Source organism: Brassica napus, chromosome A5 (genome assembly GCF_020379485.1).
Source record: "Brassica napus cultivar Da-Ae chromosome A5, Da-Ae, whole genome shotgun sequence".
NCBI classification, from domain to species: Eukaryota; Viridiplantae; Streptophyta; class Magnoliopsida; order Brassicales; family Brassicaceae; genus Brassica; species Brassica napus.
Window position 1 is genome coordinate 17,285,548 of NC_063438.1, and position 72,089 is coordinate 17,357,636.

General features: G+C 33.7%; 5 protein-coding genes and 3 pseudogenes across 21 annotated transcripts; 1 reads left to right on the plus strand and 7 right to left on the minus strand.

Moving 5' to 3' along the window:
• Positions 1-1,461: 1,461 nt before the first annotated feature.
• LOC111198301 lies at positions 1,462-3,545 on the minus strand. Of its 2 annotated transcripts, none has more exons than XM_048780350.1 (4): positions 2,762-3,545; positions 2,309-2,427; positions 1,885-2,233; positions 1,462-1,696 (listed from the first exon to the last, which is right to left on the minus strand). In XM_048780350.1, the coding sequence occupies exons 1-3, from the start codon at positions 3,543-3,545 to the stop codon at positions 1,886-1,888; spliced, it is 1,251 nt and encodes a 416-aa protein (XP_048636307.1). In that variant the 3' UTR covers positions 1,462-1,696; position 1,885. The 2 variants fall into 2 exon arrangements, with proteins under 2 accessions (XP_048636307.1, XP_048636306.1); XM_048780349.1 differs by having other exon boundaries at positions 2,504-3,545.
• Positions 3,546-3,551: 6 nt separating this feature from the next.
• LOC106345181 lies at positions 3,552-4,298 on the minus strand. Its single transcript, XM_022720122.2, has one exon. The coding sequence runs from the start codon at positions 4,296-4,298 to the stop codon at positions 3,552-3,554; it is 747 nt and encodes a 248-aa protein (XP_022575843.2).
• Positions 4,299-6,118: 1,820 nt separating this feature from the next.
• Positions 6,119-8,616, minus strand: LOC125609213 (annotated as a pseudogene).
• Positions 8,617-24,056: 15,440 nt separating this feature from the next.
• Positions 24,057-28,633, minus strand: LOC125608626 (annotated as a pseudogene).
• A 572-nt stretch (positions 28,634-29,205) lies between these two features.
• Positions 29,206-31,579, minus strand: LOC106451821 (NAC domain-containing protein 17-like). The gene is made up of 5 exons (XM_013893797.3): positions 31,224-31,579; positions 30,879-31,156; positions 30,511-30,801; positions 29,851-30,376; positions 29,206-29,738 (listed from the first exon to the last, which is right to left on the minus strand). Exons 1-5 carry the CDS (start codon positions 31,408-31,410, stop codon positions 29,380-29,382), a joined length of 1,641 nt encoding a protein of 546 aa, XP_013749251.2. The 5' UTR covers positions 31,411-31,579; the 3' UTR covers positions 29,206-29,379.
• A 12,364-nt stretch (positions 31,580-43,943) lies between these two features.
• On the minus strand, positions 43,944-46,827 carry LOC106451820 (NAC domain-containing protein 16). Its single transcript, XM_013893796.3, has 5 exons — positions 46,393-46,827; positions 45,749-46,026; positions 45,310-45,615; positions 44,630-45,236; positions 43,944-44,488 (listed from the first exon to the last, which is right to left on the minus strand). Exons 1-5 carry the CDS (start codon positions 46,565-46,567, stop codon positions 44,118-44,120), a joined length of 1,737 nt encoding a protein of 578 aa, XP_013749250.3. The 5' UTR covers positions 46,568-46,827; the 3' UTR covers positions 43,944-44,117.
• A 4,004-nt stretch (positions 46,828-50,831) lies between these two features.
• Positions 50,832-52,545, plus strand: LOC106451817 (choline-phosphate cytidylyltransferase 1-like). Of its 16 annotated transcripts, none has more exons than XR_007339624.1 (7): positions 50,832-51,034; positions 51,161-51,196; positions 51,357-51,454; positions 51,563-51,810; positions 51,924-51,993; positions 52,103-52,252; positions 52,330-52,545. XR_007339624.1 is itself a non-coding variant. In XM_048780351.1 (5 exons), exons 1-4 carry the CDS (start codon positions 50,948-50,950, stop codon positions 51,804-51,806), a joined length of 465 nt encoding a protein of 154 aa, XP_048636308.1. In that variant the 5' UTR covers positions 50,832-50,947; the 3' UTR covers positions 51,807-51,810; positions 51,929-52,044. The 16 variants fall into 16 exon arrangements, 2 of the variants coding, with proteins under 2 accessions (XP_048636308.1, XP_022576049.1); XR_007339625.1 differs by having other exon boundaries at positions 50,833-51,034; positions 51,563-51,630; positions 51,698-51,993; XR_007339627.1 differs by having other exon boundaries at positions 50,833-51,034; positions 51,563-51,594; positions 51,698-51,993.
• Positions 52,546-64,986: 12,441 nt separating this feature from the next.
• Positions 64,987-72,089, minus strand: part of LOC106451816 — a 10,438-nt pseudogene continuing 3,335 nt past the window's right edge.

Below are 72,089 nucleotides of genomic sequence, written 5' to 3' on the forward strand. Positions count from 1 at the left end.
TGTTTGGAATCTTGCTTCTCCAGATAATGACACAAAGATTGCTCAATCCATCTGAAAGTCTTCTGAATAAATTTCTAAACGACTGAGATTAATCCATCTTCAACTTCATCCTTTATAAACAAGAAAGCTTTACCTTGTCGATTTTCCAACAAAAATTAAGCGGCTCAAAACTAATTTCGGAGGAAAAGAGTCAGAGCATATCCTTTGAATTAGATAAACCAACAAAAAGCTGATCGAGATTTTGATTGAAGCAAGCAAAAAATAGAACATAGGACAAAATAGATCCAGTTCTCACAGGTGACCGCGTCGGAAGTATATAATTCGCTAGACAAAAGTATTCCCAATGATATCACCAAATTACCTAAGGAGTGGCTTTACTCTCTCAAATAAAAAGTTCAACTCTAATACTTAGGAATCGAATCGACAGAGACTCTAGAATTACACAATAGATTTTATAGTTTTCAAAGTAAAGCTAGATGGAAATGTTGTAAACAGTAAATAAAGTGAAAGTTTAGTAAACAAAGTAGTTGTTGGGATGGTTGATTGAGGTTGTGAACAAATGAGGAAAAATAGCTAGACTCAAGTAAATTCTCAGGTATGATAACTATGATATCTTATGGTTTATTAGGGATTTATGAATATTAGTTGTTCTCGAACTCAAAACTTAAGTTATTATATATCAACTTCCGTTTGTTTAGATTATATAATGTTTAGAACTAAGATTTCAACTTTCGTTTGTTAATCTTTAGAAAGTGTCGATCTATACACCTTTCAAAATGCGGATCGATACACCGAAAGGTGTATCGATCGATATTTCTTCTAGCAAGCTTTTGTGAATGGGTTACGTGTTCTCTAATTGCCTAGACCAACTTTTGTGTGTGCCTAGTTAATTAGATCATACTAGTTTGGTTTCAGGTAACAGACCAAGCTTCCGTTTGCGCCAATAAATTATAAGATCTAAGTTTAGGGTGATCAAGCCTAGACTTAGCAATAAGAATAACTAGATCAAGAACTATTTTAATTCCCTAACAATAATTCATTTCAGCAATATATAGATCAACCTTTGAAGAAACTTAAATCTAACAATAAGACTACTCAGAAATATTCATAAGAAACATTATGATGGTCTGAATAATATTGCAATATAATAAAATGAAAATCAAACAAAGTAGAGAAAAAAACAAAGGAGTTCAAGATTTTCTCTCGTATGATATTCAGATCTCTCTCTCTCCAATCCTAAGCTCTCTCTCAACAAGTGTAAAGAAGTCTGCATCCTCTAATAGTCTCTCTCCAAAAGTTTGTGTGTCTTGATCTAATAGAAAAACCCCATGTTCGAAATTGCGCTAGGCGCGAGTCGGGCGGCGACGTCGGGCCTAGCGAGTTTTCAAAAAAGCGGTAATTAATCGGAGATTAATCGGGGAGTAATTTTTAATAATTAATATATATTAATTCATAAATTTATAACATAAAGCTTATATATTATAATTTATAACATAAAACTTATACTCCAAAATATATTGAAATTTCTTCTAATACACATCGAGTTCGAAAAACAAAAGCTAATTTCTATACACGGGATACACCAAAAAGATATTGTCTTGATCTTAAGAATATACAAAAAGTTAGTTCTAATCTTCAAAGATCAAGTTATCACCGTGTAGTAGAAAGATGTGTTAGAATATCTTGTACGTTACACCTGCAAAGAAAAATAAAACAATGTCAGCTTGACTTTGAAAGCAAAAACAACAAAGACAAAAACATGACTTGAGAACAAAACATCACTCTCCTCACGTATCTCTTTTGACAAAAATAGAAAATCAGACATCGAGAGAAAGAGTAAACCAAAACAGAGACAATATGCAATGAAAAAGACAATAAACTGACCTTACGAAGCAACTTGTGCCTCCGGAAACAGTAAAATGTCTTGGAAGACATCAGGTTCAAACTCCATGTCAACAATATCTTCTTCTTCTTCAGATTCAAAGTCATCATCATATAAATCTCTTACCCTTGGAGCTTGGATTCCAATCAGAAAATTAACATCACTATCTGGTTCTTCCACACGTTCCACAAGCCAATCTTCAACAGTATCTTCATTGCCATCATCAAATATCACATCCGCGTTTTTCTCTCTGATTTTTTTCTGCTTGTTAAGTAGCCTTGCATTGAAATGAACATACACTAGACTGTTCAAGCGATTGACACCTAGTCTATTTCTTCTCTTTGTGTGGATCTACAATAAAAAAAAATTAGTAAGTGTAAGCAATATGAGATTCAAAAAACAGAAGCTAGATGACTATAGACTAACCCCTTCAAAGCTACTCCAATTTCTCTCACATCCTGAAGAACTAGATGTCAAAGCAAGTATCCTTGTTGCCAACCTTTGTAGAGTAGGTGCACCACATCCATACGTTGCCCACCAATTCCCTAAGAGAAAGCAAGTGAAAACCATTAAATAAAATAAAAATGATCAAATAAAAACAAGTGAAATGAGAAAACAAACCTCGATCAAATTTGTCATCTTTTGTTTCACATCCTTTTAGTGCCAAGGCTCTACCAAAAGAACCACTTTTGTTCTTATATAGACTAACTTCTTGATTCACACATAAATCTTGCTTTACAAAGTCTCCATGATAGAAAGTCTCAACACAAGTAAGGAATCCTTCCATGACCTCCACGTCAAGTTGGATATTCGGTTCTTTATAAAAATAAAACGGATTGAGGAAGTAGGCAGCCATATGCAATGGAGTATCCAATCTACCTTTCATTTTCTCATCAATGATGCGAAAAACAGGGAGGTAATTCTTCTCCAAGTGATCAAAAGCTTCCTTGATAGATTTCTTAGCTTCTAAGATCTCACCAAAAATAAACCCAAGAGATGGAACCTTTTCCCCATCCGCCAACCTTAGAACTTTCACAAGAGGGCTGAAGACCTTCAGAATAACCATCACACTATTCCAGAATGAGTAAGACATCACAATATCACTCGCATTTTTACCTTTCACACACTTTGAATGCTTGCAATCATGCCACTCGTCACTTCCAAACATATTCTTCAACTGTGCCTTCTTCTCGTACAAACTATGCAGTGTCAAGAAGCAAGTCGCAAACCTTGTTGCACCTGGCCGCACAATGTCTCTCTTTGCATATGCTCTCATCATAGATAAGGTCTTATGATGCGCATATATAAAGATGGTGACAGCCTTCGCTTGATCTATTATTCTAGCAAAACCAGACAACTTCGAAATCCCTTCAAGCATCAAGTCAACTGTGTGGGCAGCACAACCAGTCCAGAATATTCTCGGTCTCTTCTGCTTAAGCATCTTTGCGGCAGCAACGTTGTTGGTCGCATTATCAGTAACAACTTGCACAATCTTATCAGCTCCTATATCTTCAATGCATTGATCAATATAGTTAAAGATAAACTCACCAGTGTGAGAATCTTTCGATGTATCCTTTGATGATAGAAAGCATGTACCACCTCTTGAGTTAACACACAGATTCATTATGCTTCTTCTTTTCATGTCACTCCATGCATCAGTCATCAATGATCAGCCTTCCCTTTCCCATTCTTCTTCTAAGATCTTCAATTTTTCCTTTGTCCTCTGTTGTTCTTCAATTAGCAATGGCTCTCTAAGCTGATACTGACTTGGAGGCACCCAACCAGGCCCAAACTGTCCTAATGCTTCACAAAATAGTCTGAAACTATCATTGTCAATGGCATTGAAAGGGATACTTGTGTGGTAAAGCCATCTAGAACAGTATTGGCGAACAACATGTCTTTTCTCTTTAGAAATGGCATCGTGGATACTCTGTTGTCGTGTCTGTGCCGCCAAAGAAGCTTCAGGGTTAATGCTGCTCACATATTGATCAATAGGACCTTGGGAGTGATGAGTTTTAAGTGCTCCAAGCTCTCTTTCCAGTTCTTCAGTACCACTGTCTTTACTTATGTTCACCTCTGCCCGCAAAGCTTCCTCATGTTTTCGCTTCAGATTCTTCTTGTTTTTTCCTTCAAGAACCGCCTTCTTACACTTCTCTTGATCTTCTTTACTTGATACAGGACAAGCTGACACATTTCCTTTCAGATGAGCAATGTGTTCTTTCATTCTAAACACACCACCAGAAAACTCTTTTCCACACAATTTACATTTGACTTTGTCTAGACTTCTTGCATCACACAAGACTCCATACTCCCATCCTACATCATTTGAGTTACGCTTAAGAGGTGGAGGTGTATCTGTTGGTGGATTATCCATTGATTCCTGAGTGACACAATGAAACAAACAATGAGTAAACATGAACGTACGAACGTACGAACACTTAAGCTCGAGTCGTGACACAACAAGAACCCAAAAAATAATTGAAATCAAGTAAAAATAAAAAAACAGAGAAAGAAATCAAGTGAAAAGAGATATCCAATACCTGATTTGGTCTTAGATTTAAACACTCGATTTGCTCTTAGATTGAATTTGAGAGCTCGTGATATTAGGATTTTCTTCGACAAATAAATTCTCAAACTCAACTCAGTAATTAAAAAAATCAGGACACTGATAAATGGCACAATTATACAGAAATAGAAAAAAACGTTTGGGCTTTGTGTTGTTATTATTACAGAAAATAGATATAAAAAACGTTTGGCCCAATTAGATCTACTCGGATCGAACGTATAACACGGCGATTTTTCGTATTAAGCGGTCAAACGCGGGAATAAATCGTTGACCGCCTAGACCAGCCGAATTGGGTGTTTTCTCTACGGCAAGGTGACGCCTAGCGAGTACTCGGCCGAGTAATCGGCAACTCGGCCGCGTTTTCGAACACGGGAAAAACCTAATAAATAGTCTAACAGATGGTCAAAGACTTGCGGTGAAATATCTAGAAACTTCTGGGTAAAACTTATAATTTCTCAAAATCATCAATAAACTGATATCAAGATGTCGATCGACGCTTCATGTCTTCCGTCGATCAATGTTTGTTGCAATAGTCAATTCTGACTTCATATTTTCAGCAGAGCTTTCCTCAAAGTTTTATAATGATCCAAAAGCTCCAAATATGTACAATGAGTACATGAACCTACAAAGACTCAACAAAGACTCCAAATGCATATAAAAGACTCTAAAAACATATATAAATTCATATGTGGTTACTGGAGGCCCTAGTTGGCTCTCACATACCATTCTCTCCGAAGCACAAGCTATGTGACTTAGCTATAAGTGCGGCTGCTAGGGGATACTTGCGTCTCAAGAAATCACTAATGTGGTTGAGCTTTTTCCTGTTTTTTCATCTTGCTGTTTTAGTACCTATTGGTACCTAGTTGTTCCTTGTTTTCTTGCTTATGTACTCCTATACGTTGCCATTCGTTGGCTCTGTTATTGAATTTCTTCAGTGTTAAAAAAAAACATATATAAATTAAAGGTAAAATCCATGTCATATCAAACATATATAATTATGTGTATATCATTTGTCACATAAAAGCTGACTTACCCAACTAATGTCTGGTTAACCAAATTTTTTTTCAGTAACAGCTTTGCTAACGCCATTGTGAGCCTTTAAGTTACTCTTTGTTTGGGTCTGAAAAAAATACAATTGAAATTGAAAAGATCGAAATAACCCTTTTTCCATATTAATCATATCAGCTTTGATGAGATGGTGCCGATATCTCTCCATGCGCGCCAAATAGTACCACAAGGTATCTTGGGTTGCCATTTGGTTGTTCACAAAAGCTATCTATCAAAAGTTCTCTGTAGTATTAGACACATTGGAGTCTTGCTTGTGAATACTTAAAAATCCAACAATGGAGTCATTCCAGCGTAATCCATGCAGGTTACGAGAAATTCAAATAATTGGCGCTTTTAGTGAATGTATTAACGCACTTGACGGAGCATGTGTCGTAGTAAATGTTGGAAGTTGTTATACAGTTGATATTTGGGATAGACATGAACAAACAAGCTTAAGCTTTAAACACAATAAACATATGGGACACGAACATGATATATTTAAATATGGATTGGTTAGGCACACATGGGGTGTCTAGTCTACACATGATTCGTTGGTGTTGCAATAAGCGATCGATGAAGATTATGGTGTATTATATTAGAGACGAACAACAAGAATTGGCCTATCGCTTAAAACTCTTTATTAGATATCCCAAAACCCGAAACGAAAACTCCTACAGACTATTAAATGAACATTCTACGACCAAATTCTACTTTTCGTTAAAAGTTAAAAAACACAAGTAACTTATGTTTTACCTTCTGAAGTGGATAATAGGAAAGTAAATGTCTCTATGTTTTTTCACAAGGAGGAGGAGGAACACCGCAAACCCAATCTAGGACGTTCAAATATTTTGATCGAAACACTTCTCTTTCCTGCGCGTAGCAGTGCATTATAATGGCTGTGGAAACGCTGAACACGACCACATCTGCTCTTCTTAGAATCTTGGGCGGTCGAATGTATCCTGCATCTGTCATGCATGTGAAGAAGCTCTCTATTGCCCTCGCTAAGCAGTAGAGTGATATCTCTATCCTTCTGCTTTTCTTTTCAATTGCTAAAGCCAGACCTGTTGGGAACTGCAAAAAATTCACGGTTTAGTTATAATGTTTAAGCCTACTTACGTGATACGTGTATGTTGTTGCGAATAGATTTGGTTTGTACCGTTGCTATGGCCACGATCGGTATGCTGCATGTCTCAAAAATCCGGAAAAGCAGGCAAGTCCAGGCCCTGGTTAAGACAATTATAGAGACGGTATAAGTTTCACATTAAGTGAAACAAAAAAAAAAATTGATGAAGTTCCGACAGGCTGACTATGTATTTAGGTTATGATGATATGAAGAGCTTTCAAAAATTAGATTCTAACCAGGACGAAGTGCAGTAAGTAGAGAGAAACAAACTTGATCTCGCCGTGCCAAGAAGACCCTTACCGAGTATTGAGTATTGCCTGTGAGATATGAGTATGAAAGACTCTGTTGAGGTGATACACAAAATCGTTTTAACAAGCAATGGATTCTAGGCGAAACAAAACTTTTTACTTTTTTAGCAGGTCTTGACGATGGACTATCAGCGCTGGGATCAAGTAGACAGGGACATAGACAGGTAACGCCCTCTTGTAAGCTTGAAGGAAAAATGTAAGAGCATGCTTAGTACATGACTCTTTTCCATGAATTATCTACAAGAAACAACACAAGTGTTGAGTAATACTTTTCTACAAGCTTAATAGCATGTAATGCTGCTCTCTATTGACATTTGATAGATTAAAAGAAAACAATACAAACCTACCGAACAGGGGACTTTCATGTTAGGATCAAGTTTGATATCAACTCCAACAGATTTGTAATATTTCTCAATTGCCCTTAAATTGGTGAATGGTTTGGCGCTTGCGATATCTTTAACGCCCTGTATGATAGAAAGATCCTTCCCACCTTGTTTGTTTAGGAAAGATTTGTACGATGAAGGAAGACTATCTTGCTTTAAAATGTAGGAAGACCTGAAACGCACACAAGAGAAAGAATCTCTTTAGTCTGCATAATTTCTGTAGAATTCAGACATCTAATATCAGATAACATACAAAATCTGTGAAGATGAGAGACACATGAGAAACAAGTCCCCATGTTTCCATGTAAGCGGCTTGCAAATGAACCAAACCGTTTGCTTTTAATGCCGCACCGTGACGCAAGAACGGCCGCACGCATCAAAATGTAAACAGCTAAGCTCGTGTGTTGTGTGTTTGGTCCAGTGAGAAGCATAGATGGCCCAGCCACTAAACCAGCAAAAAGAGCCCTCCATTTTGCAGTTCTGGGATACAGACAAAAACAAGTTTCTAAATCTGAAGAGGTTGGAACTACTTTTGGCTACTCAACAAAAAAAGAAAAAAAAAAGGATCAAGATAGTGGGACATGCCTTTGGTCTCCTGCCAAAGAAGAAATAGCTTCATCTACAGAGACAAAAGTACCAGCAAAGGTTCCCAAAAATAGACCGTATCTTAGAGTTTCCTTAATACCCATGGCAATAGCTTCACTATTCGAGAAATCACCGGTTCTCCTAAACCGATATATTCCAAGATCAAATCAAATCAAATCAAGCAAAAAAATTCCAAAATCAGATATTCGAATTCTGGTTTTTCGTCTCACAATACTGTACCTCGATCTACGTCGAGCCAAACGAGCAAAGATTGAGAAAATAGCCAATCCACCTTTAATTCCAGTACCTATGGAGAATGCTTTGATGGAAGCGACGGTGATTCTTCGCAGCTTCTCCGATTTTGATCCAGACGGAGAGCAAGAGGAGGAGAGATCGGGTTTTATCGAATTGGACCCGTTGCAATGATTGCATGTGAGGTCAAACGATTCGCCGGAATCATCGCCGGCGACTCCATCGATGACACATGAGCAGCGAGAACCGTTCTCCCTCTCGCGCGAGGGTGACATGACGTCGGCGAGAGAAAGGGTGAAAGATAGGTGAGCTTTGGTGGGAAATTGGTTCCGGCGTTTGAAATAAAAAAGGACAAAGGCGAAGGAAGGAACAACCATAAAAGTTGTAAGAGAGTGACGAAGAGAGCAACACAGCGAATCAAATTTAGAGTTATACAGTTGTCAAGGCTCGGTAGACACGTGTCAGTTGGTTTTTGTTCCTATTCTCTTCATTCTTCTTCCTGGGAAACCGTTACAATGGAAGTATGGTCGTAATAAGGTTTTGGGTAGTCATGGTCTTTTTAAATGGAGAATATTGAATTGAAACCTAACCCAGTATCCTCGAATATTTATATGTAAAAATAATTTCTACCTGACATATCCGGATCAGATGAAAACCAATCCATATCCTATTGAAAAAATAAATAATAGCATTTTTTTTTTTGAACAACTAGTTTCATTCATATAAAATGTAACAATACATATGAGATAACATACATACAACCAAATGCAAATAAAATTAATAGAAATATACACATAAAATAAAATATGAAGAACTGTCTTGATGCGATCTTTATATTTGGGCATAGACCATGCCATGAAACTTCAAATTATTCTATGTTTTCTTTGTTGTATATAGTATAACAATGACCAGTTTCCCGTTTAGAAATATAGATGTACATCTGTAAAGAAAATATAATGATGGGAAATTGGGCTCTATGACAGATAAAGAAAAAAAGCATAATTCACCGAATAACTAATTTTCTTATACACGCCGTTATATTATATTTAAATAATAATACAGTGTTACTCTTTCCATTAACCAGCGCAACCTGATGAAAAATAATTAAAATTCTTAATTATTAACTTCAAAAAATAAATCGTGGCTTACCCTGACTTTACATCTTCCCTTTTTACTTCTTTCGGTAACTTCTTCGCATTCAACGGTTCTACGGCACCGATTTGCTCCACAACGACACCTCTGCCTGATTTCCAGATCTTTGTTGACTTCCTCTTCACTATTTTCACTTGCGTCCCCTTATACTCTTGTGACATCGTCCCCCACCAGATGGCGTTGAAGTTGCAGCAGCGGATACTAACAAACCGTTCCTATTCCATAAGATCCATCTTCTTCTCTGTTGCCATCAGATTCATTTATTTTTTCATCACCATCAGTTACTACTTACTAAAATTTGATCGGGAAGATAATTTTTTTTTGTTCTATTCTGCATCACACGGAATAGAAATGGAATGATACATGTTTTGAAATTGTATCATTGATATTAATATTGGTTTGTACGTTAACAACACTGACACAAGTGTTTTTTTGCTAAATAAACACAACACAAGTGATTTACAATCTTAATTTTAACATTTCGTTAACCACATCCACACAAATGATTTTGGTGCACAAGTCCATTCCACTTTTTATTTTTATATGGTATAGTTAACATTATAAAATAGTATACACTATTTCAGATTTTGATTTTATTCAAAATATTATAACTATATATTGTAGTTTACATTTGAGTTTGAGTTTAGTTTGAGTTTGAGTTTAGTGATTAGAGTTTAGGGTTTATTGTTTAGGAATTGGGGTAATGTTCAACATTTAGGGGTTGTGAATGGAGTCATAATCATATATGGAATAGAACATTCAATGTATATGTATGTGGTCAATAATATATACTATTTCATATTTAATTTTATTCAAAATATTATAACTATATATTATAGTTTATATTTGAGTTTGGGTTTAATGATTGAAATTTAGGGTTTAGTATTTATGAGTTGGGGTAATGTTTAATATTTAGGAGTTGTGTATGGAGTTATAATCCTATACTATTTTGACCATGTGGAATAAAACATTCAGTGCATATGTATGTGGTCAATAAACGTGTGACGTGCATGACTCCTTCTCTTTCATGTGAAATAGTTTCTAGGCACACTTAGCCATATATTATATGGATTACGTGGATACATAAAGAACTTTTTTACCGAGCCATGGCGAAGAGAAAGGATATAACCGGATGAATTAGGATGTAAATGTTAGTTTCTTCATTATGTCAAAATCATTGTTATTTACCTAATTTGTTTTCCAAATATGGCTAGTACACAAATAACCTCTATAGTGATTCTCTCAAATGAAATAAAAAATTCGAATTGCCAATTTTCAACGGTTTTAAGAACATCAACTTACAACAAAGAAACTGTTTCCCCAATTTTCATTATTGCATCTCTGACTCTATACACTGTTTTCATAGTGGTTTTCATGGCAATTGCTTCTAAAGCAAATCGTTAAAGATAAGATCCTTACCACTTAAATCTGGATTTAGCACAAATGGAGTGATTGTCTTGTCGTCGATCATGGCCACAAAGTCCACTCTGGAGATTACAAGAACGAAATGGAAGGAGAAGAAGAAATCAGTAAATTTGTTGTGAGTAAATCTGAATATTTTCTCCTTTAGGAAGAAGAACAACACGCATAAAAATTGTTTTAAAAAAGGCTTTCGAGATGTCATTATGGGGAGGGAGAGTGTATATATGCAAATTGCAATACTCCAAACGCACACACCGTTACGCCGGTGAAACCGAACTGAGGAAATGAACTCTCGTTTGGATTTTCTTCAAAAAGAAAAAAAAACCGTTTAGATAGTGAAAGTCATGGAGATACAAGGAAGATGAAAATAGAAAGAATCTAACGATGAAATCACCACCGCCCAGTAAAAATTGCAGAAGAGATGACAGTTAAGACATCATCTTTACTATCGCCTTGGAAGTTGGAACCATCCCTCCCAACCGCGTTTAGTTAAAACTTTCACAGTGATCATCAAAGACTTGCCTAGCACTTTCTTTATTTAATATATTTCTATGTTAGTAGAACTTTTCATCTTTTATATATAAAAACACAAGTCATTTTGTCAATTAAATCATCACATGGGATATGTTTTCCCAAAAAAATCTAATTAATGTTAAATACAAAAAATATGTATTTTTGGTTCCAATTTTTTTAAAAATAATAAAAAAAAATTTCTTCGATCACCAACACCATACACTACAAAAAACACATGTATAACGACAACGGTTTTCGTGGTTATTTCGTCGTAAAATAGAGTTTACGACGAAATAACTACGAATGTCATTTCCTCGTTAAACATTTGTCGTAACGTATATTTCATCGCTAATTCATCGTAAAGTTACGACGAAAGATTTCGTCGTAAAGTAGTGTCAATAATTTCGTCGTAAAAGCCACATAAACTATTTCCTCGTAAAAACCACGTAAACATTTTCCTCGTAAAGTACACGTAAATTGTTTCCTCGTAAAGTACAAGTAAAATTATTCCTCTTAAAGTAGACGCTTGATTTCTTCGTTCTTTACATGTAATCTTTATGACGAATCTGCGTGTTTTTTGTAGTGAATTCCTCGCTAACAATTTTTCAATTTCCTCGTTAATTAGACGTAATTTAGCTACGAATTTGCTTCGATTCTTTATTTTTTATAAAAAAAAATCAAATATATTTTTAAATTTATTACAAAAAATAAATCAATATAAATATTTAAATTTCAAATGTATAATACAATAAAAAAAGAAGAAAACAAACTAGGGGAATTTGCCAAATATGACTCAAAATTTGATTTTGATTGCAAAAGTATACCCAAACTTGTATCAAATGCAAAAGTAACCCAAAAACCTTGTGAAATTATAGTTAGCCCCTTGTGACCAAAAAAAAAAAAAACAGAACTCATTTTTAAGAATATAGCTCCGCTGAGTCTTTTGAGTCTTCTGAGATCCGATCGCCTTAACAAAGAATCCGGTATTTCATGGGCGAAGTAACCATATACACATAAGATTTCACTTCATAAGAGAATGTGTTGAGAATGATCAAGTGGAATTGGAACATGTCCCCGGAAACGCTCACCAAATCACTTGCGAGGACTAAGTTCGTGGAGATGAGGATTCGTATTGGTGTCTATGATGTGTGTGAGAGTGAGTTTAAGCTTAGGAAGGAGAATGTTGGAACCAGCTTGAAGATAGCTTGAAAGTGAAGCAATCCTAATCCTACCGAGCTTTGGATAACTATTAGGATTAGGAAATATTGATTGTGTTAAATCTATTAAGATTAGGAGTTATCTAGTCATATATATAGTGATGCATTTTGTGATGCATAATGTGTGATTTTGATATTATGACTTGTGAGTTTGAGATTGATAATAAGAGAAGGACTTCTTATTAAACTTCGATTGTGTGACTCTATAAAATTCACCCCAACAAGAAAACCCAGATCCCAGTTTGTAATCTCAGGCGCTGCTAAACAGTTCACACTCTCCAATAAAACCAAATCCCTTTTCCTCCTTCGATTTTTTTTTGTTCACAGTTTCCAGTTCTTAAACCTTCTTCTGTCCAACGAGTTTAAACTTGCGTAACAAAATCTATATAAATAAAGTATAAAAACGGCTTTGTATTTCTACATTTTTTTTAATAATAACTAAGTAATTTTTTCGTGTATAAAATAATAAATATCAACAAAATAATATATCATAATAACTGATTGCAATTTTATTTTAAATTTTAAATTATTTATATATATATGATTTTGTATAAATAGTATTATGTTATTTTAATTAGATATATGATATTATGTATATAATATCTAGTCAGTTTAATAATTATTTGGGTATATTGTATTGCATCTATTTTTTGGTGTTATTACTATAATTATTATTATAATTAGATTTTAAATTCTGGGTGTAAAGTATTGGATTGGTCTATTTATTCATTTATCGGTCTATTGAGTTAGATATATTTCTTTAATTTGAAATACATCTTCTTTTTAATTAAACCAAATAAGATCAGTTTTATTCAATGCAAGAGTTTGGTTCGTCATCTACAATGTATAAATATATTTTCATTTTTTATATTTGATGTTGATTTAAAAAAAACAAAATAAGAAAAAAAATTGAAATAAAGATTGAAGTTGCATAAAATAGCATAGCTGATATAATTTTGAAAGTCAATGAATGGATTTCAATATTTACAATGTAATTAAATATTTATAAATTTTACGTAATTTATATTTTTGATGTACAAACGATAAATTGAAAAACTATATTAATAATTTTAAACATCACAATTCAGATTAGTTTGGGTATTCTTATTCAGGAGACATTGGGTGGTACAAACATAAATTAAAACTTAAATCAAACTCAATATTAAGCAAAAAGAAGTTTTGATAATGGTAAAGTATATCTAAAATATATTCATTTACAATATTTAAAAATATTTCTGTAATTATTTGAATAAAAAAAATTTATTATAAAATATTAGTTTTTTCTAATAAATGTTATCTCTCTTAAGATTAAATTTTAAATAAATACCAAACCAAATTTTTTGAATTGTTTGATTATTATTTTTAAAAAATTATAGATATTTTTAATTTATGTAGTTTGATAAAAGATATAAAGAAATTTTAAATAAAATTTAAATTTTGTTTAGAAAATTATTATGCAAAAGATATGTAAAAAATCAGTAATATTAGTTTTAAAGTACTTTAGTTCATTAAAGAAATTTCAGTTTATGTTATGTTATCTAAGTTAGTTTGATCATTTGAGAATACAGCTTGATATAAAGAAAATATTGTTATTACTTTTAAAATATATATATCATGTTATTTAAGATTGTGTTTTAAACGAAAAATATTTATAATATTAAGATTATTTTTGTGAACTTTCCTTTTTATGAAATAAAATTATGTAGGAAGTGAACTTTCCTTTTGGGCCGAAGCACGGATAAAACTCATACAGGAAGTCACCCAAGCTCGATTATCAATAGCAGCGAGGATACCGACTATTCCAGGTCGATGGTGTTTTACTGATGGATCATGGAAAAATTAGGAAATCTTTTTAAGACAATGGTGGTATAGCACACTGGAAGGTTTTGATGGTTTAATGGGAGCAAGGAATAAGAGAACGAGTCAATTGCCACTACACACGGAGATAGAAGCTCTTATTTGGACAATAGAATGTATGAGGAATCTTAGACAATTTAATGTGACTTTTGCAACTGATTGTGCTCAGCTGGTGAAGATGGTTTCGGAACCAGAAGAATGACCAGACTTTTCTAGTTATTTGGGAGACATATCATTTTTGAAGAGAAACTTCAACAACTCAGAGATCATATACCTAGGATGCAGAACTTAGGGCGGATAGTCTCGCACACAGTGCAAGAAAACAATCATCGTTTATTGTCCATATGGATGCGGAGTTACTGGTCTGGTTTACAGAGTCCACATGAATCTGTATACGCTGTTGACAAAAAAAACTATGTATGTGATATATTTTTGTTTTTAAAATTTAATTTTTTTTCTTTTCATAAATTTTTTTGTGAACGTTCCTTTTTTATGAAATCAAATTATCTATGATACATCAATAATGGAAATTAGATATAGTATTTTAGTTTATTAAGGATATCTCTGTAATCAACCGTCGTAAGAATTAACGTGAGTGCGACACGTAGAAAACTTAGTTCTCAAATAATATTATAGAGATATGCCTAAATATTTTTTTGTCAACTTATTTTTATTAAAGCACAATAGGTCAAAATTACAAGCATTCAAACTTAAAATTTAAATACTCGGCCCATTACGAAGCCCAAACGCAAAAGATTAGTTTTCTTTGTAGAAGTACACATAAGATTAGTGTTGATGCATGTTTGACACATTGTGCTTGCGTGGCTTCTCGCCTCTGCAGAAGTAAGGAGAGAGATTTTGCCGCCGGAGCTCATCACCGGACAAGAAACCATCAAGCTCCCTTCTCGCTTTGTTTGTTATGCTTGCACACTGCTCCTTCTTCTACCAGCCATTGATTCACCAAGAACTCTTTATCACTTGTTAGAGATTCATCCAAGAAAAGCTTCAGAGAGATCAAATAGATCACCTTGCCAGAACACTTTCCTATACAAGAAGCTCGGCCTCATTAGGACTGCCTCAAATTGTTTGAGATTATACACATCTCAGGTCTTGATCTTTTGGGAAACTCCGCTTGAGCTGAGGCAAAGATTGATTCCTAATCCAGAGTCAAGAACCAAGCTTTCTAACTAAGTGAGAAAAGAACCTTAGAGATCTACCGGGATATAAATGAAATCAAAGAAGAAGAAAGCTTTAAGAACACATCAAAAGTCGCCTAATGACCAAACCGATCGCCAAACGAAGACAAAATCGCCTAAAGCAAAAAAGAAATCCGCAAACCGGAACACATAATCGGTCTAAAAATTGAAACTTATTTTAGAATCAAAATAGGGTTCGAAACATCCTTCTGAAGGATATAAGTGAGATAAGAAAGATGATCCGAGAGAAATGCTCCCTCTCTAGGAGAGGAGAGACAACTGTAGAAAAGCCAAAGCTGAGTTGGTGAGAAAGATGCATATATCAGAAGGTCAAAGAACAATAAACAAAAATTTAAAAGAAAGTTGAGCAATACAAGAAACAAGCAAACCAGGGATTTGAGGAGAGTACCTTTACACCTATGAAATTGAGTTTGGTTTCATATGAGGTTCAAGCTAGCTACTAGAAGATATTATCCTTTCAAAACTTTTAAACGCTTCAGTAACAATGCCTATGAGCTTGAGTTACCAGGTGAGTTCTACATTTCTCACACTTTCAATGTCTATGACTTAGCTACATTTAATGTAGATGATATGTTTGAGGTTAGAACCTTCTCAAGAGGAAGGGAATAATGAAGATATGGGAACTTGAGGACATCACCAGTATACTTAACAAACTCATTACTCACCATTTCAAAGGAGCCCCATTTATCACTTGATTTAATCAAATGCTACATTAATAGTGGAAATATAACCTTTTCCATCGACCTCGACTTAACACTTGTGTTCATCAATTTCAGTTTAACATTTCTTGTATTCGATCAATCTTGTAACCCTTTTAGTGTTTCTACCTGGTTATAAATAAAAGTTCATTTTTATCAACTTGAATCTGATTACATTGTTGTGTTCTGAGGATATCATCTCCCATATAGTTATTCTTCCCTAATATCTTACATAAAATCACTATGAAATACCTGGTGCGGATTTTAGGATCCACATTTTGGCGCCGTCTGTGGAGAAGAAAAACAAAAACATTCTTTCTAAGAATCTGAAGGATGAACTGGATCTCAAAGGCCGACGAAGCGATTGTCCAAAGAATCCGATTTCAATCAATCAGATACGCAACCTGCTTTCACACAAGGAACTCTAAGACAAAGCGATCCCGACACTCTGGGCCGAAACCCAGAAAAACTGACCTAGGATCACGAGGACCAGATAAAACGACCTTCTCGGAGAACGAAATCATTTTTGATGAGCGTGAAACCCTAAAACTCGACAAGCTGCACGACGATGCAGTCGTCATCCAGCTCGAAGTTGATGGAGCTCGCCTATCGAAGATACTTGTCAATACCAGAAGTTCCAGCGATGTCCTCTTCTACTAAATGTTCGAGAAAATGGGATTGATCCTTCTCGCAAAGGTTGGTGCGGTGATTTTCAGATCTCGACCATCATCATGGCCTCTTTGATGTCTGCTTGCTAGACATCCTCTATGTTGTTTTTTTGGGTCACCTCCTCCAGCTCTTTGAGCTCCTTGGTCAGTGTCATCACTACCGAATGGTAGGTCATGATGTTGCTGATCTTACTCCAGTCGACCTAGCCGGTCGTTCATGGCCTGCATAGTGCCCACGAGTTGGTCCAGTACAACCTCTTATGCTTGTTTCGTGTTAGTGTCTCCCATTTCCATGAAACACAAGGAAACAACCGAAGATCAAGTGCAAGTAGGGAAATAGAAAGGTTGGTCGAATAAAATGCAAGAGATTAATGTAATATGTTTAGAGAAAAAATAAACTAAGCTTGGGTTTTTATATTTTTGAGATAGAATAAAAAAAACAATGCAATAAAATTCTTCTTTTGTTTATCTATGAAATTTGAATGCACAAGAAAATATGATAAAACGCGTGCTAAGATAAATAAGGAATGCAAAGTTAGCCAAAAATGATATGCAAAGAATGTCAAAGAAAAGTAAACAAGCAAATCAAACAACATTATTTACTTTCTTTTCTTTTAATTTTTTTTATCAACAACTAAAAATTCTTCTTCTTCTTTTCTTTTTCATTTAAAAAATGGTAAAAAAAAATTAATGGGTTTTAGTTTATGAAAATTACTTAACAAGAATGAAAAAGATTAAAGGAAGCAATAGAACCTGATATGGCCTTTTTAGGCTCTGATACCAAAAGACCCAAAGGTCGGGTCGATGGAGCTTGGTATTCGGTCGACCAAAGGGTAGCCGAGTGGTCGATGGTGGTTGGGTGATGATTTTATGAACCAAATGAGAACCTGGAACAAATAAAACGTGAATGACATTATGATAAGATGAAAGAGATCAACGAGGATTAATATGATAGAATGGAAGGAAAGAAGGTGGTCGGTGAGCGGTGGTTGAGTGAGTGTTGGTCAAGTGGAATGGTCGACTGGTGGGAAACTATCCCAATGGCTGTAAAAATCTTTTTGGATCGAATGAAATCAGGAACCGGGGGAGTGATGGTCACCACAAAGACTTATGGACTAAGCAAAATGCAAATAGAGATCAAAGATTATTCTAAGAATATTTTCTGAGTTATATATTGACTAGTGTTACTCCTGTACTACGCACAGGTCAAAGTTATTGTGTTTTAAATTATTTTATCATAACGTTTGATAAAAAAATTAGTATTTATTGTAATATGAGGGTTGTTGCATTGGAACAAAGCGGTTAGAAACTGTAAAACAAAATTTATGTGTTGTTTTTAAAATAATGATGGTTATTTATCTATCTTATTCTACTCATTTGAAGATCGTCTCAGTTAACTTATGCCAAGAATAACGGGTGAAATTCTAATATCGGAGAGGTAGTGGGAGTATAGATGGAAAACATGAAGCCATTAAGGTACAATTATTTTTCTGAATTAATCAAGTTTCGTTACAGAAGCATGTGATCAGTAGATAAATTATAAACATAGTATATGATCTTTTGTTTTACAGAGGAAGTAGTATGAAATCTACAGCCTGTATCCATTAATTAAAACCTCTATTAACACTACATTTTATCCTCTAACAATTCAACTTATGTTTTTCTTCATTGATATCCCGAGTCACAAATGTAGTGGTAATTGTCCATAAGTTTTTGACTTTATAATGTGGTGTTAATACACCATTCCTGATTTTGAACCTTCCTTGACATGATAATGCTTTTTTTTTTTAAAGAATATATTATTATGTGCAGCAATGTTATATGGTTGGAATCAGATACTTGTATTTTTCATGTTTTCAAATACTCTATTTTTTTCTTTCTTAAATGGAAATATAAAAAGTTAACATTTATATCAACACAGAAAAACATAGTTCAAAGAAAACGTATTATAAGCATTTTGAAAGATAGGAAACAAAATATCACTAACCTAGTATATTTTTGTAGTTGATTAAACCTTGTCCACTCTAAAAATATATGAAGTTTGATTTGCCTTTTTTTCTAAAACATTGTGAAAATTATCATCCTCATGTGTAGTTTCCTATATTCATATTAAAAAAAAAAACTGAATGGATTCGTGACAATATGATTATAGTAAAAGAAAAGTTTTTATTGTTACCTTAATTTTAGATATAAATTGCTGTAACTTTTTCCCTGGTGCTTACTGAAAATGAATTGATAGTTTGTTTCTTCAGATTTCTTCATTGTTAGCAACTTCCCCTTCTGTCATATTTGATGTTGCTTCAAGTTTGTTGATGATTCATGAAATCTTTTTACTGGCAAACATAGTAGAAATCCCTTGTCATCTTATTTCAAATATGTGTTCTCCATCTGTAAGAAATAGGTAACATAATATTTTAAAATATAATTGACAAAAACAGACATGAAACTTAACTTAGGAGACTTGGAGTTGCAAGAACACTTGGGATTGATTGCTCATATTTTTCCATCGCTATATAATAACAATGAAGCACTTACCGTATCATTTTTGATAATGGTAACTGGCTCCTGCTTTTGATAAATCAATTACAAATTACACAATCTTTGGTGATAGATAAAGCGTAGAGAAGAAAACAGTAAGTTTTTAAATTTTATAGAAAAGAAAATAGTTGGAGAACGAAGAAGTTAACTAAAACGTGAGATGAAAATTTTGAGAAAAATCAGGGATTTAGGTAGTTGAAGATTTGGATTGCACAAAAATAGGAGATGAAGAAAATACAAATTTAATTTTTTTTTAAGGCTTTGCCATGTGTCAAAATTTTAGTGGTTATGTGACTTGTGCTTTAGTATATAAGGGATACTTTGATAAAGATATACGGCTGCTTATAGGGGAATTATATAATGTCCAAATGCATCTTTTCCCTTCTAGGAGATTTGAAGCAAATGCAACTTGAAAATGAAAAACAACTAGAGTCTAGAAAATGCAATCGGCTAAAAAGTGCTTTAGACTAAAGAATTCTAATGAACAAAATAAAGCAAAAATAAACACAAGTAATTAGTCCAATAGTAATCAAGAATTTAATTACTTACATTAGTTGTAATGGTTGAATATTAGCTAGATTGGGAAAGTTGTGCAGCTGAGTGATTATGGTTTGAATTCGTTAAAGTACTGCGTTTTGTTGGCCTCTCTCGTGGTCTTGAAGTGTACTGTTTCATTTAGGGCTGATCACAAAAATGGAAGCTCCTTGTTTGATCGAGAATAAAGGCCACATAGGTGTATAACCTAAAGTATTTATATCTTGGAGGTTTAGACCTTTCTTGCATGGGTTTTGAGTCAATTTAGGCCTTTGCCTTCTGGTCGAGGATGTGCTAGTCCTGTTTATTGTTGGGTTCTTGAGTTCATATTGGTTGAGTAGGATCTCAATGGCTGTTTTGAATTCCTTCATCATGTCTTTGGTTCCGAACTTTGTTCTTGGTGGCTGCCTCATGATCGGGAGCTTGCTTGGGTCGTCCTTGGTTGTATATCCTCATCATTGTGTCGCATAAACATTGACTACTCAAAATCATAGATTAAATTTAATTAAGATAATTCAAAATATATTTTTATTTTTTGGGAAATTAATTATTCTCTAGTATATATATTACTATTTTGAAAATATAACAAAAAATTATTATTGTGACAGACTATATTCCATTTGCTAAAGGCTACACGCTTTGCTAAAGGCAGATTTCCGTTTCTTGATGTCCAACCTTATTTCCCAACACCTTACTTGGTAAGGTATTTTTTTTTTGGACCTAAGCCCTCACAAACGTTTTTGGGTCGGTTACCTCATACTAAGCAAAGTTGAATTATACATATAGTAGACTTTTTTATCTAATATCCGATGTGGTATTTAGATTACTTATTTATCATAATGATCGTTTATATATAACCAAAGAACTATAATTATCACTTGATCAACTGGTTTTGAGTAATTATTATTAAGAAAAAAAACAATTAGTGCTTGGTAAAATAAAATAAGTTTTGATGTAAAATGGAGAGGTCAAAAATTAAGGGGGATATAAGCGGAATGGCATCAAGTAGAGTGTGGAATATAAAGTGACTCCCACTAGCTTTATTCTGATCAAACTCAGTTACTTAGAAACCATTAGAGCTACATGCTTATCAAATGGTATGTGTTTTTCCTTCTGGTTGGCATAAATAAGTAGACGATGTCTACATTGGAATCTTCTATAAGCGAACTGTAAGAGCCATGAATCGTAGCCGTTTGGGAAAATTGTTAGATGGTGCAAACGTTTCACTTCCTCAATGCTGGCTATGTTTGTAATAGTATTGTTTGGAGCTACTATATTGATTGCTCTAAAGACTTTTCGGACATGTTTGGTGCAACTCGACTGTCCGGTCTGATGGGATCTTACTTGGCAAAGTATCAATTCAAAAATAAAAATCTTATAAAATTTTATATAACCTATTAACATTCATTACGAAAGGCGCCTTGGCTATCAATAACAGAATGACTGATATAAAAAATATTTAAGCATATCTTCGATGTAGTGGCTAGAGTTGGGTTTGCGGGTCAACCCACTCTACTTGATCCTTGATCCGCTAACCTACAGGAGAGTTATTTTCTTTATTCAAAATTTTGACCCGTGCATAATACGCTAAAAAATATCATGTACCCGCCCAGATTTGCAGGTAATTCACAGGACCCACTGATAATATAAATTTTAATAAATAATTATTATAATTAAATATTAACTTATGCATAATTAGTGATATACCAATGCGGAAAGTTAAGCTACTATTTGATTTTTTTATGACTCTGCTGCCCCTACATTACCGTAATAAGCTTGAAGGAAAACAATAGGTTAAGTCTTGCTAAAGATCTTATTCCTACGGAAAAATCGTCATCTAACATCACATCAAGCTACTCTCTAGCTTCCTTTAATTATTTTCTAAAATTTTCAAATTTCGAAATCCTTCTCCCTCATTCTCTCTCTTCCAGCCCACTAGTAATTAACCGTATAAACTTTTAGTTTTTCTTTCTTTCCAGTTAAATTTGCTGTTTTCATATCTCATACCGTAGTTCATGTAATACATCTATCGTTTAAATCCTCCAAATATTTAGTTTGACTTGCCACAATCTTGTTTACTACAAATATCTTTTCAAAAATCTTTTCATATCAAACCACATGTTATTTTCTGGTTTGACATTTTTGTTCTGGTGAACAGTTGTTGTGCAGTAAAAAGAACACTGACAAAGCGACGAGAAGCTCCGGTAGTACACTGATAAAACTCAAGCCGGTGCACCGAAATCTCAGTCTTTTCAACTTTGTTGTGTCTCCGGTGAAGCTCTCGGCTGGTGTCTCTCCGGTAAAGCTCTCGGCCTCTGTGTCTCTGGTCAAGCTCTCTGTTGTTGTGTCTTCGATAGACCTTTCCGCTTCTGCGTCTCCTGTGAAACTCTCGGCTGCTGCGTTTCCGGTGAAGCTCTTTGCCGCTGCATCTTCGTTTGATGTATATGCTATATATATTGTGTGTTTATGGTACCTACATGTTTAGACAAAATCTTATTAAGCCAAGATCTTATTTAAGTCACGTGTTATTCTTGGGCTTGATGTGAGATATAAACCAAAACTAGATTTTGACCCGCGCTTAAAAGCGCGGGTTATTTTTCAGTTGATAAAAATATATGATATGAATTAGTATTTTAGTCTTGTTATACATTATTATGTTACAAAATTATTATTATGTCAAAAAAAATTATTATTATGTAATTATATTTTTAATCGTTTGATTACGTTTTTCAAAAAAAATTATATGGATTGATCAGACTCAGTGCGTCTATAATTTTAAAATAAATATTTTCAATTAGATGAGAACAATACTTTTATATCAAGTTTGGACCCGTCGTCGAACCAGTAAACACGATGACTTGTACATAAGTTGGTTTAGATTTAATGAAAACTCGTTAATTTAAAGCATGCAAACTTCGAAAAAACATGCAATCAAGTGTGACCCGGCATTTGGTTTACATGGTAGGAAAAAAATAATCTTCAATAATATTTTAAGAGATGAATTAAACTTCTAATATATTAATATAATAAAAAATAATTTAACGTAAATATATATAATTTTTTTAACAAATGATTTGCTAAAGTGTTTTTTTATTAAATTTGATTTTGTAAATATTTAGAATTATATAATGTTAGATGACATGATATAATATGCTGTATGATATATGCTTTCGTTTTAATAATTGATATCTAAATATTATAAATCCATCTTTGAGCATAATATATGATGTATATAACGTTATTGAATAACAACAATAACATTGGATGATAATAAGAAAAATAATTAGAGAAGTGTATCATACAAAATGAGAAATAATAATAGGATTTATTTAAATTATTTATAGTTATTGTAGTTAATGGTATGATAAAAAATAAAGAGTTTTATATAGATGTTATAAATTCTTTTATAAATATTTTAAAAATATTTTCTTTTAATAATATAAATTTTCAATCGCATCTATAACATATTCTTATCAAAAATCATCATAACAATATATTTAGAATATATATATTTAGAATATATTGTTAAACTAAATTAGAGAAATATAAGGTAATTGATTATTGCAAAGTTAGAGAAATATAAGATAGTTGACTAGTGCATTGTTAGAGAAATATAAGGTGAGACCAAAAGAATAGTTAAGTCTAATGAAATGGTCCAACAACTTTTCATAAGTAGATTTTTTAAAACTCCTTCCCTTTTAATAGTATAGATCTTGTTAACTGTGTGAATATTATATTGACTGTATAACAACTTGATATTACTAAGAGCATCTCCAACAGTCCCCCTTATTATAAAATGGAACATCCTTAAAATTATGAGATAATGGGACGCTTCTTCAATGGTGGCCCTTAAATATTTTCTCCAAAAACTTTACATGTTACATTTTAGTCCTTAATATTATTAATAATTAACAATAATCACAAAACTTCTATAAAGAAGCAATAAATATACATTTTAAAAATATAATCAATAAACATACTATCATAAATAAAAAACAACACCAAATTATAGATAATAATAATACATGCAATCCAAATAACAAAGATACATATAAAATACAAAACTAATCAATTGGATCATTTCCGTAATGCTCTCATATATGGTCAATTAATGCATTCATAAGTGATAAGTGAGCCTCTTTATATTTTATCTGAAGATTAGGTGCTAAAAATTGTTGAAACCGTATATCATCATTTAACACCATTTTAACGTTGGTTGGTGGTGTTGTTTTTGCATCTTTAATCGATGCGTTGACATCTCGTTTATCTTCAATAATCATATTATGCATTAAAATACATGATGTCATTATATCATGCAATACCTATTTTCCCAATAATGTGAGGATCCTACGACGATAGCAAATTTGGATTGTAGAACTCCTAAAGCTCGTTCAACATCTTTCCGACATTATTCTTGTCTTGATGCAAGCTTGGACCTTGGAGATCGTTCATTATTTGGAAAATTGTTGACCATTTAGGATATATACCATCAGCTAAATAATAAAGCATGTTATATTCTATTTTTTGAATTATGTAATTGGCTGGAATAGCGGTACCTTGCGCAATCTTGAAAAATAAATTAGAAGATTTTAAAACACTAATATTGTTGATGCTTCTTGGCATTTCAAAATAGGCATGCCATATCCATAGATCATAATCTGAAACCGCTTCGAGAATAATAGTCGGTGATCCACTACGACCTGTAAATTGTTGTGCCCATGCTGTTGGACAATTTTTCCACTTCCAATGCATACAATCAAAACTGCCTAACATTCGAGGAAATCCACGTTGCTGGCCGATGCTGAGAAGTCTTGAAACGTCTTCTATTGTTGGTGACCTGAGATATCACTCTGAAAAAAACACAGCTACAATTGCATGAAAAAATCTTTTCATGCATTCAACTGTTGAAGACTCCTCTTTTTGTTGTATTCATCGGTCGCATCAGCATGCATGCCTTATGCCAAGATACAAATAGAAGCCGTTATCTTTTGTAAAGTTGACAATCCAAGTATACCAAATGCATCACATCGTTAGTTGAAGTAGTTGTCATGTTTTTTGACAACATCAACAACGTGAAGAAATAACCTTTGTGACATTCTAAATCGACGATGAAACTCTCTTTCACCATACATAGGATTATCAGAAACAAAAAATCATTGTAAAAACATGATGAGCATTCTGTCTATCATGAAGAATAACGGCATGACCAAAAATAGAGCCGCAATGACTTACATGATTATTTTCTTGATTGAGTTGCTGAATAAAACGATTATTGTTGATAAATAAATTAATCGCAATTTGTTGTTCTATGTCCATTGCCTCATTTTCATTAGTAATTCATTGATCAAACTCAGATGAGTCTGAAAAAGAAGAATTTTGAAAAGATGAATCTCCGATATTTATTAAAATTCATTTTTATCTGAAATTTTGTTGATGAAATGCATTTCTTTATATAGAAATAAATATTGTCATTCAATAGATTTTATCTCTCATAAACCATTAAATTGAAACTTTGTCATTTTCCTATCCAACCTCCAACCATATTCTATAGTTAAGATAAGAAAATCCTCTAATTTTGATCTAGACCATTCAATAGTTTTCATATCTCATCAACCATTAAATTGAAACTTTGTCATTTCCTATTCAACCTCCAACCATATTCAGTAGATAAGATAAGAAAATCTTCTAAGTTTGAACTAGGACATTCAATAGATTTTATGACTCATCAACGATTAAATTGAAACTTTCTCATTTTCCTATCCAACCTCCAATCATATTTTTTATACCCAATAAATAAAAAAATCTCTAAATTAATTTATGTTTATTTTTTTTTTTATGTTTATTATTTTCGATTCTTATAAGTTTCTTTTTATGTATAAATAATAAATTTTATCAAATGAAAAAATTCAAACTCGCTCAAATCTTTTTCTTGTACACAAAAATGAAAAGAAGTAGAGGCACATCATTCAACCAACAAATAGATGAGTTGATATATCATGTCTATTTAGAGGTATCACAAGATCCCATTACAAGCAACAATCAAGCTTTCAAGACATTATAGGATAAAATAACAAAAAGCTATAATGCAAAAAAAAAAGATGGGAAGTTAGGAGCAAAAGATCTTTAAAGATAGAATTGATACTATTTTATATGTTGTTAGAAACTTGAAGAGTTATGATATCCAAGTGCAAAATATGCATCCAAGTGGTGCATCCGAACAAGACATTGTAAGATTAAATTAAATTAATATGTGTTATTTGTTTATTTTTTTTATTGTTAATATATTTAATCAAGTTTTTTGGTTCCAAAAATAATTATGAGATGGTTCAATTACGCATGCAAAAGAAAGCAAAAAAAAAAATAGTTTTAAAAGAAATAAGGAAAAAATAGAATCTTATTGGCAAATTTAAACTCCATCGATAATAGTAACACTCGTCAATTTATTCGATCTGAACAAGCAAGAATCATACAAAAAATAACTCAACAACAAGGTGAGACTACTCCCAATTGTATGGACAGTATTTTGGTGATCTTGGTGGAGGTTCGGGATCAAATTTACCTGAATATTAGTATTGTAATATATATATATATATATAAATATATACATGTATATATATATATATGTATGTATATTAATTTGTGTAATATTTTAAGCTTATTATGTAACATGTATTTCGATGTAAGATATTATGCTTGTATTATGGTTTTTAATTTGGGTAAAATTTCCTAAATATAATGTTAGTATTGTGTAAAATAATATGTCTACATTATATTGTTATTGATATATATTTTTTGTAGAATAATTATAAACATATTATTAGTGTGTAAATTAACTTTACAAAACCAAAAGTTATAATAATTATGTCCTAATTAACTATAATACAAAAAGACAACATAAAAGTGTTAAGTACAAAATCATTAAACGTATCTAAATAGAAAAACTAAAGTGAAAAGTAAATAGTGTTTTAAGGGGTTGAATGGTGTCTCCTTATATTTGAGGGTGTACTATTTACCCCCTTAAAGATAAGAGGATAGTGGGCTGTTGGAATGCAAAAACCACTAAAAAAAAAGATAAAAGGATGTTGGAGATGATCTAACAAACACATATAACTAAACATTATTTGTATGTTTATTTCATAAGTCTAGCTATGATCCTGACTTTATGAATATGATATACATAATTGGAAAAATATATTATAAATAGTTTTTTTGTTAACCGTGCAAATGTTATATTAATTGTCTAAATATTAATATTACCAACATATTAGTTTTTGTCTTAAATAACTTATCTTCTAACCGTGTGTATATTATATAAGTTGTTCAACAATTTGACATTATCAACTGATACATACACATAAACATTATTCATATGTTCATTTAATATGTCTTAGCTATGATCTTGGTTTCTAATGGTATCAAGTTAATCTTATGTATCTGTTTGGCCGTATATTTAACATAGCCGGCTATTTAACATATCCAGCAAAATAATTGTTTAACATAGTATTGTACCGGCTATAATTTAACATAGCTATCTTAATGGTCATTTAACAAAGTAAGATCTCTCGATCGCTGCATCTCCAGTGAGCTTTTCGTCGTTGCATCTCCGGTGAAGCTCTCGGTCTCTGCGTGTCCGGTCTAGCTCTCAGCCTCTGTATCTCTGGTGAAGCTCTTTGTCGGAGTCCGGTGAAGCTCTTCGCCGCTGCGTCTCCAGTGAAGCTGATGCAAAGATGGTCGAACCAGAAGCTAACTTGGAAGAGGAAGGACTTATTGAGTAAATGCAACCTCGTGGATGCAACTCTGTGGATGCAGAACCTATCGATGGAAACCTGTGGATGCAACTATGTAGATGTAGAACCTGTGAATAAACCTGAGTGAATACAACAATCAAGTGATCCTGAAAATACATGGAGCTGGACGAGATGAGTGACACTGAATCTGAGTTGGACCTAGATGGACTTTGTGATACTTAATTTCTCAGCCCAAGTGGACCCATTATCTTTGGTCTATTACGAGATCTCGAACCAGGAAATTGAAGAATGCAATTGTTTTCTTGGTTTATCCTAAACCAGAGCAAAATCGAGTTGAAGATCAAGTCAAATAACCAACTCAACTCTTCCATTGCTCGGTCTTTGGTCTTACTTAATTTTTCTAAGTATTTTTATTTTATTTTCTGCAATTAAGACTTTTTGTCTTTTTCTTAGGACTCTACGTTTTAATCTTCTTTTCTACTTAAACTTATGTTGTTGCAGACAGAAAATTCATTCACTTTTATCAATTAAAACTTCTTCTTATATGTGAATTTTTTGTTTATCTTTAAACATCGATTGCTAGGAGTTCATTCTCTACAAACACAACTCATCCTTGATCCTACTTGTGAGTTTATTCTCGCAATCAAGGGCACATCTACATAAGTGTTGATCATTTCATATATCAAGACCATTCAAACCTATTCCATCAATCATCAAGTTCAGTTGCGACCCATTTATCTCTCAAGCTATCTGATATTCCTTCAAAAGAATAAGGGATAAAGAAATCTCATCATAAGGGATTCGTCGGAAAGTCTTCAGTGTTGTGTCTCCATTTGATATAAATGCTATATATATGATTTGGGTTTTCAGCTGCGCCGTTTGTGTCAGATTATATGTGGTTGGGGTTTAAGCTCACACGCAACTGTACATCTTCGTTTACTCTGGCATGTCTCGAGAATCTTGACATAATCGTTAGTAAATCTTTGCATATCTTTCTATTCACCAAAATCTCGTACTTTCTCTATATCCGCAAACTCGAAACGTCTATTACCCAAGGACAATACTGTCTTCTTATTACATTCTGCCAGCACACAATCACATTTTTACTGGTTAGATATATACCTATTTTCCATGTCTATTTTTGGAATAAGTGGGTAGTACTACTAATAGCTATGACCGACAATAGAAGAAACTTCGGCTGGTTGCACCGTCGGAACCTGCTCTCTGATTTCTCAAGCTTACACATTCTTATGAATCCTACTACTCCAGTTGCTAACTGAAGTTTCCAGGAACCAAACCAAGATCCCAATCATCATCATCCACGACAAAGATGATTCAGCATATACCTTTTCAAGATAATGCTTTGTGATCAAACGAAACAAAACAGTCTGTACAGTACCTTAGGCCTTAGCTTATAATGACTGTTGATTTTGGAAACTTATCTTGTGAATAACCCAGACGATATGCAAACAAAAAGAATTGAACAGCCAAGAAGAAACGGAACTCTTTTATCAGCAATTTAACATTCTTTACCCTTTCAAACTACGTACATATTCAAAGACTCATGTATTAGAATTGCTTAATAATTACTCCATTATTACTAACATGAATCATGGTTTTTTCTAACTTGCATGTAACTAAGATAAATCTGGTTCAACAAAACCACCTTTCACGACAAGACTGGTCTCCCGGAAGCTTGAACCGTGGCTATGAACACCCAGAAGATGGCACACAAGGCACCCACAATTGATAAGACAAGAAACCCTCTGTTTCTGCTACGCTTCTTTGCTACTACGGTACTAGTCACTGGTGGCGTTCCATTAGCCTTTTTACTGTACCTGATACGGCTAAAGCTAGACATACGCACAAAGGTCCGGTTAATAGGACCCTCACACGCAGAGGCTGGCGTAGAAGGTATTGAATCCATGAATGCCCACAGAGCCGATGTGAACGGGCTTGTTCCACCACCATTCTCGCCTTCCTGGTCTTGGGCACTTACAGTAAGATTTGTGGAACCGGGCATCACACCTATGCAAATAGTGTTCACAGAATATCAACGGAAAGGCTTTATGGCTACTGCGTTTAAAGATTATAAAAAAGGGAATTATAATGCTTTGAGCTGAGCATGAGTATTAAGCACCTGATGAGGGTAGAGGCGCGAATGCTCCGGAAGTAATAGATTGTGGTTGATCAAAGAGAACAGCCTGATCATCATCATCTTGAAACCACATATTGTCAGTAAAATCATCGAGATTGTTGTTATTCACCTTGTTCTCAGGGATCTGGTCCTGGAACAGCTGTTTCTCGTTGGATGTGTTGTCGGCAAATTTACTGGGAGAAGACGGATGTACAGAAGCTCCCTGAGCAATAGGTTCCATATCCAAAGACATGGAAACGTCATGGAACAATTGGTCAAACTCATTAAAGTCTCCAAATTCCCCAGGGTTCAAGAACTGTGCAGGCCTCTCAACTGCGAGTTCAGAGGCCAGAAGATCATCCATTTCAATGTAATCCTCAATTTCAAACACAAAAGGCTCCACGCCAGAGCTCGAGGGCCTAATGTATGGCTCGCCGTTTGGCAAGAACCTTCCCGTCTGCTGGGGCTTAAGAAACTCTCCAGAAGAATTATTTACCAACGTGCTCTCCATCTCTTCTTCCCTGTTAACCTGCAAGTAAAGTTATTATCTATGTAATGAGTAAAGCAGAATTAAATGGACATGGAAATTAAGGCATCATCATACTATAGATTGGTAGCAAAAACCATATTCCTCTTCCTTGTTGAGAGAGAGAAGGAACTGACCTGGGGAACACTAGAAGCAAGGCCATTAATACAAATCTGAGGGATCTCCTCAAAATCATCTAACTGAACATTTACGGGCTCGAAAAGTCTAGCATTATCGACAAAACGAGTATCCTCATGACGAACCAGAGCCAGAGGTTCCTCTGGCAGAGCAATATCATCTCCATCTTCACTATCACTATCACTATCATCATCAACCCATTCTTCTTCTTGGAAAGGAGCACCATAATCCTCACCATTCTTGGGACCAGACCCACTTTTCTTGAACAGCTTATACAGAGCATAGTAATCCTGAAGGGAGAAAAAAACTAAATCAGATCAACTAATTGAGAACAAATAAAAGAAAGGGACCAACAGGTAATAAATACCTTGGCGTTCTTACATGGGTCGAGTTCTTCTTCATTCATAGTGTACTCATGCATCACCCAGTCAGTACGCTCACCAGTAGGTGCCCTACCTCTATAGAAAACAAGAGTCTTTTTGAGTCCTACCGACCTGGAGTTGTAGACAATGACTCGATCCTTCCCTGTAGCCTTCCAATACCCAGTTGCAGTGCCTCTACCCGACCTAGCTGCGTTTGGATACTTTCTGCTCCTTGGAGTAAAGTAGAACCACTGTCGATCTCCTGTCTTCAACACCGACTCACCTGTATATGTAAACTTTCAGAGACCCAAATATCAAAAAAAAAAAAAAGACTGCCAAGATGTAACTACCAGGCAAGTCATCGGGTTCAATCTTGTAAACATCAACGACGCCGATGGCATTGACTGTAAGCCTCTTTCTATACATCTTCCTCTTGAGATAATACATGACAAGCTCCTCGTCTGTCGGGTGAAATCGAAACCCTGGCGCTGTGAATTTACCCTCTTTGAAACATGAATTTGGACAAGGATTCGCCATCTACGTAACTATCATAACCGATCTCTTGGTAGATAAAGATCGAAGTCGAAAATCAATCCTACATGATACTGAGAGAAAGCAAAAGAAATTTTTCTCAAGGGCTGGAGTGATTTTGGTTGGCTGAGTGATGTCGTCTCTCAGCTTCTCTCCTACTTCGCAAACCGTTTCGATTATTGGGACTTAGCCAGGACTGTATGGGCCTCAATAAACGTTCTGTTCCAGCCCATTATTGAAGAAATATTTTCCTATCATATATCGAGTTAGACCCTGCTCATTTGGTTTTCTGTTCCGGTTCGGTTCTTTAAATCTTTGGTTTTTTGTAGTGTTTTTAAAACCGGACCGAAATTGAACCGGATAACTTTTGGGTTACGGTTCAATATAGTTCAACCGGGTCAAACATGGTTCAATAATCTGGGTTAATATATTTTTAGTGTATAACTTTAAAGTTAATGTTAGTAAATATGATACATAATTAAAATATAAATGAATTTAAAATATAAACATTGTAAATATAAACTAGCTTTATGTTTATATGGATGGTTTAAAGAATTTTGATAGTTTTAAATAATTTTTATCAGTTTAATAACTCTGAAATCTAATCTGACTACGTGACGGTGCATGGTCGAACCAATTACTAGACCCAACCCGGCTATGTATCCGGTTCATGGTCCGGTTTAAAAAAAAAACTGGTTCTTTGCTTCTAGAGGTTTAGGATCCATTTGGGTATTTAGAAAATTTGGTTCAATTTTAATTTTTTTTTATTCTCTGTTCGATTCAGGTAACAAAATTAGAGACCTACTAATATCTAAGATAATTTCGGATCTCATTCGGTTCTAGTTCGATTCCTTTTTTGGTTAATTTGGGTTAAAAGTCAAAAATTCGTTTTTAATTAAATATCAGATTTGGGAATTTTAAGATAAAATTTTGGATAATTTTGAATTTTCCAGATAAAAATTATTCTTGTAATTTTTTTTTGTTATTTCGGTTTATAAACGGTATTTTTAAATTATTTAATTATTTTAAAACCAAATATAATTAATATCTATAAGCATATCAATTATATTGTAGAAATTTGGGTATCCATTCGGCTTTTAGTTCGATTCCACTCCGGCTCTAGTTCTTTGATTGTAGAGATATATGATCTGTTCGAATACTTTGTAAAATCCAAACCCAAACAAAACCTCTTTTTTATTCGGTTCGGTTCAGTTTTTTTAGTTCCAGATAGCGTGTCTCGCATAAAATATTCTTAAATCACATGTTTAAAGGAATGAAAGAGCGGAATTATGTTTAAGAATATGATGCCCTTACTTACATTTAACCGTTTGTTGCATTTTTAATATTTAATTAGAATAATGAAAAATATTTTAAATTTGTTTTGAAAAACAAAATATATAACTATTAATATTTTGTTTTCATTTTCTTTTACAAAATCGTTCATCAACTTTCAGTAATCAAATATTTTAGCTAATTTGTGTGTGATTGATAGAATAGTCGAATGTAGATAATTTATAATAATAAAAGGAACCTTTTGAGGCTTTATAGAGCGTCCACATCAGCGAAAAAAACTTCTCCCGAAAGATGACACGTGGCATTATTATTACAAAAATAAAAAAAATAAAATATACATATAAAGAAAAATAAAATCATAAGTGAATATACAATATAAGAAATAGAAAAACTACATTAAAAAAATAATAAGTAAATCTACAATATAATGAAAAATAAATAATAAGTAAATATACAATATAAGAAATAAAGATATTACATTAAACATCTATCATAATATTATCATTTGATATAAAAGCAGGAAAATTAGAATAAATAAATATACAATTAAAAAATTAAAAAACTAAATTTAATATCCATCTGAAAAATATATAATAAAATAAATAATAAGTAGATATATAATATAAGAAATAAAAATATTATATTAAACATATATCATAATATTAGAATAAAAATAAATAATAAATAAATATACAATATGAAATATATAAAAACTACATTAAACATCTGAATAAATGTACAGTAAAATAAACAATAAGTAAATATACAAAATAAGAAATATAAATATTACATTAAACATCTATAAATAATATTATCATTTGATATAAAAGCAAAAACAAATAATAGAACAAGTAAATATACAATAAAAATAATAATAACTAAATATTAAATATAAGATATGGAAAAACTACATTAAACATCTATCTAAAAATGTATTGCTTTACATTTTTATTATTTACAAATATTTTTATAAGTAAATTTATATACAATATAGCAAGAAATAAAAAATAAGTAAATATACAATATAAGAAATATAAATGTTACATATTATAATAAGGAAATATAAAATATAAGAAAAAATAAATAATAATTAATAATTAAATATAATATATAAGAAATAAAAATATTACATTAAATGTATATAGTGATATTATCATTGATATAAAAGCACGATATTTATAATAAGTAAATATACAAAATAAGAAAACATAAACAGTAAATAAATATACAATATAAAAAATAGAAAAACTAAATTAAACATCTATCTCAAAAATGTATAGTAAAATGGAAAAATGTATAGTTAAATAAATAATAAGCAAATATATAATATAAGAAATATAAATATTACATTAAACATCTATCGTAAAATTACCATTTGATATAAAAGCAAGAAAATTAGAATAAATAAATATACAATATAGAGAAATTTTGTAGGATAGCTATTTTTAAATTTTTGTCACAAAAATATTCCTTAATGAGAAAATGACCAAAAGAAGTTTTACTAAGAGTAAAAATATATTTATATCCTAGGGTTAATTAATATAGACTTAGGGTTTAGAGTTAAGGGGTGGAGTTTCGAAGATATAGGGCTTCAAATTTAAAAAAAAAAAAAATTAAAATTAAAAATTTTCAAAATAAAAAGGGGTTATTTTGGTCATTTTCTTTATTGAATGCTATTTTTGTGACAAAAACTTAAAAAAAAAACTATTTGAGAGAATTGCCCTACAATATAAGTAAAATTAAATAATAAGTAAATATACAATATAAGAATGAAAAACTATATCAAACATCTATCTAAAAAATGTATAGTTTTCTGGTTTTTTTAAAGAAAATATGTGTTCACACAAACATACAATTCAAAATTTTGTTGTTATTCATAATACAACGTCCAAAAATAATAGATATATAGTTAATATTTTGAAAATCAAAATACCCCCGCGCATAGCGCGGATCAACTCCTAGTCTTTATATATAAAGTACACTTTCCTTCACTCCCATCCTGTCCACCTCAGCTTGCAAGATGTGCTGCCACGTGTCCCCTTTAATGAAACACTGCGTCTCGCGTGTTGTCTTCCGTCTGGGCTTACGTTTGGGCTTATTCTCATGAATTGTTTGCGGCCCATCGAATACCTAACTATGCACAAACCCTAGGTCAAGATGGTGAACGCGTTTGTGTTCTTCGTATCCTTTCGATCGGCGGAGACGAAGACAATCCAGTTACGTAACAGAGGCGTTGTGATCACTCTCACTTTAATCTTATTGTCTTTAATCTCATTAAATCATACGCCCACTACGATATCTTCAGATGCGTTGGTATAAATAGGTTTGTGCCTCTCTTCTGCGAATCGCGATCTCAAAATCTCTCTGCTATCCATCTCTCTCATATTCATCTCTTAGTACTCATCTCTCTTAATGGTTAACTCGAATTTGTTTTTTTCCGGCTTGAAGTCCGGCCGATGTTCATCTGTTGTCGAGGCGAGGCTAGTGAGATTCTGGGAGGCTAGGAACGTTAAGCATGATGGGGAGCTTATGTGGATGGATTTGCTCATGGTGGATGTTAACGGGAGTGATTTTTTATTCGTTCTTTTTTTAGTTTGTTTCTTAAGTTTTTTTGTTATATACTAAATTACTTTGGATATCTTTATATATATGCCGGCTTACTCCTTCTGTTAGATCCCAAGTTTATGACGACGTCGACTTATTTTTTTGTTCCAGTAGGTTAGTTGACGTTTAACCTATTTATATTGTGTTGCAGAGAATTGATGGTAGAAGGAATTTGTTGCACGAGATCACTAGACTTTCACCAAAGGCAAAGATAAGCTCTTTGTTAGTTCTCTTGACATAAATCATCAGGCATCTCCTTATGCTATCTATGGACCTAATCAGTTTAGAATTGTACTGATAATTAGGAAGAAGTATATTCCTTGATAGAGTAATATCAATATTAAATATTTGTATGTCTGTGTTTTGTCTAGGATTAGACTTAGTCTCTTCAATTTGTTCAAAGTGCTTCTCTTCAGATTGATCATATAAATTGGAAGCTTAATTAAATCTATTATGTTGGTTCCATGTTTGATTACCTTTTCTATAGGCACTTCTCTCTGGGGACCTTCAGTCAAACATTGCTCCAACCAGTAGTGAACCTTACGCCATAACAACAGTACGAAGTACTAAAGCTGCAACAAGTTCTCACGCACGACCACATGGTGCAGCCTTCATAGCACTGAGGTTGTTGTCTTATATGCAATGCCATGAAATGAATCTCACCTGTCTTAAGAGCTGCGTTGATTTTCTTATATTTTCTTCCTTCTCTGCCATTTAATTCTTGCTTGGTTTCCTTGCTCTTCAATCCAAGGGACAAGCAACTGGGTTGGTCGGTTTCATTTGACTGAAACTTGCAGCAATGAACATGGTTTCTCACACTCAAATTACCAAAAGAAGAAGAAGGCTCTCTCTCAAGTATTACACTGCAGGCAAGCATTCTCTGACGTTTTATTGAGATTTCAGTATAAGTGTATTCTTTTTGGTACTATCATCAAATCTAATATGTATGTTTCATACCACAGAGGACAGAAATTGATCGGGTCTTCTTTTGGAGATCTGGAATACATGGATGGGGCCTTTCTGCAAGCAGAATTATCTATGAGTGTGGGTTTTGTCTGTATTTTATAGAGAGGGAATGATGAGAGACAGTATTTTATTTCAGATTCTTAAATACATACTGGAATAAGTGAGACATACCATTGCAGACCTCAGAGAAGGGAAAAAATGCTATATGAGTTGAGACTGTTTCCCATTTATCTCCACAATTATGTATTTCTCTCTATAGCTCTCTTCTAACCAAGTGAAGGAGGCGATCATTTGGATGATGATTCTGATCAAAACCTTGATTGGCGATTTTTTATAGGTGTGAAGGACATGAGAAGATATAGATGAGAAAGGTTTAGAGATTTGTACTTTTTTTAATGTTCCTCAGCAACAAAGATGAGGGAAAAAAGCAAACAATAGAAAGAATTAATGATTACATTTTCTTACATTTTTTTATTGTAAGATAATTTTGTAAATTTTAACAAAAAGGGGAATTAGTAGAGTTGGTACAACTCTAAGAAAATTTCTGATTTAATGATTACATTTTTTATGTTTTTTATGGTAAGATAAGTTTGTAATTTTAACAAAAAGAGAAAATAGTAGAGTTGGTATAACTATAAGTAAATTTCTGATTTGTAAATTTCTATCTTTTGGCTTATTCCAATAGCCACTGTATTATGATGGATGTGGTTAACATGTTTATATGTGTCTATCTTCGGAGTCATGAAAGCTTTCAAAACTACTCACTTGGCTATCTTCAGAGTCATGAAAGCTTTGGCAAATGTTTTCATGCTGACTCTTTCTAAAATTACAATCAAGAAGAAAAAGAAAGATTATGCAACAATTACCTTTACGTGGCTCTCTCCGAGAAGTAACAGAAGAGGACAATGTCATTGTGAAAAGAAATACAAACAACATGGATGCAATGTTGGTTCCATACATTCTATGATTCTCTATATCTCTATAAACTAATTGGCCATCCGAACAATTTAACTAAGTTTTACAAAGAAATGTTTTTATGCTTCATAAAGTTCTTTATGAACTTAACCAAAAATATATTGGTTTCCTTGCTCTTCAATCCAAAGGACAAGCAACTGGGTTGGTCGGTTTCATTTGACTGAAACTTGCAGCAATGAACATGGTTTCTCACACTCAAATTACCAAAAGAAGAAGAAGGCTCTCTCTCAAGTATTACACTGCAGGCAAGCATTCTCTGATGTTTTATTGAGATTTCAGTATACGTGTATTCTTTTTGGTACTATCATCAAATCTAATATGTATGTTTCATACCACAGAGGACAGAAATTGATCGGGTCTTCTTTTGGAGATCTGGAATACATGGATGGGGCCTTTCTGCAAGCAGAATTATCTATGAATGTGGGTTTTGTCTGTATTTTATAGAGAGGGAATGATGAGAGACAGTATTTTATTTCAGATTCTTAAATACATACTGGAATAAGTGAGACGTACCATTGCAGACCTCAGAGAAGGGAAAAATGCTATATGAGTTGAGACTGTTTCCCATTTATCTCCACAATTATGTATTTCTCTCTATAGCTCTCTTCTAACCAAGTGAAGGAGGCGATCATTTGGATGATGATTCTGATCAAAACCTTGATTGGCGATTTTTTATAGGTGTGAAGGACATGAGAAGATATAGATGAGAAAGGTTTAGAGATTTGTACTTTTTTTAATGTTCCTCAGCACCAAAGATGAGGGAAAAAAGCAAACAATAGAAAGAATTAATGATTACATTTTCTTACATTTTTTTATTGTAAGATAATTTTGTAAATTTTATCAAAAAGGGGAATTAGTAGAGTTGGTACAACTCTAAGAAAATTTCTTATTTAATGATTACATTTTTTACGTTTTTTATGGTAAGATAAGTTTGTAATTTTAACAAAAAGAGAAAATAGTAGAGTTGGTATAACTATAAGTAAATTTCTGATTTGTAAATTTCTATCTTTTGGCTTATTCCAATAGCCACTGTATTATGATGGATGTGGTTAACATGTTTATATGTGTCTATCTTCGGAGTCATGAAAGCTTTGTAAACTACTCACTTGGCTATCTTCAGAGTCATGAAAGCTTTGGCCAATGTTTTCATGCTGACTCTTTCTAAAATTACAATCAAGAAGAAAAAGAAAGATTATGCAACAATTACCTTTACGTGGCTCTCTTCGAGAAGTAACAGAAGAGGACAATGTCATTGTGAAGAGAAATACAAACAACATGGATGCAATGTTGGTTCCATACATTCTATGATTTTTTATAGGTGTGAAGGACATGAGAAGATATAGATGAGAAAGGTTTAGAGATTTGTACTTTTTTTAATGTTCCTCAGCAACAAAGATGAGGGAAAAAAGCAAACAATAGAAAGAATTAATGATTACATTTTCTTACATTTTTTTATGGTAAGATAAGTTTGTAATTTTAACAAAAAGAGAAAATAGTAGAGTTGGTATAACTATAAGTAAATTTCTGATTTGTAAATTTCTATCTTTTGGCTTATTCCAATAGCCACTGTATTATGATGGATGTGGTTAACATGTTTATATGTGTCTATCTTCGGAGTCATGAAAGCTTTGTAAACTACTCACTTGGCTATCTTCAGAGTCATGAAAGCTTTGGCCAATGTTTTCATGCTGACTCTTTCTAAAATTACAATCAAGAAGAAAAAGAAAGATTATGCAACAATTACCTTTACGTGGCTCTCTCCGAGAAGTAACAGAAGAGGACAATGTCATTGTGAAGAGAAATACAAACAACATGGATGCAATGTTGGTTCCATACATTCTATGATTCTCTATATCTCTATAAACTAATTGGCCATCCGAACAATTTAACTAAGTTTTACAAAGAAATGTTTTTATGCTTCATAAAGTTCTTTATGAACTTAACCGAAAATATATTGGTTTCCTTGCTCTTCAATCCAAGGGACAAGCAACTGGGTTGGTCGGTTTCATTTGACTGAAACTTGCAGCAATGAACATGGTTTCTCACACTCAAATTACCAAAAGAAGAAGAAGGCTCTCTCTCAAGTATTACACTGCAGGCAAGCATTCTCTGATGTTTTATTGAGATTTCAGTATACGTGTATTCTTTTTGGTACTATCATCAAATCTAATATGTATGTTTCATACCACAGAGGACAGAAATTGATCGGGTCTTCTTTTGGAGATCTGGAATACATGGATGGGGCCTTTCTGCAAGCAGAATTATCTATGAATGTGGGTTTTGTCTGTATTTTATAGAGAGGGAATGATGAGAGACAGTATTTTATTTCAGATTCTTAAATACATACTGGAATAAGTGAGACGTACCATTGCAGACCTCAGAGAAGGGAAAAATGCTATATGAGTTGAGACTGTTTCCCATTTATCTCCACAATTATGTATTTCTCTCTATAGCTCTCTTCTAACCAAGTGAAGGAGGCGATCATTTGGATGATGATTCTGATCAAAACCTTGATTGGCGATTTTTTATAGGTGTGAAGGACATGAGAAGATATAGATGAGAAAGGTTTAGAGATTTGTACTTTTTTTAATGTTCCTCAGCAACAAAGATGAGGGAAAAAAGCAAACAATAGAAAGAATTAATGATTACATTTTCTTACATTTTTTTATTGTAAGATAATTTTGTAAATTTTAACAAAAAGGGGAATTAGTAGAGTTGGTACAACTCTAAGAAAATTTCTTATTTAATGATTACATTTTTTACGTTTTTTATGGTAAGATAAGTTTGTAATTTTAACAAAAAGAGAAAATAGTAGAGTTGGTATAACTATAAGTAAATTTCTGATTTGTAAATTTCTATCTTTTGGCTTATTCCAATAGCCACTGTATTATGATGGATGTGGTTAACATGTTTATATGTGTCTATCTTCGGAGTCATGAAAGCTTTGTAAACTACTCACTTGGCTATCTTCAGAGTCATGAAAGCTTTGGCTAATGTTTTCATGCTGACTCTTTCTAAAATTACAATCAAGAAGAAAAAGAAAGATTATGCAACAATTACCTTTACGTGGCTCTCTCCGAGAAGTAACAGAAGAGGACAATGTCATTGTGAAGAGAAATACAAACAACATGGATGCAATGTTGGTTCCATACATTCTATGATTCTCTATATCTCTATAAACTAATTGGCCATCCGAACAATTTAACTAAGTTTTACAAAGAAATGTTTTTATGCTTCATAAAGTTCTTTATGAACTTAACCGAAAATATATTGGTTTAAATTCCATTAACGTAAAGATACATTATCTTTTGTAGTCTACATATTATGATTTTAAAGTAGCCATTGGTTTGAATCTATTTTTATAACTTTATATTATAGTAATAGACTATATGGGATTATTAATTTCATAGTAATATAATTTTTAAAAATTCTGCTTAAATGAATGAGTGTTAGTTAATCTGAAAATGTAGTACGGCCTTGGCTTCATATGGTGGTTTATTTGATAAAAGTTTGGATGATATGGTTTATTTGATAATCGTCTTAATATAATGTGTGTATACTTAAATAGTCAATTTTAGATTGTTATGTTATTTAACTAACTTTACAAAAACCAATTGTAATTTGATTCATTTTTCACATTACCTAACTCAATGGTTTAAAAATGTATAAAACAGTACCAACGCATTCACAAACAAATATATAAGAATGAAAAATAATTCATAATTTATGTATTAAATTTCAACTGTAGTGACATGCATTTTTATTTTAGTTAATTTTAAAATAAAAATATAACAAACACTAAAAGTGTAAAATAATTACATTAATGAAAAAATAAAAGCTTTTTATTAATTTATCAAACCTATGATTTCTGATAAGAACAACAAAAAAATAGGAAAAATTAAAATTATTTTTAATTTAGAGTAAACTGCATATTTTTACACGTATATGAAAATATAATATATCTTTTAATTGATTTTCACTTGCTTAACAAAGATTAATATAGACGAAGATAATTTAATAACAACATCGTTTACAATAATTGATGTTAAACAAATATTTTGTATCATTTATTAATAATTGTCTCAAATTGATATCATTCATTTTTTCTGATACTATAGAATAGAGTAAACACTATTAAAAGCACTTTAAAAAAAACTCACATTTTCATAGGATAGCACAATCTCAAGGGTGTCCCCGTGCACTGCGTTTTATTGCTTCCAAGAGTGCAACACTTTCACATGCACTTTCGAACCACTCTTGAAGGGTTTCACATCTTTCGAAGAAGTGACTTGCATCATTGAAGACATTTTAGGTTATTTCGAGAGTGTAGGTATGATTAGATGTGAGAAACAATGGAGGGTGTTGGGGTGTATATATAGTGTTAGATTACTTGATGTTCACTAAAGGTCGCCGAGAATAATATATTGCATATTCGAAGTGATCAGTTAAGGAAATCGCAAGAGTAGTAATCAAGCAAAAACAGATTTTAGGTGATATGTATCCTTGATGGCCAAGTTAGGGAGATTTATATTTTATCTTAGCAAAAAAGGATTGTAGGTGATATCTTCATGAATATTATAGACTTTAACTAAAGGAAACTGGTACGATTGCATATTGTTAGCGAGATTTATGTATCCTTAATGGCCAAGTAAGCGAATTTTTTCTATTTTGTTAGCAAAAAAAAGATTGGGAAAATTGTTTTTTCAGAGCAAAAAAAAATGGTAACTATGTCCCTTTAGACTAATCTATACTACTTTATGTCCCACTAGACTAATTTTTTTCAAAATGGCAGTAATGCCCTTAAAATTGTAATTTTTTAAACAAGATATATAATGAGTTCGATCAAGGGGGATCGATCGATCCGACTTTACAAGGTCCAATGGATCGATCGATCCTGATCATTATGCAGAACCAAAAAAAATGTGAAGTATACATTGATCAACCTGGTCCATTTCACTCGATCGGCGAAGGTCGATTTATACAGATCGACCGATCGGTAAGTATAGATCGATCGATCCCGTGTCCAGGAAAGTATCCCAAATCGATTTTTTTGGTTTCCTATGATTATATTTGGATTGATTCCCACTTGATTTGAACCGACCAAGCATGATTTCAACTCTTTAAACTCGATTTCTTTGGGATGAAACCCATAATTTCCCATTCACGAACAAATGGGGAGAAAATCAAAGTGTCACTTAAGTTTATAAACCCTAACTCACTCAATTTCACTCTGATTTGGATGATTATTCGGCGTAACCCATACGATTTCGTGAGCTTTTTACGAATCTATCCCTCTTTAGTTCGTTCTGCAAAGGTATGAAACTCTATCTCCACTTCTTTCTAGAGTTTGAAAATAGAAAGGTAAAAGGTAATTTTTTTGAGTTTGTTAGGATGTTTATGCTTCAATCATGTGTTAAGGTGATGATTAGAGAAGATTTTGTACACAACTATGGCTTAAATCATATTTTTTAGATAGATTTAGGAATTTTAAGTTTTGTTTTTAAAAAAAAAATCAAAACACCAGAAAATTGGAATTAATACAGTGAGAATGCTAATTCTTTGACATTGGTTATTGATAGAATATTAAGAGACATTATTTAACTAAGCTGTAATATTTGTTATTAATAGCTATGTGTTGTATTGTATTCAATTTTCAGGTATGGAGTTATAGTTGCGTAGTCGTTTATACGGTGAGGGATTGGGACCTCAGGTTAAAAAGATTAATAACAGCTACCGACTAAAACTTCTCGAGTTGCTGAAAGAAAAAATGGAGCTAGAATTCGATGAAGTTATACAAGGCATAAATTGGAGCAGAAAGAGGGGTATCTGATGGAAAGATTCTTGTTTGGTTTCCGAATTTGGATAATGGAAGCTGTTCCTACTTTAGGAGAGATTTGTGGCACAAAAGTCAGCAAAAATTTTACATGTCCGCTGTGTGGTAATTGGAGAGGATGTGCAAAATGTTCTTAAGAAGATATCATTGGCGTTGAGAACTTATTCCCAGAAAAAGTATGCATATATTTTTCTAATAAAAATATTTATTGTCTTGTTCACTTTACTAATGATTTGATTGTTTGTAGGAGATTTTGCATTCATTCATGGAATGCCACATAGATGGAGTGGTCCTTTTGGCAACTGATTTTGTACAGAAGGATGAGAAGAAAGATAAAAGAATGGATCGCATTTTGGATATGATCAATAGAAAACATGATTGGAACAATCATGTTTGGGGAGTAAAAGAAGCTACGAGCTCCGAATTTGAGGAATTTGGCGAAGAGAAAGAAGAGGATCAAGCAGCTGATACTGAGAGAGGTGAGAATAGTCATGTTGCAGAGAATGTTGATGGTACAGCTGATGTTTCGGAAAGAAACAAGAGAAAGCATGCGGACCGAAGAGCAGAGTCAAGGAAGAAGAATGTCTTGTACCACCTAGCTGCTTCATCAAAAGGGAATATTGACACAGATATGGAAAATTTCTTGGAGGGTCTGGTACAAGCTTCTTTTACTAAATGGTCGATCCGAAAAGCTCGATCTATACAGATCGATCATTCTGTAAAGTACCAGGTCGATCCAGTCAGTAGATCCTGATCATTATGCAGAACTCCATCCAGCCGAGTGCTTTTATTACGAATGCAAAAATGACTTGTCTTCTTATTATGCATCTAATGAAGCTACGCTACATAGTAACATCATACTCTATTGTTGGCTCTAAAGCTATAGGAAATATTATGATTAATTTGTGATTCAGCATAAATAAGAAAGTAGAGAAACCCTTTAGTTAAGAATTACTTTTCGCAACTCTTTCAAACTCTATACATAATCAAAGACTCATAATACGTCAACTCCATGACCACTAAATGTGCATCATGTTTTCTTCTAACTTAAGTTTAGGTCACGATGTCTCCCCTGGACTCCAACTGTAGCTATGATGAACACCCAGAAGATGGCACACAAAGCACCCACAACTGATAAGAGAAGAAAACCTCTGTTTCCGATACCCTTCTTTGCTGCGGTAACTTTGCTAGTAGTCACTGACTTCGCACTGAACCTGATGCGGCTCAAGCTAGACATACGCACAAAGGTCCTATTAAGTGGACCCTCACAGGCAGAGGCTGGTGTTGAAGGTATTGAGTCCAGCAAGGCCCACATAGCTGATGAGAACTGACTCCTTGTTTCACCACCAATTTGGCATTCCTGGTCTTGGGCATTAACACTCATAACAGGGTTCTTGGATTCAGGCATCACACCTAAACAAATTGGTGTTCACCAAGTATCAGAGGAATGGTTTAAAGGTTATTACATATAAAGATTTATACAAGAGGGTTTGATATATAAATACATGTCTTGGTTCAGGTGAAAGACTAATGCAGGAAAAAGCATTTAAGTACCTGATGAAGGTGAAGCAAATGCTAGAGAAGAAGATTGTGTTTGATCATAGAGATCAGCCTGAGCATCTTTAAACCACATATCGTCAATAAATTGATTGACTTTTGGGTTAGGATCCATGAAGCTGTTGGCCTGACTCTCAAGGGTCTGGTTCTGAAACTGTTGTTGATAAAGGAAGTGCTGCCTTCCGTTGTCAGCAAAATTACTCAGAGAAGTCAGATCTGTGGAAGTTCCCTGAAACACAGGTTCTAAATCGAAAGACATGGAGACGTCATGGAACAATTGGTCATAGTCATTAAAGTGTTCATATTCACCGGGGTTCAAGAACTGTGCAGGCTTCTCAACTGAAGCAGCTCCTTTTTCAGGGGTAAGAAGATCATCTATTTCAATGTAATCCTCCTTCTCAAACAGGAAAGGTGCCATACCAGATGCATTGAAAGCTGACTTGACCTCAGTAGCATCAAATGAGTTTGCTGCATGGGACTGATAGCTCGAGTGCATGCTGTTTGGCTGGTAATTTGGCAAGAACATTCCAACTTCCGAGGGGGCAAGAAACTCACCAGAAGAATTATTCAGCAACGTGCTCTGTATCTCTTCTTCGTTATTAACCTGCAAGTACAAGTATCTATTTAGTGAGGGAAGCACTACAAAACGAACATATTAAAAGAGAGAAGAAACTGACCTGCATAACACCAGAAAGCTCGTTCATTTGTCTTGGAGCAAGCCCAGGTGCATATGGGATCTCGTTGAGAAGCTTGTTGAAATCATCTGACCGAACATTGACAGGATTGCAAAAAACACCATCATCCACACGAGGGTTATTCTCGTAACGGACCACATGGTCATCCAGCACAGCAACATTATCTGCCTCTTCTCTATCATCATCATCATCGACCCATTCTTCTTCTTGGAACGGAGCACCATACTCTTCACCGTTCTTGGGACCAGCCCCACTTTTCTTGTACAGCTTATAAAGAGCATAATACTCCTGAAATCCAAAAGGCATAATAGTTAATACAAACGAAGGAGACCAACATATAATGTTTGATTAAAAAGAGTTATTTGAGAGAATTTCCCTTATAGTTATTAAGAATTAATTTACCTAAACAAAAAAAATTTACCTTGGCGTTCTTACATCTGCCGAGTTCTTCTTCATCCATTGTGTACTCGTGCATCACCCAGTCAGTACGCTCACCATTAGGTGCACGACCTCTATAGAAAACAAGAGTCTTTTTGAGTCCTACCGATCTTGAGTTGTACACTATGATTCTATCCTTCCCTGTAGCCTTCCAATAACCAGTTGCAGTGCCTCTACTCGACCTAGCTGCGTTTGGATACTTCCTGTTCCTTGGCGTGAAGTAGAACCACTGCCGATCTCCAGACTTCAATACCGACAGACCTGCCTCACACAGATTGTTCAGTTCTGTTAGAAAACTAATTTCAACAAAGATACATGTGTGCATAGTTTTGAAAAAAAAAAAAAACCTAAGCTTTGTGGATAATAAATAAATTCAACAGAAACCATACGAAACGAAATCGTTTGAACATAAGTAAGATCAAAGCTTGTACATACGAATTGTGATACGATCGTTTACTTTTCAATCAAGTCAACGAGCAAACTGATTAACCTTGAAACTAAAAAATCCTAAAACTAAATAGCTATTGGGTAACGATCACAAAGCAAACCCTAAGAAAGCAAACAGAGAACCAGGAGATCTAAAGCGTAGCGTGAGAATCAAGTAAAGTAAAAGGATATGAAAATTACCAGGCAACTCGGTAGGATCCACTTTGTAGACATCAACGACACCGATTGCGTTGATTCTAAGCTTTCTCCCACAGATCTTCCTCTTCAGATAATACACCACCAGCTCCTCATCCGTAGGGTGAAACCGGAAACCTGGTGCGCTGAATCTACCTTCTTTCAAACACGAATTCGCCATCTCCGACAATGAATCTGTCTTTCAGACCAAACAAAAAGAATCGATACGGGTCAACGAGAAGCAAACCCTAATACAGAACAGAACAAACGTGATCTCCTTCTTCTCTTCTCCTCTCACGATTAAAGTGGAGAGAGCGAATCAAACCTACATAACACAGGGCATGATATTAAGAAACAAGAGGCGAGAACTAAGCTTCTTGGGTTTTTGATCGGCGAAGGGAAATATTTTGTTTGGTTCGGTCAAAGATGCGATAACAATTACTAATATTCTAGGGTTTTTGGTCAGCTTTTTAGAGAATACGAAGTTTCCAAGAACCTACGTGCTGCTGGGCTTCGAATACGACTGCGGGGCCCACAGCTCTGACTTTCAATTTCTGACTTTATCCATTTTTTTCATGCACTCTTGACTTTATCCAGAAACAAAAATATTCCTCTACTACTAGTACTAGACTTTTTTTTTTTTTTGATCGAAAGACTATTCTATTACTCAAACTTGAGGTGGTCTGGGTAACCAAACCGGAATAGAACAACCAATAAAACATAACTCCCTATGGAAGGATCTAGCAGTCTTAGCTAAAAAATCAGCAGTCTGATTGCGTGTCCGTGGAACGTGAGTGATTTTAAAATCTGGAAAGCATATCTGTAGCGTCTCTATCCTCTCCAATTCCGTCGCAAAGCTTGGCCACGCCTGAGGGTCATTCACCATTGCTATCAGTTCCTTACAGTCTGTCCCAAAGCTCTGGCAGGTCGAATGTTGCAGCATATTCTCCATCGCCCATTGCAGTGCCTCTACTTCCGAATGCAAGGCTGATTCGCGCCGAGGGAAATTCCTTGTCCCCATAAGCTGAGCATTCCCAGAACTATCTATCTACGCCCATCCGCATCCACTAAAGTTAGCAAAAGATGTCCAAAATCCATCTAACAAGCACATATTTCCCAAGCTTATGACTTGGGACTCCTCATTTGTATTAGCTTGTGCCACTGGTTGTACCACATCATTAGCATCGAACCAGGCTTGGCATTCGCTCTCCGCATGTCGGACTAACTCCAAAGGATCTCTATCTATTCCCCTGAAGAGTTTTTCATTCCTAGCCTTCCAAATGTACCATATTATCCAGGGATAAGGGTCCCTATCACGATCAGGCTCAATAATGCTATTTTTTCTCCAAAATAGATAGTCCATATTTGTGTAGATGCTTGATACCGGAAAAATGTTCGGGCTTGTCGGAGTCGAAGCTAAAGACCAAACTTGAAGAGCTGGTGGGCATTCAAAAATTGCATGTGTGACAGTCTCCTCTACTTCTCCACATCTTGGGCAATAGTTGTCACATCTCTTATTGCGTCTTACCAGGTTCCTTGTTACTGCCACATGACCAGTTAACAACTGCCATATAAGATGACATATTTTCGTAGGAGCCTTCAATTTCTACGCAAACGCTTGGAGCTTTATAATACTTGAGTCCAAAACTTCCCTTTCCTCTGTTTTATTCAATAAATTCTGAGCCACCCAGTATCCAGACTTGACCATGTACTGACCATTCCTTGTGAAGTTCCAGCAGAAAGTGTCTCGACGATGAGTTGAGCTTATGGCCAAACTCCTTATGAGTGGTATATCATCAGGATGAACATAGTTCTCCAATAATCCCACATCCCAATCCTTCGATTCCTGATTAATAAGATCGCTTACTCGCATATTAGGATGCATCACTGGTGCCATTGGGGCAGCTGGCCTCGCGGGATTCGTTGGAATCCATAGATCCTCCGAAACCTTGACCTCATAGCCAGAGTGTATCTTCTGTCGAATGCCCAGTAATAGCAGATTCCTTGCAGCAGAAATGCTCGTCCACACATAAGATGGGCCACTAGCAGCGTTTACTCTTAGTGGAGAACTCAGCCTATAATATCTCCCCCGTAGTACACGGGCCACCACAGAATCAGGGAATTGTACTAGTCTCCATAGTTGTTTTGTCAACAATGCCAGATTAAACTCATGGATCATGCGGAAGCCAATCTCCCCCTCCTCTCTGGGTAGGCAAACCTTGTCCCATTTCTAGTACTAGACTTTTTAACCGCGCTACGCGCAGATAAGATATTATATATATTTTTCAATTCTAAAAAAATAATATATAATATTGTATTATATTAGTTAAAGAATATAAAATAAGACTACATAACATAAATATATATTTTTTAAATTTACTTTGTGAAAATCATTATGTTGTTCGATTGTTGTATTTGATTCACATATTTGCATAGATATTTATGATATATGAATAACTATATTTTTATTATCGGTAAATAATATACATTTCTTATATAATATAAGAAAAATGAAATTATTTACTTTTTAAACAAGTTTGTCTCATGTTGGGGACTCGGTTATAGACATATCATATTCGAAGGAGATATTTTTACAGTTATCAATCTTCTTAACAGTAAAAAAACAAATCTGAATATCAAAACAATATCTCATACGACCTCTTTGTGGAATAACTGCTCTGAAGAAATTGAATTTAGGCATCTAAAAGGACTGAAAATGGATGTGCAGATGTGTTATCTAAGTTAGTTTTATAAAATACTATTCATAGTTCATATATCATTTATGTTCATCCTATTTTTTTGTCCATCTTATCTTAAACATCTTGAAATAACTGATGCTAATTAATAATAAACTTTTGGCTGGCAAAAAAAAATCAAATTTGTCTAATTATCGCTTAAATATTTTAATATTGTATAAGAAGCTTTCAAGTGATTTCATAGTTTAATTTTTATTAGTTTTTCTTTTGTTAATTTTTAGAGTTTTTTTTGTATTTAAGATTTTTTTCCAAATTAAGCTTCTATTTCTTTCACAGAATTGATATATATATATATAATATATATATATATACATATATATGTCATAAAAATTACCATCAAATCAGTTTTACTTATTTATTATTTTTTAATGAAAATACACTTTTTAAATCATTTAATTTAAAATAAAATTACATATTAATTTTCTGTATTCTAACAATTTGATTGATTTAATTAATTTGTTTTGGTATAACTTAAAAAGTTTTCATATAAATCGGGGAAAGCAAGCTTATGTTGTTATATTATATTTATTTGTGTAAAAAGAACATTATTTTTTTGTAACTTCAAAAAGATACATTATTACAATTTTAAATTAATAAAAATTGAATAAAATGGTAATTAAATATTTGTAAATCTAATTGTTTTTTTATCTTGTTTAGTTGGATTCTCATGGAAAAAAATCGGTAGGTTAAACAAATGTTTCAAAAACATTTGTGTTATATATTGTTTTGTCTATAAATTACAAAATTTATTGAATTGATATATTTAATTATTGCATCCTTAAATAAAATTTTATTAAGACATTAGAGAACTATGTTTTGAGTTGTTTTGTCAAAATTATACAAAAATCTATGCTTTTTCATATTTGTCACGAAAATTTATATGTTAAACTTACTTTTACAAAATTTATAACTTTGTCATGAAAACAAAAATCTATGTTTTTTCATATTTGTCAATGTTCTTACACTTTCAAAGAATATATTAGTTTAGTCACTTACTTATTTGTTTTTTACAAAACAAAATCGGAGTTTTGAAAGTTGAATTCATATTATTGTAGCTGTACATAAGAGTTTGTGATTACATACTTAGTGATTCTTGTATATTTGTCCAAGAAAGTTTCAATGGCTTAGTGGTAACTGTTTTATATTTATGTCATAGTAACCCGGGTTCGATCTTTTCCTTCGTATTGTTTTTTCATTTTTTACGAAAAAATAAATGAGATGATTATTGTAGCTGTACATAAGAGTTTGTGATTACATACTTAGTGATTCTTGTATATGTGTCCAAGAAAGTTTCAATGGCTTAGTGGTAACTTCTCCATATTTATGTCAGAGTAACCCGGGTTCGATCCTTTCCTTCGTATTATTTTTTCATTTTTTTACGAAAAAATAAATGAGATGATGTGGCAAATTCGGACTTACTGATTAGTTGATTTTCCTATCCTACGTAGACAGCCTATATGAGGCTTATATTCTACTTTTATTACTTACTAGGTGGACCTTCCGCATGCATGTGCAGGCATTAACATTAATAATAAATCTTTATATATAAAAGAGACTTTCAATCACTCCGGGTACTGCCAACAAAGACGACTCGTCAGAAATAGGAAGCCTCCGCGTTGACACGTGTCTATGTAAAAGAAATGTTCCGTTTCATTTAAGTTAGATATAATGGGCTTAAGTTTGTACTGTATTTTCGGCCCATAATCCTAATATGATAAGGCAGAAAAGTGTGTCCTTCTCTCCTCTGCCTGCGACAGCTATGGTGACGCTAGAGTTTCTTCACCGTTACTGAAACAGTTTTCGTTATGATTTCTTGGTGTTTAATCCCAAATCTGACGCCCACTATATTTATACCCCCTCGAGTTTGCGTCGTTGAAGCTCTGTCGATTTGGGTATAAATATGTTCGTATTTCTCTTCTAGAAATCATCCTCTCCTCATCACTCTTCTCTTATCTCTTTAGAGTATACTAATTCACTGTTTAATGGCTTCCTTGAGGGTGGTCTTCTCCGATTTGAAGTCCGGCCCACAGAATAGAAAGCATAAACTTTACCAGGTTTAGTTTTAACGTTATTATTATTATTTTTTGGTTTTGAGTTCCACAAAAGGTTCTGCAAATCAGTTAATTATGTATCTTAGTCTTTTAGAGATATTGTGTGTTTGTAATGTTCATATTGAGCAAAAAGTTCTGCTAATGTCTAAATAAAAAAATTCAGATCCAAACTGTAAAACGGCTGCACAACGAGTGGATAGAGAATACAGATCGATGGGCCACTGGATTTCTGGAAATATTTGAAGAAGGTTTCATAAGAAGGTAAGTAAAATTGTGAAGACACTTTCAACTAACAACACATTTACAAGTTTATACTAATGTTCTGCCCAAGCTTTGATTCTAAATAACAAAGACCTTAAATGTTAATAGGGGACTGCAATCAGAGGGGGTATTCAAGAGAGGTAATCAGAAAATTCCCAGAAACAAACTGGAGAATGGTGAGTATGACGACGCAGACGCAGACGATCAATTCTATGAAGAATATTTTGACCATGACTTGGGCAGGGATGAGTATGAAGATGAACGACACTATGCAAGGATAAAGATGTTGAAGAAGAGGAAGAGAAAACTGTTAAGACGGATGCAAAAGACAACAAGATCATTTCACTCATGACATGGTTACTAAAATCCCTTACTCTCTTACTCTATCTCTCTTTATCATCGTTATCATGCACAATGCCTTTTTAGTAAGATAACGTGATCCGTCTTAGTGACAATTCTTGGTGCTTAGTTTAGTTGTTTCAAGGAAGCCAATAGGCTTCTCAAGCATTAAAAAGTGATCCTTGAGTGTTTGTTTTAAGGTATGTATTTTTGGTCAATGTGTTTAGAGAAGCTTAATCAGTTTTGTAAGATTTTTTTGTTAAGAAAGAATAAACTTCTATTATATGTCACGATTTTTTTCTGGAGTAGGAAGCATATAAGAGAAGTGTAGAACAGTTGGTGAAGCAATAGAATGGGTTTAGGTCTACAAGAGGAGGAGATTCGCATATGGGCTGTTCGGGTTGTAAAATTTCCAGTGGAGGAGGAATGTGAGGTTTTGGATACATGAGCAACACAGAGGTAAGAACTAAGACAGCATTTGCTCTTGATGATTGAAAACAACGTGATGTGTTACTAATGCAATTGTATTGTTGCAGGAATTGGTTATAGCTTGGAGACTTGACATATATATATATATATCTACATTTATAGACATGTGAATATTGTGGAGTGACTTTTCTACAGAAGTTTATTAGATTCCTATAATTTTCACATTGAGAGTCTGTGCTTTTTGTTTAGTCTTTGTCCCAATTTTTTTTTTTTTGATCAACTGTCTTTGTCCCAATTAGTAATTTGTTATCAGTCCTTTTTTTCTTTGCTGTAACAAAGACAATATGGAACCAAAACAAGAAAGAAAGAGATTTGTGTCCCTTTTGAATATATAAACACTTTGTAATTTCAATTTGGGTAGAGAAAATAGAAAGTTGTTTGAAGGAACATATTAAAATTGAATAACTAAAGTTGGTTTTTGTGTCTTTAAATTCAATCTTATTTTAAGGTTTTCCCAATATGTTCTTCTCCGATACCAAAACATCAAATCTTAAATTTAAAATTATATTTAAATTACAGATTTTAATACTGATCAAAATTAAATAAAAATTTGATTGGTTATCTATGTAATGTTAGAAATGCATTTAAAATGTATTTAAAATGTATGCTGTCTATTAACAAAATTAGTAAAATAAAAAAAAATGCAAGTCTACTTTTTCGCTGACAAAAATATAACAAAAAACTTGAATAAATTTTCAAAGAGTTGAGAAGCTTAGAAAACACTTTCTAACAGACATAAATAATTTTTTTTTTCTAATAAAAGCATTCTGCTAAACATAATTATGGCCCACATTTAATCTCGCAATGGAGTTTTAACTTAATATTTAACATGATTAAAAGGTATTCAGACATGATAACATATAAATAATTGTTCTAAAAGGTTTATTGCTCACAACAACCAAACAAGTATCCATTTTTGTAAAAATAAATATATACAAAATACACCATAAAAAATTCAAACATCAAAATAAATTGTTAAACGTGAATTAGCCTAACTGAATGACAATGTACCCAAACCACGGGCTACCTTAAATGCCACATCTAATTCTTAATGTATAGATAAAACATAGATTACTTAAAAAAATAAATTATCTTAACACTTTTAACCAGACAAAATCATATTTTTAAAACAAGAAATATTATTTTAGAAAATCATATCTAAATTTTCCAGATAGCATGATTTTTTTGGTATTCAAATAGAATAACATGTACAAAATTTAACTAAAATATATATATTTTTAATTAATAAATAATTATATTAAAAATTTATCCTAACTATTTAAATTATTTTTTAATATTGATCCCACCCGTAGGGCGGGCCGACCCTAGTTGATATTATATTTACAACTATATAATACTTATGTTACATGTATATGATTAATATGAAAGATTCGATGTTACATATTGATATTTATACTATGTTCATATGAACAAAGAATACATTAGAACGTTTAGAAAACGATCATATTTAACACTAATCTTAAAACATCAGAAAAATATAATTGAGAAAAAAAAATATTTCACGCATAACCCCAATAAAAAAATCAGTCATGAAGTATAAAAGAGAGATTTGAATTACCTGAGATTTATTATCATTGGTTTCATTGTAACAGCAGAGATGATTTACGGTTTCTTTCTCTAAAAGCCTTGAGTCAGAAAAGAGGTAATTCTAACAAAAATATTTAAAGATGTAAACAATCCCCAAAAGATAACAAATTATATAATTGATAGGACAACGTCAATGAGTTTCAAAGTTTTTAAAAAGCTTTGAGATTAGCTTTGGCTCTCAGACGTACCGAAGATGATCACACACAATAAATATATTGCACTTGATTAGCATACATATCTTATATTATATTCTAGATAAGTGATTTAACTTCATAAAAAAATCCCACTATAAGGATTTAAATAATAGATAATAAGGAATGAATAAGGAATTTTAACGTTAAACCCTCCCCCCCCCAACTAACGTTAAAGTAGAGTATAAAACTATTATAATTATCTTATATAAAAATTCGTTCATTATATTTTATAGTTTATAAATATTAAAAGTAATAAATATAACATTATTAATCTTTCTATAATTTCGAGATTTAGTTACCATAAATTGTTATTTGTAATATTCTTTAGATTATATGGCAAGTGATGTTAAATGTTTTTAGACTTACCTTAAATTTTTAGATTTAATTTAAATAAATAAAATTTAAAAATAATCGACCAATCAAATTATAACAATTTTTTTTGAAACTTCAGCTATGAGTGACACGTCACCAGATCTTACTAAAGTGACTTATCTTTTAATATATAGGGGGATTATATGATAAAAGAAAGAAAAAAAGTTATCCATCTCTAACTCCTCTCCGATGAGATCAAGCTCTCCGGCCGACAGAGTGGGCTTCCACAGCCACTGTCGGTCGGGTTTCTGCTCTTAAGTTTTTAAGTTCTTTGCATGCGGTTTCAGACTCTGGTGATCCTTCTATTCCGGCTAGCTTTAACTCTGGCGTCATCACCTTACCTCTCTGGTGAAGGCGGATGGCTTTTGATCATGATTCCGACCTGGTTCTCTTCAGGTGATGGTTTTAGTTCTCCCCGGATTTCTAGATCTGTGAGGTGTTTTAGTCTATGTGTTGGTAACTTGTGTTGCGGATGAGATCTTGACGCGGTCGATTGTCGCTCTCCATTGGATGAAGCTTTCCGATGTGGGGAAATATACAGTCTTCTTTGACCTGGGTGAGGTGTTGCTATGGATGATGGCTTCCTTAAATATCCAATACAGTAGTTGGAGATTGGAGGTTGGAGGTCGTTCTTTGGTTGTGGTCTTGTTTCCCGGTTGAACCCAGTGTTTAACTGAGACACCCTGACCCAGCGTAGCTGAAATGGTAGGCAATATCATGACACTTGACGCCAGCCATGAGGCTGAAACAATGTGTCTTTAGGATCCCAGGACGTCTTTGACAAAAACCCACCAATATGAGCCAAACCTGAAATGAAATGGAAGAAGGAGAGGTGAGCATTTCGACAAAAGCTCAGTGAGGGAAGTTCCAGGAGCCCTGAAATCAATCACCAACAATCATCACACAACATAGCATAAGCATCTAACTTTAACATTTAGTAAATCAAAAGCAATCAACAAGAAACGAGGATAAACCCCGGCGGTGCCAACAATGAGACCACGCCACCTAAATCGGTACCCGCGTTCTTCATGTTGTCGCACGAGAACTTTCATGTTGCGTTGTCTCCACGACATCAAGCTGTCTCACGCCTTCACGCAATCAAGTTACCGACACCGGTTCACGCTTGATCCGCCACCATGTTCATACGTTCCACGTTGTCTCCACGAGAACTTTCATGTTGCGTTGTCTCCACGACATCAAGCTGTCTCACGCTTTCACGCAATCAAGTTACCGACACCGGTTCACGCTTGATCCGGCACCATGTTCATACGTTCCACGTTGTCTCCACGACATCATGCTTCTAAGTTACTTCACTTACAGGCATGCCGCATGCCCGCTCCGGTGATGAATCATGCCAACTCAAACGATTGCCACATGACCCAACAAGAAACGATGTAACGCCCGAGACATACATATATGTCATTCCACCACGTTACACCGGCACACATAGGCCTTAAGCCTTTCTCTAACTCAATTACATCTCCCAAATATATATATATATATATATATATATATATATATATATATATATATATATATAACCTCATATACAATAACCCCAATCAATACAATCATCACATTCAATCCTCAAACATCATTCAACCATATTCTAACAACCTTAGCAACAGATATATGTCTTTCACACATCAAGCATCAAGATACTTATATATATCATATGGATAGTTATTTATATTAATAGATCTATAGAAAGTAACAAGTAGGGATGAATGATCAACCTAGACACTTCTACCATGTTGAGATAATGATAGAAAGAGATAGAGATTGCAACAAGCCCTCAAATTGGCCTTAGATCTGAGAATGGAAAAGAGAGAAGAAATAGATATGAAGCTTAGAGCTTTCCACGAACCAGATCTACAACAAAAAGGATTGGTAATACCACCAAAGATTTTGGGATGAGAGATCCAAGATAAAAGAGAACAAAGAGATGGAGAAAACGAGAACTAGGGTTCCTTACCTCACCAGTGATCAGATCTAGAAAGGAGAGAAGACAGATCTAGCCAATGGGAAAGATCGGCTTGATAGAGATCTCTGATGTCTTAGATCCAGCCTTCAGCAAACGGCAAACACCAAGGACAGAGAGAGAGACGCAGGCGAGAGAGAAGAGAAAAGAGAAACCTTGACGGCTAGGGTTTTCAGATATCTTTGGAACTCTACAAGGCTTCGCTCTGATTTCTAAATAGGAGATTAGAGAAGGGGATGACTTCTATTTATAAGAAAAAGAAGAGGAAACCCTAGGGTTTACTATGCGGGCCAGAAAAGAAAGGAAAAAAATAATGGGTTTTGGTCCAAATCAAGTTAATAATTAAGAAGAACAAAACCATTCCGGTTTGGGAGAACCGGGAATTGACATTAACTGCTTTGGGTTTGGTCCGGTGACGACGTTTCCGGTGGTGAAGATGGTGGAGGCTCGGGATACACGTGTCTCTGTCTTCTTGTTTGGTGTAACACGTATCGATGTGTTGTCACTTTGTTTTGGTTGGGCCAGTCGTGGGCTAGTTTGTAAGTTGGGCCAACGTTTCGCTTTTCGGTTTTAGTTTTGTTTGGGTTTGTAGATTGGAAACCCTATTTTAGGCTTTATGTATGTATCAAACTTTATAAATAAAATTCAGATGGCAAAAAAAAAAAAACAAAAAATAAATGAAAGAAAAAAAGTTAAATGATACTCACTACTTTTCAACTAGGTTTTAAACCCTACCAAAATTGATTAGGGTAAACCTTTTCTTAATTAACCTGAGACATTATACTTACCAAGCTTTAGCTGTAGACTAATTCCTAACGAGAGATGCAACCCAACGGACAGACTCTCTCTTTGGATTTCAAATATGAGGTTGAGGCTTCATTCTCTATGTGAAAATAAGGTGAGATGTTTGGGTTTATATTAGGACATGATGTTCATTATGATCTGATTGAGTTTATTTTGGAAAATATTTTGATTTTATTATCTTTTGATTTTTCAAAGATTCATATTTTATATATTTAATAAATAATTGAGTAAATATATAAATGAAATATAATTGTAATTTACCCCTTTAATAAAAAATAATTTTGTCACTTTAATTTCTATGGAATAGTTTGGAAACAAAAAAAATGTTTTGTGGCTATTTGATGCGATATTTTAATGTTTACCTATTATTTATTTATTTGAACAAAAAAACTATTATTTATTTATAAAATTTATCTAAATTTATTTTATCCTTTTTTAAAACTCTTAATTATAAAGAACATTTTATATATAAAAATTTGACCAATTCACTCTTTGTATATCAGGTTTTTGTTATTCTTCTGAGTTGAAATATAACTGTTTAGGTAAAATCAAATTAATTTTTCTAATTACCTTTAGTTCAATTTGTTATCTAATTATATTTTCTTAAGACAATGTATATATTATTTTAAAAAATATTAAAATAAATTAAAATGGTATCAATTTAGATAACTTTAGTATGAATCAATTGACAACCATAATTTTAGTTTTTGAATAGGTTATTTAGTTTAAAGTTAGTCGTAAATTCTTTTGTTTTCTTTTCTAATGGTTTGATAGAAAAATATAATGCAAATATTTTCTGTTCGTTTCTTATAATATTTCAGATAATTAATTAAATTATTATTTTCTACCTTATAAACATCAAATTATTTATTATTAAATAGTTTGTATTTAAGGAAATCTCTTAAATAGTTTTTTTTTAATTTTGTTCGCTAATCAGCCTCCAAAGGTCAAATTGAATAACTTAGGTTTTATTAAAGGAGTTAATGATAATTATATCCTTATTTATAATTTTATTTAGTTATCTATTAAATTTATATAAGTAAATAAATTGAAGAAATTTTACATAATAAAATAGAAAATATTTATCTCAATTGTTTTTGATTTTCTTATAAACTACTATTTAAAAACCTTCCTGAATTTTTAAAAACTATTTTTACGAACTGAGGAATCATCATAAACATGTAATTAGATTTCTTCAATGTAAATTTTCTATATTTAAGAAGGCCTCCCTAAATATGTATGACATATGCTTAAGACATATGCATATTTAGAAAAATATTAGTAAATATATAATACTTTTATATAATTTATGAATATATTTTTGAAATATAGATAATATATTCCTTATATTTAAAAATGAAATTGAGAATTTTTTTACTAAACTTTAAGAATATATTATACATTCAATAATATCTTACTAAATATATATATATATATATAAAATTTAAATTCAGTAAGATATTCATATATATATATATATATTCATGAAGGTCGACTTTGATACACATTTAAGAATGTAGTTTTTTTTTGTTGAATTTTTAAATTGATTAACCATAAAAAGAAAAAAATTACAGGCCACTGAGGTCTATGCTTTCAGTTAAAGAAACACAAATCATATAATGGGAAGATAACATATTACGGTTGTAGCGAAGAATCCCGAGTGAGCCAACACTGCATCATGTCACCATAGTAGATTGGCTTCCGCTTTCGCAATGAGGATATCATGTTCCTAATTGTCTTGTCAATGTACCGAACCATTTGATCTGCACTGAGGGGAGTACCCTGATGGCGCCTGCTGTTCCTCTCACGCCAAATACTATGGATGCTAGCTTGGAGAGCAAGCTTCAGGAGACATGTATCAATCTCCCTCCTGCGATGAGATAGAAGAGATGTGACGGTGATAGTCCAGTCAGGATTCACACGAGAACCCAATAGGAACCCTGCTAGATCAATCCATACTGTAAATGAGTAAGGGCATGCGAAGAACAGGTGGTCACGAGTTTCATCCGGTTCACCACAAAGGAGACACGGTTGCACACAACCCCAAGCTCTACTTCTCGCTCCCGTCGACAGTCTATCCTGAAAGGCCAATCATGTGATAAAATCAAACCGTGGAATGCTCTATTGAAACCAAACAACTTTGCACCAAGGGAGGTTTGGGTTATGGACCCGAAGCTGTTCCCAAGTTGCTTAAGAATGTAGTTTAAATACACATTTATGAAATTATTCTTAAATTTAATGAAGATTAACGTGTTTTTTTATTTTATTTTAATAATTAAAATTGGAAAAAAAATATAGAGACAAAAATTGCTTTTCAAATCTTATTATTCGAAATAATTAATTTTCATATGTAGATATATATGTATGTTTATATAACATTAGGTATTCCGTCAATTTATCTAAGAACAGAAGGAAGAATATTTTTTTATAGATTACTAATTAGTTTTATGAGAAGTATATTACACTAGTGGTTTGTCCACGCTCCGCGCATGTATTCATTTATTTTATAAAATATATTGTTGTTTGAAAATTATTTTTATAATTTAGAATTATTTTTTAAAACATTTACAATTTTATACTCTTTACAATTTTTTATATTCTTTTATAATTATTTCTTAGTTATTTTTAGAATTATATTGTTGTTGGAGATATATTCAGGATTGTGACTAAAAGAAAGGTATGTTGTTGTTAATTTATTCTTAAGAGCAGTTAAACAATGTGAATTATTTTTCTGATATGTTTTAAGGTTAATGCAGCGGTGGACATTCATGTATCCGATCAAGTTCAGTTTGAGTCTATTCGGATTTCAAGCTTTTGGATTTAGAAATTTATTTTTATTTGGATTTATTAGTTTTTGTTTGGGTTCGGTTCATTCATTTTCGTGTTTTTCTACCAATTTAAATTATGTTAGTTTCATTTGCGAATTCAAATATAGTTTTAAGATTTTAAAAGTCCAAATCTAAAAGTAATATACATACTTGTTTTAATAATGTATGTCTAAATACCCAAAATTAATATGAATACTAGATTTTGACCCGCACTTGAAAGTGCGAGTTTGGTTTTGTTTGGCTTTTCATAATTATGAAATTTAGTGTTTAAATCATATAATCTTGAAGATTATTTCACTAATGAAATTTAGTGTTTGAATCATATAATCTTACACCCAAATCTTGTATAAAGCTTCTTTGTAGTGTAGTGTCTTACATGTAACGTGTTTTGTAGTCGATGGTAGTATGTGAGGGAAATGAATATTTCGTTAACGTAACAGTTATAATAGGGTGTGTTTTGTTTTTGGTTCATGCAATGTATTTTATTTGGGTAGCGTGGTTTAGCAATCGGTTTTAGTGGTTTATAAATAATAATGTATACAGTTCGCATGGTTAGATTAATAATCGGGGGTCTATAAGGTAAAAAAGGTTGTCAATTATTGTTATAATATACATGGTAAGTCCAAAAAAATTTAAAAGTAATAGGTCCAAACAACTTTTATAGGTAGATTTTTTCAAAGTCCTTCCCTTTTAATAGTATTGATTTGTTCGGCTGGATATTTGAGTGGAGAATCATTAGCTACTTTGATGTTTTGAGTATATCTTTGCTATTTTGGATATTTATTTCGGATATTTTTAGATATTTTCAAGTATTTTAAACAATTTAGAGTATATTTTAGATATTTTGGATGTTATATATTAAATTAATTAGTATATTCAAATATATAATTATAGTTCATTTTTTTTGGATATCCAATATTTTGGTTCATGTCTGGTTCATTTCCAGTTTTTCAGATTAAATTCATTAAATCATTGAATATTTTATCATCTTTTGTTCGAGTTTGGTATGCTTTAAAGTAGGATTCGATTTGGTTTTTCGGATTTGAATATTTTGCTAAACCCTAGTTTAATGTATACGTTTTATATGATGTTGTTTTTCTTGTGACTAATTCTTTATGGTTTTGAATTATTATTTCCATTGTAAAACCAACATGTATTGGTTCGCAAAATATTTTGATATTAGTACAGATTGTAGTATTATTTAAGTGCTAGTACAAATAAAAGGTTCCCAAGAATAACTCCAAATAAAAACAAAACTTTATGTATAACTAGGGCCGGCCCGCCCTACGGGCGGGATGATAATTTGAAAATAATTTAAATAGTTACAGTAAATATTTAATATAAATTGTTATATTTAAAAATATACATATTAGTTAAATTTTGTACATGTTATTGTATTTGAAAACTAAATATACCCTACTATCTTGATAAGTAGTTTTGATTTATTTATTTTTTCATGGTGCCATCACATCAGTTTTCGTAATTTTCTGGAGTTGGATGAATCTAAAAAATCTTGTGAGGAAAGACATGAACTTGTAATTAAAGATTAAGTAAATATATATGAGTAAAATTTATTATTAGGTCGGTTAATTGTTAGTCGTGTAAACCGAAAATAATAATACTAAAGTATTATATCTCGACATGCTGGGCAGGTTAAATTTGATATAAACCAATCAACGATGCACTGATAGTGACAAACAGTCAAATGTTTTGTCGGTTTAAACTATAAATTTATATATATTATATATTTTTGCTTATATTTTACTCTTAAGGAGGTAATTATGCCGTCGTTGTGGAAGTTATTATCATATAATAACTTATGTGGTGCATCTAATATTTAGTAATATCTTGTAAGTTTTGATTGAGATGTAAGAATAAATTGTAGGAAAAATTTTAGGGTTTTTATCTTGTTTTTTTCGTATATGTTATGTTTTGAACTTGAAAAATGATTATAAACTAATAAGCTGTTAAATTCCCACTGAAATTTAGTGATTGATGTTTAGATATTTATAACAAAATACAAATGATTACGGAAAATAGTTTACAACTAAATATATACCATATAAAACTAAATAATTATTCAAAATTTGATTTAATAGCTGCATCGTATAATATCAATTATTAACTACTACAACGAACATCTTTTTAAATTTTTTATTTATATATATATATATATATATATATATATTGATTCCTTCGGAATATACAAATGACTATTTCTACTTAACAATATTATGGATGTACAATCTATTTTTATTTAGTTTTCTTAATATTACTTTTTAATTTTTTTGTTTATAAGTATGTTTGATTAGTTAATGCTTTATTGATTATATTTTATGAGGTTATGTCACGCACCAGTTGCGTTGATTCATTTGAAATATATTTTCAAAATTTGATTTAATAGCTGCATCATATATTTAATATCAATTATTAACTACTACAACGATCACCTTTTTAATTTTTTTATTATATATATATATATATATATATTGATTTCTTCGGAATATACAAATGACTATTTCTACTTAACAATATTATGGATGTACAATCTATTTTTATTTAGTTTTCTTGACTTTTAATTTTTTTTTTGTTTATAAGTATGTTTGATTAGTTAATGCTTTATTGATTATATTTTATGAGGTTATGTCACGCACCAGTTGCGTTGATTCATTTGAAATATATTTATTTCATTTGTTGTGTAAATAAAGTATTACGGTATATTCCATAGATATACTGAACCATTTGAAAACATTAAATACAAATTTGTGTGTCTTTGTTTTGAAAAATAAAATTAAGTATATTTGTGTAAATATAGTAGCATTTTCTTGTTTAACGGTCTTAGCATTTTTGAAAATAAAATATTAATCAAATATATGTAAATATATTAATTCTATCCAGCTTGTGGATCTTTGTTTTGAAAATGAAATGAAATGTATCTATGTAAATATTTTGTAAAACAAAATATGCATTTATCTGACATAGAGAATAATTAGGATCTAATTGTTTGTATCATCCTTATTTAATTTTGATGAAAATAATTGTTAAATCACAACTGATTTATACGTTACTAAATATTCTACTTTTTTTTTTCCTCGTTTATACATCAGTTAAGAAAAATGGTGGATGAGTAGCAGACATTGATAGACTATCTCTACAACTTTGTGCTCCTGATTCATCCAGTGAGTGATTGTTAGAAGTAGTCACATAGGCATGGCTCGAACAATTGTCTCCCTTCTCTACTCGAGCTACCTATTTCTAGCTCCGCTTAAAACTTGCTGGTCACCTTGTAGCTTCATCACATATGTCATGGGAGGGATTAGCGTGCTGCTAATGAGCTTCTAAACTAAATCAGGACTCCAGTGTTGGCCTGGCCTCGAAGATTGTGATGTGGCCGTAATGAGAGGATGAGCTTTTTTTCCTGCGGCCACAGTCCTCATACTCCCTCGGACAATCTAGTATCTTTGATAGGATTTGCAAAAATGGCAAGGCTGGTTTATCTCGTAGTTGTTGTAACTACGGAACTTCGTGTCCGTGCTCTGGCATCTTGGACATATCAGACTCTTATTTCTTCAGATTGCATATCTGTCGTCTGCTGATTGTTTTTGTCCTCTCTCTCTCACTGATACGTTGATGTCGCTTCCTCTTTGTCCCATGTTTCTGATTTTGAATCATGTGAAGCGTGTAGTCTCTTATTACAGTTTTTCGCTATGTAACTATTTGCGCTTCTTCTTATTCTCTGATAACTATTGAACAACTTGCTCTGTAGTTACCTGAGAGAGGGTAATAACAAACACTTTAATTTAAGAACATTTGAAATGAGTCTATAACGATTTTAACAACTAATTAGAAAAAATATGGTTGCTTAACTTTTTTCTTTTTGATCAACTACGGTTGCTTAACTATACTCAACATGAAGCAAAAAGAGAAACAAAGGTTTTGTAGAGGACAATTTAAGATAACAGAATTAAGAAGACCCAATCAACCAACACACAAATACAACAAAAGAAAAAAGTGATCAGACTTTCAAATCTAGCACTGACCAACAGGGTTTGTTATTCCAAAATCAGAGAATACATAGAATCAAATTCGCATTGACAACATAATCATATAATTTGAAGAATACCTTTTGCGTTTGTTCTCGAAGACAGTGGAAGACGATGGATTACAGTGCCAATTCCTCCTCCTTTTCATCTCGCCTTACTGGTTACTGAAAGTGAAATGAAGAATTAGAAATAACACTAAATAACAGTGGATCAGACAAATATCAAAACAGAGTAACATAGTTGAGATGAAAAGAGAAACATGGAAAGAGGGAGAATACCTGATTAGTTAACCGTCGTTCCGCAAAATTTGACGAAATCATCGTCAATATATTTTTTTTAGAAAAGTCAGACCATTCAAATCCAATATGGTTCGGTCAGAAAATAATCGAAGAGTTAAAGAAACATACAATAACCTCATTGTTTCTATGCTTTAGCCCCTGTTTTTTTTTTCAGATGCTTCTGCAATTGTTCCATATCGATGCTATTAGCAAGAATCTATTCAACAACTCAAATACATATAATTGCTCAAGCAAAACAACTAAATGGCCAAAGAACTAAATCGGATCGCTATAGATCTTATGCAAGAGAGAGGTTGCGACAGGATTCAGTGATCATTGCAAGAGGGAGGTGAGCCTTGACGGAGTAGGTTCAACAGGCCAGCCTTTAAATCGGAGGAGCATTGCAGAGAAACGTTTTCTCTGGATTTGAGAAGCTTATGATTAAGAGGATTGAATAGATGATTTTGAGATGTAATTAATTGGAATAAAGATGAAGCTATAACTCTGGCCGTTTCAGTCAGGGGAAAGGAAGCGCATGCATCATGCGTCGCCGTCGCAGAAACGGAGAGACGATCGGTAAAGCTTTGATCGAGCAATTAGGTTAGACGGCAATTTTTTTGGTTTCGGCTCGCAGAGAACATACCCAGAGCCCAGCATGTAATAAACAACGAAAGCCCATCAGATTTGGCGTTTAAATGAAACGGTGAGTTTCGTTCTTACATGACATGTGTCGGCCTGAGAGAGCTTGATTTATCTAGGTGGAATCCTACGTATTTTAAGGAGAAGAGAACAAACTGTTTTTTATATATATAAAAAAGATATATATATATATATATATATATATGTGTAAAAAGAGAGACAACTAAAAACTACAATTACAAAAATTTACAGTATTTAATTTAAAGTATCAAAAGTATCATTACTTTATCAAAGAAACGAATGATGCCTGACCACTTTCAATATGAAAAAAAAAACATTTTCCTTTGTTTTTAGTGAACTAATTACTGCTTACATATGAGATACATGATAATGTAGTCATCCGACTGACATGTTTTTTATCCTTTTCATTGATGATAAAATGTATTAAGCTAGTGTTTTAATATTTTTGATACTATTATGGCTAAACCATTGGGCTTGGACAATCCCTATGATGTGAAGCTACCATTGCGGGCCTTCTTGACGGTGCGCATGTCCTCCTGAAGTTCTGCACTGTCAGCTTTGACTCCACCAAGATGAAGCAGATCATGGCTTCCACTACTCGCGCATATTCTTCTTCCAAACCGGTCCTCTAAGCATTGTGGTAGGGGTCTTTGATCGGGATCCTCCAAACCTAGACCTTTTAGAAAGTTCAATGAGTTTTCTGTAGTGGTGTTTTAAAAAAAAACTTAATCCAACAATTGTATAAGGTTCTCGCTGGTTTACCATAAGTTGAGCGACTTCTACTGAATGCGCATTGGTTATTTAGTCATTTCTCCATCAAATGCGACAAACCCAAACGTACTGTCCCAATCAGACACACAGAACTGTATACGGTACCTGCATAAGTTATAAGAACTGTACATGGTACCTGCATAAGTTACAGAGTTTACATTGTTTAGTAGTGGTGAGATTGTAACGAAAAATTAAAATGTTAGCTATTAAGTTTATTTTGTTGTTTAAAAAAATATCATTTTACAATCATAATGTAATTATTTACATTAATGTACCTTTTACCATTTTGAATAACCAATAAATTTTCACTTAAATTATTTTCATTTAATTAATCATAAATTAAACAAAGATACATTAATCTATTATTCAATTTTTTTAATCTTCGTGAAAAATGTCAAAATGACACTTAATATGAATAGGAGAGAATTTAACTTACTGAGTTTTATAATGTTGCTGACTTATTAAAACATATATAATTATTGACTTTTATATTGGCTCAATTATTATTTCAGAACTTGTTGCTGAAGATGACCAAACATTTAAATATGTTCCAAACTTTTAAGCGACAAAAAGCTACAAAATAGTCTGCATAAAAAAAAAAACAAACCCATGTCCAACAAAAATTTTCTCCATAAAACTATTCACTATCTAAAGCCATACTCTGTTAGAAGGAATCTCTTAAAAGTGTCTCACAACCTGTTTGTGGGAGGTTTGACTCTGTAAATACGGACAATCCAGTTTGATGTTGTGTAGGCTTCTTCTAAGTGTTTCAGTTTGATATATTTCTTCTCTATCTCCACCCATCTTGCTCTATCATACCTGCCAACAATTTCACAACCCAATTGTTTCTGGCACATGGACACGTATAAGACGTGACATTCAGATTTGGTGGTTGACGTACCCGGTTGGCTGCCATATTCTGTGACAAGCTCGCCAAACCTGTAGTAGCATAATTTGTACCTACAAGAAAACACACATTTAAAATGCATTGCATCTTTCTCAGCTATAACTCATTTTGGGAGATAAATAAATATGCATAAGAATATAGAGTCTTGAGTGCGGAACTTACATGAGACAGTTCAGCATCTTCGGCGATGCACCTTTGTCTACACGAAGTTCACCATTCACAAGGTAATCAGGCTCCTTGATCACTGGGTCTACACCACCTCCGATTCTCACCATCCACAAGAACCTAAACCATATTTATAAAAAGAAAAAGGAATCAGTAAATCCAATACATCAACTGTATTGAGAAAGTAGAAGACCGTTCAATGCAATAAGTAAGTAAGTATATGTTTAGCATATACAACCACATGAATATACATGAGAGAAGTAAAGAGACTTACTTGTTGATATCATCTGAAGAATAGCCAGTAACGCCACCAAAGACGACCAACACATAATTAACATCAAGTGACCTCATGATGTCATATGCCTCGTCTTCATAAGAAGACATGGCACGTCCAACAGTAGCAATGTGAGTGTTGTTCCAGGTATTGTTGTCGACGATGACAGTTATGTTTCCCATGGCAGTGATTTGGTACCCATAGTCCCACCACGACATGACCTTAGCATCAGTAGGAGTGTTTTGCCTAAGCCAGTAGTAGGCCTCACAGTAATCATCAAAGATGATTCTGTTTCCATGGGCTCCTCTTGCAGCTAGGACAATTGAGGGAGATAAATATGCCTCTGGTCACCCATGTGCAGTGAATAGCATATCTACTGAGCAAATAAAATACTCCAACAAGAAGAGCAATGGCACCATTCCTTTGGAAAGGTTGAGACGGATCAAGTGTAACCTGTATGGACATACAAGATAAGGATTATATTTTCTACTTTCACAAGAGAAGCTGTACCAAAGTTCAAAGTAGGTGGCAAACGGTACCATAGAAATTGGTTGGAACAGGGACATTAAAGATTCACCTTTGACGAGGCTTTTGAACTACCAGGTCCTTTAGAAGAACCAGTCTGGGGAACCTTTTGTTCTGCCCTTAACAGAGATGTTAAGTGCTTGACAGTGGCAGAGACAGCTATGGCACTTATAAGGCATATTGCTGGAGTGGCGACGAGGATAAGCCGGATCATGACACCAGCAAAGTACAAGCTGGTGAGACCATACATGACGATAAATATTGTGGCGTCTGACAAACGCTTGAAACAGAAGCAAAGTCAGGAAGGGAAAAGGAAGAGCAGAATATGGTAGTCAAACATGAAAGAGGACCATGCCGTAGGCTGATGCTCAGAAACAGAGGCAATAATGGGAATGTGATCCTTTGCATAAGTGGGTCAAGCAATGAGTAAAATCGACGAGTCCACGGAGAGATATAGCCAGACGTTGTGCCAACACCCAAAGCAATACCACCAACCAAAATAGCGGATGTCACATTGATCCTCAAAAAGGTTTGGAACAACTTGATGTCATTCAACTGGTACTTCATCCAGTCGAGGAAGTAAAACACCTGTACAATGTGTGTGAAACAGAAGGATCAGAAACAAGGTTCCAACTTTCTAGCTGATAATCAACAGGTTAGGTAGAAACCCAATTACAATACTAGAAACTAAAAGAAGGGTTGAACATAAACAAAGAAAAACCAAATGAAACCTCTACAGGCAGGAGGAACAAGTGGGTAGAAAGAGAAGAAACCTGCATCAACAAGAAGACACCCATTGCACCCATATGCTCTCCAGATTGAACATGTTGAAACCCAACAAACCTAATTTGCATCGCAAGCAAGCAGCATCCCCAAGATATACATAGAGTTATAAGCAATGTAAAGCGGAACCAAGTTAATAATAAAGACATAGCCTCCCCAAGAGGAAACCATGTAGAAGTAACCAAACGCAGAGCCAAGAGCCCATGACAAGGATCCAGTGTTCACCGCCTTAACAAAGAGATAAAACGTCAGCAAAAGAGCGAAAATGGCAACGGCCTCGTTATCATAGGATCCAGCAACGGAGCGAGAGATGTAGCCAGGGCAAATAGCGATGAGAGCAGCATCGACAAGGCCAGCTTCTGTGTCCCGTAGAAGTTAAAGGTAAATGAAGAAGATCAAGTTTTACTTTTGATAAACTGTTGTTTCTTACTTAGAAAGTCTGTTTACAGAGATGATCTATTTATACTGAAAGTGTAAAACCCTAGAAGGCTAGAACACACACATGTGTCATCATCAGGTGCAAGACAATTGATCTAAGGCTGAGAATGGATTGGACAGCTCCATCGGGCACGCTCTTCCAGACGTACGGTTTGCAGCTGGCTTGTGTACTACTGTTTGGGGAGTCTCCGACCGTTGTGATGTTTGTTGACCGTTAGTAGACAGAGCCTTGATGGGCTTGTGCTGGACTTGGGCCTCGTCATAGGTTTGGTTCAAGATGGCTTTGCCCTTTTGTTCTTTAGTGAATCTTGGCAAAGCTGTGTCGTTTTGCTTACTTTCATGTAAAGTTCCTATGGCCCCCCGCAAACTTAGCGACGGAGGAACGACGACGCCAAGTTTGGCCCGGAGATTCTGAAACGCCCCCGCAGAAAGGGATTTGGTGAAAATATCGGCGAGCTGTTGTTGAGCTGGGATATGACGAACGACCAGAGCTTTGAGAGCGACTCTTTCACGGACGTAGTGATAATCGAGCTCAAAGTGCTTCGATCGTTTGTGAAAAGATGGATTGGCAGTGAGGTGCACGGAGGAGAGGTTGTCGCAGTACAATTCCGGTGTAGTCTGCATAGGAATTCCAAGCTCGCGCATCACAGAGCCAATCCAGTGAAGTTCTGTTGCCGTTTCTGAGAGTGATCGATACTCTGCCTCGGTTGAGCTGCGAGAGACAGAAGGTTGCTTCAGGGATGACCAAGATAGAAGATTTGAGCCGAGGAATGTGCAGAAACCTCCAGTGGAGCGACGAGTGGAAGGACAACCTCCCCAATCACTGTCACTGTAAGCTCGAACAACAAAATCTGTTTCTTTTGTGAAGTTGATACCCATATCTGTCGTTCCCCTGACGTATCTGAGGATTCGTTTGAGCAGATCGAAGTCGGAGACTGTGGGAGAATGCATCTTCTGACAGATGTAGTTGACAGAGTACTGGATATCAGGACGTGTCAGCGTCAAGTATTGGAGCTTACCTGCCAAAGTGCGATAGTAAGTTGGATTTGAGAACAGTTCCTTCTTCTGAGGAATCTGATTTAGCTGAGTCGGTAGTGGAGTAGCGACTGGATTGCAGTTAGACATTGAAGCTACAGCGAGTATGTTTTCTGCATACTGCTGTTGATTGAGGAAGAGACCATTGGAGTGGAAGGTCGCTTGAATGCCGAGAAAGTAATGCATCTGTCCCAAGTCCTTCATCTTGAATTGTTTGTTGAGAGCGTCCAGGAACTTGTCCATTACTGTGGAGCTATTTCCAGTGATCAGCATGTCGTCTACGTAGAGAAGAAGCATGATAACATTCTTTCCACGGGAGTATACAAATAGGGAAGGATCTTTGTAGCTGCAGACAAATCCGAATTCAATGATGTAATTGCTGAATTTGTCGAACCAGGCACGGGGTGATTGCTTCAAACCATAAAGAGCTTTATGGAGAAGACACACATGGTGTGGTTTATCTCTGTCAACGAAGCCTGCTGGTTGCTTCATGTAGACTGTTTCGGTCAAGTCTCCATGAAGAAAGGCGTTTTTAACGTCCATCTGCTTGATGTTCCATTTCATGACAGTGGCTGTGTGCAGGATCATGCGGACAGTTGCAGAGCGAACAACAGGACTGTATGTCTCAAGGTAGTCGACTCCTTCTGACTGGTTGTATCCTTTCGCTACTAGTCTTGATCTTAGTGATTTGACCGTGCCGTCAGCATTGAGTTTGACACGGTGAACCCATCGATTCCCTAACACATTCATCCCTTCTTTGTAGGGAACTAGGGACCATGTTTCCGTTTCTTTGCAGTTGCCAATCTCTTCATGCATAGAGTTGTTCCAGCCTGGGTGCTTCAACGCCTCAGCCAACGTTCGAGGTTCTGAGTAGGAAGCCTTCTGAGTAAGCAGAACGTAACGAGGGTTTGGCTTGGTTATTCCATCCTTCGCACGAGTGATCATTGGATGCGTAGCCTGAGAAGTAGTGTGCTCGACTGGTGCTGTCCTGCCTTGTGTAGGTGCAGAGCTGTTGCCTATAGAAACAGGATCAGAGCCTGACGTACACCCAGTACTTTGCCCTACACAAGGAGTAGAACCAGAGGAAGAAGCTACCGACGGTGTTGCTTGCGGGTGTGAATTTCTTGAAGGCAAAGGTGGAAAATCAGCGGCTGTAAATAGAGGCGCTTGCGCAGACTGTGGCTGAGGAATAAAGAAGATAGGTGCATTGACCCTTTTAGTTGACTGAGGAGCGGGAGGTTGAGTGGGCAGGGCACTCTTTTGCCAAGCCTCTGCTAGAGGAGTCTTTGGGTGAGGATGAAGCTTAGAGTACTCAGCACCAAAAGGAAAGTGATTTTCATCAAAGATTACATGGCGAGATATGTAAACTCTTCCTGTTGTTGGTAAGAGGCATCTATAACCTTTGTACTTTTCATTGTAGCCGAGGAAAACGCACTGGAGAGACTTTGGATCGAGCTTGTGGTGAGTGTAGTCACGTAGCATTGGATAGCAAGCACATCCAAAAACGCGAAGTGATCTGTAGTCTGGTTTTCTCTTGTGCAGGCGCTCATAAGGACTTTGAGTACTTTCCAGAGCTGAATGAGGTAGGAGGTTGCTGAGGAAGTTGGCGGTGAAGAAAGCCTCTACCCAATACTTCTGAGGTAATTTACTATGAAACATCAGAGATAGACCAAGCTCAGTTACATGCCTGTGTTTACGCTCAACTAAACCGTTCTGTTGTGGCGTATGGGGACATGAGATGTGCTGTTGGATTCCGCTTTTCTGAAGAAGATTGAGGAAGATGTTACTGATGAATTCTCCTCCACCATCGCATTGAAAAGTTCCAATAGTGGTTTTAAATTGATTTTGGACCAAGGTTTGGAACTTTACAAAGGTATGATAAAAATCTGACTTAGTCTTTAGTGGGAAAAACCAACTGAATCTAGTAAAATGATCAATAAAGATGACATAATATCTAAATCCTTGAACAGACAACACCGGTGAGGGTCCCCAAAGATCGCTGTGGATGCGCTCAAGTGGTCTTGTTGCTACAAAGGATGATGCTTCAAAAGGTAAACGAGCACTCTTCCCAAGTTGACATGCCTCGCAGAGACTCTTGGTACGTTTATTGATAAAGATAGACTTGTTTGTAGAAAGCTGCT

Bases quoted from the DNA above. Each gene is read 5' to 3' on its own strand.
- LOC111198301 (XM_048780349.1), bottom strand. From the start codon at position 3,545: ATGACTGATGCATGGAGTGACATGAAAAGAAGAAGCATAATGAATCTG. The intron at 2,428-2,503 runs GTTTGTTTTCTC...GCTTTCTCTTAG, and splicing joins AGATGACAAATTTGATCGAG to GGAATTGGTGGGCAACGTAT. The intron at 2,234-2,308 runs GTTAGTCTATAG...TTTTTATTGTAG, and splicing joins ATTGGAGTAGCTTTGAAGGG to ATCCACACAAAGAGAAGAAA.
- LOC106451817 (XM_048780351.1), top strand. From the start codon at position 50,948: ATGATTTCTTGGTGTTTAATCCCAAATCTGACGCCCACTATATTTATA. The intron at 51,035-51,160 runs GTATAAATATGT...TCCGATTTGAAG, and splicing joins TTGAAGCTCTGTCGATTTGG to TCCGGCCCACAGAATAGAAA. The intron at 51,197-51,356 runs GTTTAGTTTTAA...AAAAAAATTCAG, and splicing joins GAAAGCATAAACTTTACCAG to ATCCAAACTGTAAAACGGCT.
- LOC106451821 (XM_013893797.3), bottom strand. From the start codon at position 31,410: ATGGCGAATCCTTGTCCAAATTCATGTTTCAAAGAGGGTAAATTCACA. The intron at 30,802-30,878 runs GTATTTATTACC...TTCTCCCTTCAG, and splicing joins ACCCATGTAAGAACGCCAAG to GATTACTATGCTCTGTATAA. The intron at 30,377-30,510 runs GTCAGTTCCTTC...CTTTACTTGCAG, and splicing joins TTGCTTCTAGTGTTCCCCAG to GTTAACAGGGAAGAAGAGAT.
- LOC106451820 (XM_013893796.3), bottom strand. From the start codon at position 46,567: ATGGCGAATTCGTGTTTGAAAGAAGGTAGATTCAGCGCACCAGGTTTC. The intron at 46,027-46,392 runs GTAATTTTCATA...TGTGTGAGGCAG, and splicing joins GGATCCTACCGAGTTGCCTG to GTCTGTCGGTATTGAAGTCT. The intron at 45,237-45,309 runs GTCAGTTTCTTC...TTGTACTTGCAG, and splicing joins AGCTTTCTGGTGTTATGCAG to GTTAATAACGAAGAAGAGAT.
- LOC106345181 (XM_022720122.2), bottom strand. From the start codon at position 4,298: ATGTTTACTCATTGTTTGTTTCATTGTGTCACTCAGGAATCAATGGAT.